The following is a 71155-nucleotide window of genomic DNA, read 5'->3' as shown; positions in this document are numbered from 1 at the left end:
TACCGACACAGTGACTGGGGATGAGTCACACTTGTGTTTGGATGCTGGATAGCGGGCAGTGTTTGGTGTTTTCTGTAAAAAGTTAGGTCCTCCGTCACTGCTGAATTGTTTTGGTCGGCTTGCGTATTCCGAACGTCTGGTACTCGGACGTAACGTGTGACGTTCGTGACGTTGATACGGACATTACACTGAACTGACGTGGATGTGAATAGAATCAATCCCTCCAGACTTGGACTGCCTGGACTCGTACGCTTGACCCAACCTGAAGTGAAAAATGACGCCCAGTTTGAATGACTGATGATCGTCCTGACCCCGTGCTGGAGAGAGAGGAATGAAACGATACACCAAACTGAAGTGACAAATGTCGTTGACCCGTTGGAATAATTGATGACACTCTACCGGAGAATGAAGCGATACCTACAAATGGCACATCATCGTAACGCAGCGGTGACAAGATGTACTCTGACCCCGAACGTATGTATGGTGTCAACAGCTAGCACCGCCGCTCTTCCATGCATAACATATCTTGCAGAGGAACAGGTGATCTGACGTTTCAGAGCTTACCGCGCCGCTTGCATTTATCGTTGCTGATTCTCTCGAAATCGCGCCTCAGGACACCGCATTGGTGATGTTCTGGTGACGTTCACGGGACCATTGGTGATTGATTGGTGACGCCACGGCACTATAAGTGATTGATCGGTGAAGCCACGGCACCGATAGTGATTGATCGGTGACGTCCAACATCACTGGTGATTGATAAGTGACGTCATGGCGCCAGTAGTGATTATTGGTGACGTTACGCACCAGTCAGCAGTCACGGGCCCGGCAGTTCGTGAACGACCAGCCTTGAGCACGTTTGTTTTTCATGATGCAACCCCGGCCGGTCGTTCGGGCCGACTGTAACGGTGCCCTGGGTCGGGCCCGCTCGTCGCCGTACCCCCCCCCCCCCATCCCCCGTGCAAACAACATTGACGACAAGCGGCGTCACTCACGAAAGCTTTGTGTAAGCTCGCTGTGCCGCCCCGAGCGGTAAAAGTCATCAGTAAAAGAGGTGGCTTTATTATAAGTGGCATGTTCTATGCAGGATAAACGGCGCCACAAGGCGACATTTTGTGGAACAGTGTCGCAAGCAACAGCTGTCAGCCGTCGTGAATGGCCGAATTCCGTGCTGACATGCAAATCGCTCAGCTTTGTGATTGTCTCTTAGTTTTGCAAATGGTCATTTTCTTTTTATTTCGACATTCCGTGGGAATAGGGTAAGTGACTCTGAAGCACTATGAAGCGAGACACATTTTGACAGCGGCAAAGAAATGTTCAGCCGCAGCTCGAGCATTGTTTCCTCAGTGCAGCCGATTCTCATTTTCGACACAAAATTCGCGAGAGCTATGTTCTTTGATTCCGTTATCCCAATGTTTTAAGCACATCTTTCATTCTAATTACGATCGTGATGAATTACCTATTTCGGGATACATTGGGTGGAGGCGTTTAACGAGGCCATAAATCTCAACTTTCGCTTTCGCCTTCCAGAGAGGAAGTTCCCGGTAAAGGCATAAGGTCGCATGTTCCTGCGATAATGACGGAATGATGATGCTTGACTTGGCACTGATGACTTTCGGGTCACGCCCGTGCGACTGCTGCGCTCCACGTTGCATGTGTTCGTAATTTATTACATTGAATTATCCAGAGACCGGCTCCCAAGTCACCATGGTATCTTTTGTCTGAATTACAAAGCCATTGTTATATTCAATAACTGTACGTACCTGTTTTCTTGTTAAAAATAAACGGTTCTTGTTAAAGCTGTATTCTAAATATATGGAAACTAACGGGATGGCATCATTTTTTTTTTTGCTCAATTTATCATATAGCGATATTTCTGCGGACTCGCCGATAAGATACCTACGTTATATTTAGCGCATGAGATGGGGAAATGCTTCTGACGTCCTAATCTCATTCCTATTCAGGAGCCATTTTCTCAATAGTTGTTGATAAGCATGTCTTTTGTGAGGTCACTATGTATACTCGCAGAAAATTAGTCATTGCCTGGTCGGCTGCGGTTACCCACTTCGCAAGTACACACACGAGGGTACTGACGTCGTTTTAATCTTGTCGTTCCAATAATGGACTGCGTCCACTTCATGTCGTATCAGAACGGTGACGATAGCAAATCACGCCAGCCGGATTTGTTTGTTCGTAGTAAGTCAACCTACTCTAACGCAGTGTCGGTAGTGACGTCAGGCGGCCATCCTGTCTTCGTATGGTCCTTTGTTCTAACGGTCAATGCATGGGTCTGTCCATTTTGTTGATACTGAATCATTGCTGTGAATGCTGCTTGATATCGTGGCCCTGCATAAGGAAGTGTGTGACTAATAACTGTTTGAGGTAGGCAGTGGCCCACATCTCTGCAGGAGCTACGTCATAAGTCACCAGACAATTGCACGGGCCACCAAAGTTACAAACCAAACTCAAAATCAACTGTCACAGCTTAGACGTCGAGACGGTGCACACTGCACAGTGCGCATTATCAGCCGCGGGTGTAAACATCTCCCTTCTCTCGCCCTCAGTCCCGCTCGTGACAGGGGTCACGTCTCGCCTAGGTTCACCTTGGATCGGTTAACACTCCCGCATCGCGTAGGGCCGTCACGTCCCCGAGGCGCCGGCTGGATCAGTTTTTCTCTCGCTGGTCTCACCCAGTTTCCAAGTGATCGATCGCGACGGGGCACGGTCAGCCATTCGCCCGCTATCAGGTGTCTTCTAGGCGCGACTTCTGTGTCAAAGAGCCGCGCCGGCTGTCAGCGTGACCCTGCAGGGCGGGTCGACTGATGGCGCGATGCATGCCCCTTCACTGCGCTTGGGCTCAAGGTAAGCACGTGACCTGGCCACCGTTTTTTTGCGGCGCGTGCCGCGTTTTTACGGTGGTGTCCGGCGCCGCCTGGGCCAGTCAGGTGCGTGCCGGGAGGAGGACGGTGGCTCTGTGCTCCGGCAGTCGGCGATAGTGGACACTCCGGTGTGAGAAGGGGTCTTCTGAGTCTGGGGACAGTGGGGGTGACGCTGGGGTGATAAGGTGGTGATAGACCGGAGACGATGGTGCTTATGGGCGACTGTCTGGCGTGATTGGTTTCGCTGGTGCCGGAACAAATGCGCTGTGACGCTGCCTGATGAAGGCGCTGCTTTGCGCCTCCGCCTCTCTTCGGGTATCGCTGAAGTTTCTGTGAGACCAGGCTGTCCACACAACATGGCCACGACGTAACTGAGGATGCAGGTGCCAAGGAACGCGATGGCCGACGGCTGTGTCGAGGTGCGGCCCGACCGACCCAAACGTCGGCGCTTCTCCGATACTCTGGTCTTGCAGGTTAGTAACTGTCACCATCTGAGGTCAACATAATCCTGCTGGACACACTGCGTCACCATCTGCGCTGCACATCAGCATGATCCTGTATGGGTGCAGTCTGACGTCAGATCAGACTCCGGATGACACCGCAGTCTGGTAAGGCCGTGCCACCTAGCAGACGTTCGAAGTAAGGTTTGCCCACGGTGACTATAAATACGGTGATCTCATCTGGATTTGGTCACGTGATCATTTTCGAGCGCAGCGCACGTGCAGTTGTGGCGAGGGCACTTCCAGAAATTCTGGATCCATGCGATTTTGGAGCCAATGTAAAGTCTAGGGAAATGGTTCATTTTTATTTGTTTTTCTTATCACACCTAAACTTTCAAGTTTTTCTCAAAGATACCCCTGATTCATGTGTAGAATTGATTGGTCTTTCATATGGTATCAATTTTAGATTTTTATCGGATAATTTCAAAAACTACTTACCATTTAAACTACAAAAAGAGGTGATTGCGGCTAAGCATTGCGACAGCCATGTCATGTCATTGGGAAATTACGATTTCTTGTGCATCTTCATTTTAACTGTTCTCGAAGCCAGTACCTACTGGATGATTCATGCGTAGAATTTGTTGAACTTTTGTCTTTTGTCACTGTTAATGCCTTATGAAATAATTCATCAAATCATTTCGCCCCGGCCGACATGAACGCCGCTGTGAGCCGGTTTTGGCGTCGGGGAGAGAGAGAGAGAAGAGAGAAGAGAGAGAGAGAGAGAAGAGAGAGAGAGAGAGAGAGGGGGGACGGGACGGGACGGGGACGGGGACGGGACGGGGACGGGGACGGACGGACGGGGACGGGGACGGGACGGGACGGGGACGGGGACGGAGAGGAGAGAGAGAGAGAGAGAGGAGAGAGAGAGAGAGAGAGAGAGAGAGAGAGAGAGAGAGAGAGAAGAGAGAGAGAGAGAGAGAGAGAGAGAGAGAGAGAGAGAGAGAGAGAGAGAGAGAGAGAGAGAGAGAGAGAGAGAGAGAGAGAGAAGAGAGAGAGAGGAGAGAGAGAGAGAGAGAGAGAGAAGACCAGGGGCCATCGGTGAGGCGGCGTACCCGCGCGGGAGCTCCACGCCAGGTACTGGGAGCGGGCTCGCCTTTTCCTCGTAGTGACCCATCAAGGCTGGGCGGCGGCGGTACTAGTTTCGCAAGGGACAGACATGGAGCGACTCGGGACTCGTCTCAGTCCGGCCGCTACCCAGCCGCCCGCCGCGCCTGGCCGGGCTGCTGCTTCGCCGGCCGGGTGGCGCAGGCGGCCCTCCCGGCTCCCGCCCGTCTGGGATGCGCTCCCCAACCGCAGGGCGTCGGCGGCGCCCAAGAGGCACAAGAATAACGGCGGTGCTACGGGCGGCTTGTGGGGTGACGGTGCCGCGCTCCTTCCCCGGCTCCTCGCCGTCCGTCCCCTCTCCCCGATGCCGTTTTCTTCCAGGGGAGGCGCCCCGGCCGCCGTGCCGGGGCGTAGCGCAGTCTGTGCTTTAAGTACAGCAAGATATTCACCCAGGCTAGATTAAGGTCACAACAACCTAGGATTAAGGGTGGCTACAGACTTTAGACTTAATGCAGACTTAACATGAAGGTATTATATATGCAACTAAATGACACACATGGTATTTGTTCTAACCTTCCCAACAGAAAGTGAACATGTCAGGACAGCACCCCTCGATGACCATTATACTCAAGGGGTGTAGGCACTGATTCCCCAGGGGTGAAGTGATAGGAGCACAAACATTTTTTTTTTTATAAATTTAGTCCGAATGGCTGAATGGGTGGATTTGAGGAACCAGAGCCCGCACTAAGCATAGCTTGTTGTGCTGACCCTGACCCCACCACCCGATCGCGCAATTCCAGTTGTATGGCAGAATTTTGTCCGAACGTTTAACGTGCCCTCACGACTGGACACGGTCCCCTCCGCTCACTCACGTTACCTGGCTTCTGTGCGGCCCCTGCCACAGACACGCACGCCATTACACGTAGGAGCTAAATGTGGCCGCCCGCACCGGGGCTTGAACCGGGCTCTCACTTCCGGCTAAGCGTCGAACTCCGGCGCTTTTATCCACTCGGCCACGGAGAGGACATGAGTCACTAGATGGCTCTGTGTCTTTCCTCCTGCAGGAAAAAATATATGTGTGATGCCCAATGTGAGGTAACTGCATATTATAAAGCTGGAAATATTGTACAAAGTTATGACAACACAAGCAAACTATGCATGTTACTGCTCTTGTTATTGCTATATTGATATGAGACCTCACAAGACACAAAAATATGCATGGTAAAAAAGGGAGCAACAATACATTTCAAATGTAGCTTGTCATTAAAATGATCATGAATTTCACTACATTAAAAGTGAATGAAATTAAGTGATAATCAAAGACTGGAAAAGAAGATCAGCATAACTACATAATATGTCTTGTTTCCAAAGCTAAAGTATGATCCTCAATGTTGCAAAAGTTGGTTGACTTTAACAATAACTTTGAATAAAAAAACAACATATGGTAAACAGTCACACTTCAAGGAAATCGCAAGATCTATCCAACCTTTGACATGCCCTGTTTGGAATGCTGTTAACATGCTATGATCTTCACAGAATAGGTAAAATCAACTCAAAATATTACATTCTTTTATTACAAATCATATCTTCCCATGAACTTCATTATTGTGACTGCAGAGCTCATTCAGTCAATCAGAGACTGTGCAGAGACTTCATCATTCAAACAATCAGAGAATCAATGTGCAGAGACTAACACTTTAAAATCTAGTGACATTTCACAAACATCTTTTATGCTACAAGCTTATGCTTACCAAACACTTTTTCATGACTCAAATATGGTGGTGTTAATTTTAAGTGAAAACATTCATCCAGCACTAAGCAGATTATTTCTAAGCTCCACAAAGTCCCAATTTCTGTTATATTTCGCTTGGAGTCACTTCATAGTTTGAACTCAAAGTGCCTTTTGGATTTACCTCAGTTATGTAGGTAAATCCACAAGGATTGATGGGCTTTACCTCAGTTATGTAGCTGCTCCCTCAATTTAAGTTTCTCGTTAAATTTCATTGGGGCGTTGCAAGATGGGCTGTAGCCAAATTCACTTCCCTGTTTGGCTGATGCTCATAATACCTGAACATTTTTAATTCCAATTTTTGTAGCTGTTAACAATTGATGAAGGCCCAAGTACCTAGACAACAATGACGTTACAGAGGAAACCCCTGGCTGTGTTTCACGGGCGTGCTGGCGCTGCCAGCGCAATCTGTGAGCTAGCGTCAACCTCTGGTAGTGTTGGAGGTATAGGCTTGTTGATGTCTCTATGGAAATCAAAAGTGGCTGGCAAGTGTCGCGAAACACCACCCTTATTTTTGCACAATAATGGTGTGATAACTTGAACTGTTGCTGCAAGAAAATATAAGGTGAAGTGAAGACGTGAAGTAAAATCAGGTCAGACATTAATATATACCCAAAAATAGCAGTGTATGGAGTACCTATATTCACATTACCAATAATATGATGCACAACAGGCCATAGAAAAACAGGTGAATATGGAATTGTAACCCAATTTCAATATCAACATGGCACTTGGCATTAACAGTAAAACACAAAGTTTTTGATGTTAAATCAACAGAGAAAACTCCTGAACATAAACAAAATGATCAGAATGTATAATAAGGATAAAAGTATAAATAAAAATCGACGAATCAGCCTATCATCGCCCTTACACCGTACACGTTCACCACTCCCCCACCCCAAGGCCCCATTCCACGCACAGATTGTTTACCCCTAGGCTTACCCCGTGTTCGCAGTCTCCCGGACGACGAAGATTCTAAACGCCGTCCGACCAATCACGTTCAAGATCAGCGGGGCTTGGCCGCGGTTCTCGAACGTCATTGGCCAGATAACGCAGAATCTTAGTCGTCAGCGAAACTTTGAACACGGGGTTATATTTTTCGCTATGGTAACAAAAGCGCCAGAATTGACTACCAGAATTGGATCCGAAGGTCAAATGGGTCACGTGACTGTCAAGTTCAGATGGACAACACCTGGGTTTGCCAAGGCGCTGAAGCGTGTCTGATGTGGCTCTCTCATGGAAGGTGGTCGGGCTCGGGCGCGGCCGGGGGGTGAGGTAACATCATTTACCGGGTGGCTGCCTCCGGCTACTGACCCGCAGGCTGGGTTACACAACGCAGCGTGCCTTTGTTGAAAGTGCCGAACGCAACGCAACGCAGATCGTCGGCATGTTGTGAACGTGTTAGAGTGTAATGGTTTGGACACCCGGTTATTTCATGGAACGTTAGATTTTGTTGCAACTTTGCTATCATTAGCTGCTCGGTTGTCTGACTGATGTGCTATTTGTGTTGCGTAATGCAGCATCAGGCATTTCTATCGCATCAAATATTGATAGATACTTGTCATCTGACTATCAGATGTTTGACAGCGAGCTGGCGTTACGTCTATCTGAGCTGGCATGTGGTAAAATCGGAGTGACTGATTGATTGCGTTCATGTCATTCCCTCACTGTGTGATATCTATTTAAAGGGCCCATGTATCACAGTTTTTCTCGGAGTGGAGCAGAGTGTGCACAGCCTTTTGTGAACACATATCAGCCCTACTCCGACAGTAATACCAGCCACCTTGATCGACAAGTCGACATTCCTGCACTGACCCTGTATCAGCAGGAAACGCGGCCAACCTCTCTGCACGGGCTGCTCTCGGGTTTCTCCTGTTCGGTTCGCACCGTACCCCGTCCGGCGGTTGGTCCGGTCAGACCGGCGCGGGGGGTGTGAGTAACCGTAGCTGGCCGTGCCGGCACGTCAGAGGGGCGTAGCCGGTCGCCGTGCAGAGTGATCTGCACACACTGCAGTGCAGTGTTTACCGGGTAGGTGGACAGACCGCTTCTGGGTCCGGTGTGGGTGCCGGGCGGTGCAGTGGAGGAGTGTCTTCGTTCTCCGGCGGCTGTCTAGTGATTCTGGTGATCGGTGGCTCTCCTAGTGATTCGGAGTCGACCCAGTGGCGGTGTTCCCCCACCATATCACTCCTGGCTTGCCACGCAAGGGTTGACAGCGCACTCCGCCGTCAGCGGCGGTCTCTGTGACACCGGCTATCTCACTCGGCATCTTCCTCTCCGTATCGACGCGGTCCGGCTCCGGCGGCTGCTGATACTTACCTCAGATAACGGCGCCGGTGGGCGGCGGCGACGACGGCGACTCAGTCTGTAACTTGTGACGGTCGGTGACGGTTGGTGACACTGGTGACGCCTTGTGGCGCTTGGTGACTGGTGACGCGTCGTGATGCTGCGCCGTCGCGTGACGCTGCGTCACAGCTACCGACGGTCGGCGGCGGCGGAGGCGCGGAGGCGTCTGAACGCTCGAGCCAAAACTAGGAGAAGGGATTTTCATGAGAGACAGGTAAGTTATGTGAAATAGAGTTGTCTTCTCAAACCCAACATACTGGCAATCTACATACCTATATGCACAACCTTGTGTCGAGTCCTGGCGCTGCAAGATACGCCGCCTCACGACTGCAGCCTGAATCGCGGACGGGTGTACACATCTGAGTCATGTGTGCCCAACTCAGCACATGGTATCGAGCTCTTGGTTCCGCTTTCGATTTGGCTCTCGGCATGCGGCCGAGTCATGGAGCCACTCACGGAGCCCGCCGGCACGCTGAGTCGACTCGTAGAGCTCGTGACTCGTCACGCGCACGTGCCGAGTCACGTCACGCTGACCAGGACTGTCACGTTGGTTGCCAAGTCGACCCGTGTTGTGTCTCGCGCGATAGAAGGGGTCGGTTGCCACAGGAGCCTCGTTGCGCGTGACTTGATACGGGTTGTGTCTGCCGGAAAGACATGTCGGTTGTGACGTTAGCCTAAGAGGTGCGACATACCTAGTACCTACTGAGTCAGGTTTGAAGGGTGATGTCATAGTTAATAGTTATGTCTGTTAGGAGGTGGCACGCAAGATTACTTTACTACTCGTGGCACGTAACCGATTGGAGCAGTAACGAGACCGAGGAACACGAGACGGTGTTTTAAGAGTGAACAAAATGGTTGCATGGGTGAGGAAACGGACCACTGAAACCGTAGACAAGCAAACTCCACTCAGTAGACGATAACTTTGATGGTGGTCTTCAGATGTCCACTGTCCCCGCCCAATACCTGTGGAATAAGTTCGCTGTTCGCCGTCCGCGCTATCCGCCGTCTTCCCGTGCGTGTGGCGTGGTCTGGCGTGACCCTAGCCGCGACCGCGCTGACCCCGCCGAGTAAACACTGGCCGTGCATGTCGTTAACGCGCCCTTACTGCGGCCGAGCACGCCTTTCCCACGCACGTCCGGCGCGCCCCGTCCGTCTGTACGTCCGCCTGTCCGTGGATGCTGGCGGCGCTGGTGCTGGTCAAGCTGCAGTCCCATTACCACCACTTGTAAAAAATTATGTGGGTGCCGGGTGTAAATGTGCGAACAAGATACCGGTATGCTGGCTTTCATATGCTGTTCCTTGCCTGCATTCTAAATTTATGCAGAGCTGTGTGTATTATAGTAGTCTGTGCATATTCATGGAATGGTGAGGCGCAGAAGCTAAATTCCGAGTAGGCTGCTTGATAAGGAAGTGCATTTGACATGCAGTCGCCGACGAGCTGATGAGTACCGACTACTGCAACAGCGCCTGAGAGACCCGGTTCTGTCGGTATATGCGGCCGGGCCATGAAACCCAACCAGGTAATGACCGCGGCTGAAATGCGATCCTGTCCGTCTCTGCACACGTCTCGCCGGTCGGGCCGGTGCAATCCCGTCGTCGCCGCCGGGCGGGCCGGCCGGCGTTTCCCTTTCGTTTGGAAAGTGGTGAGCCGCGCCGCGCGAGGTGCACTCTTGCGCGACCATCGGCTCTGTCCATCTCGAGACGGCAGGTCTGCCGACCGGCGCAGCGTCTGACGTCTCAGCGGTGATCGATGGTTTGTTCGGTGGTCAGACACCGCCGACTCTCATCGCTCATACGAGAACGGTCTTTCTTCGTGGCTGCGTGGTGTGCTTTCTTCGTGACTGCCCGACGCAGTGTGGCGATGTGGTTGACTTTCTCTGTTTCGTTATCTTCTTTGCCTCCTGTCAGCGGTTCGTCATGACGAAATGGAAGAGCAGAGAGACTGCCATGTGTAAAATTCCGGAAGATTCACAGGGTGACTGGTAGCCTCTCATTCTCGGTCTTACGTATGTGACACGTTCTACCGGATTCTGGTTTTCAACAACGAGGAAAGGTGTGATAAACTCGGATTATCTACGGCTGATCCATGTCGCTAGCTCGGGTCGGCCATTCAACTTACGGAAGTGCCGGATCCGGCCCATGTAGGATTATTCAGGCTCGGTGGGCATAATTGTTTGTTTTCTAGCAGCACCATCCGCCAGCTGCCGGGAACTTCAGTATACCCTGACCGGGAACTACCTTTATTGCAACATTCTCGCGAATAGAAAATGAGGAAGAATGTGCGAATTATGGTCGAGAAGTCCCACTGGTTTTCAGATCAGAAGCATGAGCAGGATGCACTGTTATGCAACACCTTCGGAGAAAGTGCAGAAGTAGCAACTAGCGTTTATTGCGGGCTGCTGACCGGGACTATTAACATGGGTACTGGGTAGGTACCGGTCGATCGGGGTTGAGCCACCGATGAATTCAGGCAGACTGAGTGCAGGATTCTAGTGAACTACATACTCAATCGTGAGATGATGTTTTTCGTACTCATAGTTTACAACTGGGTCTTGATATGAGCAGTATGTGCCTGAACCATCCCTTCTTCAACTCTGCCGGGCCGTGGCCCTTCTCGTTGTCCAGTGGCCGTGCTGAGTGGTCAATGGTCATGCCCGCTGCCCAGTGAACTGAGTGTAGTACACCGATTGGACGGTAGGCGGCAGCACCTGTGCGCCATTGTGGAGGCGGCCCGCCCCCGCCCGCCGTCCAGCAGCGCCGCATAATATGTCGGCAACACGGAGACGGAGAGGTCAGCAACCGAGCGGCCTATTGTGGGATCGCCGGCGATCGGTCAGATGTGAGCCAACGCCTCTCGGGCTATCGCGGGCACCGATCAACCGGGCTCAGAGCGATTCACGGAGAAGCACGGCGACTCGGCGAGTCATGCGCGGTTAACAGAGACTCCAAGCGACTCAGAGACTCACAGTGAGCTGATAGTGGCTCATGGCAGCTTGCAGACTAGACATAGTATATTATCAAGTTCGCAAATCTGCATCGGCCAGCCAAATGTTTTTTTTTTCAATGTCGCTGTTGCGACTTAACGTTAGCAGTAGTGGCCTCTTCGGCTGCCTCAACGATCTGATTGTGTCTTGAGTATCATTGTTTGATATCAACGAATTTGGATGCGTCTAAATTTGGTTCGTGTAAGGCCTTAAATTCGTTTGTAGCAAAAGGTGATGCTGTAAGGAATATGCAATTGACAAATCGAATCCGTTATCATTTAACCTTGGGATTCCAGCTGCATTACGTATTGTGGTACCTTCCACCGATTTAACATTTTCTCGATACGTAACTTAAAAACAACCGCAAATGGCATTGGATCGCATTTATTCAGCTTTTGATCCGTGTCCCGTTAGGCAATGATATCGGTGCTCGAATTCCAATGTTCAATTCATTGCTCATCCCTTGTCAGAATGTTATAGGTAACTGTTTGAACGGGGTGCATTGCTACCAGATGTTGGCTTTGGTCCTTGGCTTGGCTTTGGCTTGGTCTCTGACCTTTTTGGTGATTGCTGGTCACTGATGTCTACATATAGGTAGGTATGTGTTCGGGTGCATACCTAAGTGTTCATGCTCTTGCAGTAGGTAATCCTTTTTATGACTTTCAAAGTGTTATAGCGTTCTGTGAGTACCGGCTTGCCGACTAACATGTTGTTTTTCTGTCTTTACAGGTAAGTGTGGCATCGCCCGAGTTGAATGGAGAGACTGGAGAAGATCCGTGCTATCAGCTGGAACTTGTGGTAACGTACCCGACGCCCTGCCAGGGCGGTACATTCGCTAGCGCCACCGACGGCCGTCCCCGGCACTAGCCTCATACTATAGATGTCGCCCTGGTCGGGTGGTCCGACGGGAGAACGGCTGCCTGTTCCCCGCTGTGCCGTCCAGTAGGGCAGCCGGCAGGGGTGCACGGAATGTTCCGTTCGCCCCCGCTTACCATATTTGTTTGCCGGACTTATTCTGATTGCGGCGTGTGAGTTACTACTGGGAGCTTAGTGACTGACAGCTCAGCAGATGAGGGCGCTGCAGCACGCGGCTGGAATGTTGTCAGCTGCATTCACTGCTTGATTTGCTCATTTGACGCTACACTGCCGTTCGTAATGCGACACGTCAGTGTGAGACCTGGAACCGTGTTGTTCATTGCGCGGTGTCCTTGAACTTCCCTGTGCGTGTTTCCCAATGCGCATTCGGCATTTAGCCTGTGATTGCGACAGACCCAATCATCTCGCGTGCCTGGATGGTTAACTAAGAACTATAGGTAAGGCCTAAGCTGTTTGTAACACACACCGGAATTCGACGAAGCGGCTACCACAAGCTGGAACATATGCAAAAAGTGATAGCGATCGTTCTTACCTGGAATGAGGTTACTTGGAATCCGATCGTATCGAGGTGCGCTATATCAGTCGCTCGTTGCACGTTAACTTTTTTTGATGATCGCATTTTTGTACGGCAACAGGATTTAGAGCTTTACGACTAAGTCACTGCCGTAATTGATTCTGGAAGTGGTTTGCCCTGTTAACAAAGCTTGACCATTATCACGCGGATACATGGTTTATTGCCCGGATTAATGAAACTCGCTCGTGAATCTTTTCTTAGCGCTAACCGTTTTGTCGTGATCGTTTCCGGAATTTCATACAAGTTAAGGCACTCGCCTGGTTGCCAGTTGGAATGCGTCTGTCTGCATTTTTCGCCAGGCTATAAATGTTCGCCAAATGAGCACGAAGCGCGCCTCCTCGAAGTGGCAGCGGGCCGGACCTATTTGGCCATTTTCCTCGTTTGGCTGCCGCCGCCACAAACGCGATCGGGCCAGAGTGCGGCTGGTGCTGCCGCCTGGTGGTGGCCGCTGGAACTACCCGGGCGGGCGGCTGCGCTATCGCGGGTGGAGCGGCCGGAAGGTGTTGGTTCGTCGGCGGGCGCCGCGACCGGTGGCGTGACAAAACCTTGTCGAGGGCGTCTGCGCGTCGCGTGTCGAGAGATGAGACAAACAGAGGCGCCACTCGGGACCGGTACAGGCCAGGCTGGAATTCAGGCCGATTCCACCAGCCGGAAACCGCAGAAACCACCGAAACCGAAACTGAACCGTTTCAGTTTCGGTGAACTGTAATAACCGTGGCTTCTGAATACTGATGGTCCATGCGCTCTTTGTGTTTATAGGTGCCTTATATCTGATCTGCAAACTTGAATGTGTCCGCTCTGTATGTATAGGTGCCTAGTGCAGCCGTATAAGAAGCTCGTCCAAATTATTAGAAGCTCACTTTGATCGCGACAGGACAGACGTTTCACTACGAGCTGGTAATATATACGGCGCTTCCGATCGACTAGCTGCGACACCATGGAGGCCTTCCGAGAACGAGGCCCCACCAGTGCGTCGTAGTACGCCAAACAATGCTGAAGTGTCTGTATACATGATGTATGAGGGTTATTGATCACCCGAACACGGTGTCTCCATTCTCCGGCGCCGGCACCTGGCAGATAATGGGGGCAGCCTCTCTGAAATATAATACCCTCGTCCGTGCAGAGCTCAGCAGAAGTCAGCAGATGTCTGGCAATTCCCAGCAGAACCACCGCGAAGCCGCAGCTTCCAGCCATGAGCTTCCTGAGCCCCTTGTCTGCCTGCCGCTCGGCGCTCAGCCTAAGCGCGATGAGGCTACCGGCGCCGCTGTGTTGGCCGAACCGGTCGTATGTCTTATCAGTGCTTGCTGCAGTGTCCTGGCTAGGCGCGGCTGGCACCAGTAAAGGCCGTTTGGAGGAGTGTCCGCTTCGGCCACGCGCGACTCCGGGCGACGCGGCGGCGCCAATGCTCCACCTCAGATCTAGCGAGCAGTTCGGTCTCGGCTTCCCGGCCGGCGCGACGCATTAACCGCAGCCGTTCCGAATCACTAATAGCTGATTCGACCTTGATCCCGGCGCTCGCCGCGCCGAGAGCTGACTGGATGGATTCGGAGATAGAGTCGGCATTGGTGTGGAAAATGGAGTCTGAAGTCGCGACTCGCCCGGGAGACCACAATCCGGCTCCCTGGGAGGGATGAGGAGAGTTTCCGGTAGCGTCCGGGATGAAATCCACCTTTGTTTGGCAAGTTCGTGATGAAAGGTAAAGTCTTGCACGCAGGAGAAAGTTTGCAATGTGAGAAAGGGACTGTTTCTCGAGACACCCGAACATGCAAATAATCCAAATTCCGGGTTAAAACCTAGTTTGCATTGCGGATCTAAATTAGAGAATAGCATCTCTGATTCGGCTTGTGTGGTCATGCGCCCATGCCATCTCAGCTTAAGAAAATCCGCCCCAGTCCGATCCTGAGATTTGGTGTCTCGTCGGTTCTCCGACGGGAGCGGCTATTCCGTCATCCCAACGCATAACTGCCCCAGTCCTCATCCACCGACGGAATTGTCGAATGTTTCGCTTAAGTTGTTACTGTACTGTCTTGTCATAGCTACGTTTCATTTTTTTAATTTTTGAGTAGCAGCACAAAATCGTTAATCGTCACACGAGGTGCTAAATTCCAATGGGAATGTCCCTAATAGCTTCTTTAATGGTAAAAATACTTATTGGCGCTATCATGACCCAAATTGGCCCTATTCTCAGCCCAATTGGCCCCTCTCTGGACCAAATCCCCGCTACGTGCCTGCCAGGGCTCTGCTGAAGCCACTGAGGTCCTGGAACTGATCGTGGCGGTCGAATCGTTTACGTCAATGCCACTCCGAGCTGCGTCACTGTCCGGTCGTGAGGGGGGGGGGCAGAGGAGATTATTCCAAGGGGGGGGGGGTGTTCTCGGAGTAGCAGTGCCGGGACCCCCTCATCTGACGTCATCCGAGGCGTGGTGTGTCCGGCAAGGTCACAATTGGAGGTCGACTGTCGTGGGGGAGGGGGGGGGGGAGTAACGCAGGGAGTGTCCGCTGAGCCCACGTCGCTTATATCTTTACCGGGAATTCATGCGGCGGTCACGGTGTCCACTGATATCCGCTGTCAATCCTCGCCTGAATCCGCTGGCGTCAGCTGGCATCGCTCAGCTGTATGCGTTGGTATTCGCTGCCTGTATCCGTCTCTATTCACTGTTATTACCCGCTGTTTCTGTCGACCGCCTCCCAGCCTTATGATGACGCCTGATGCCAGCCTGGCTGTTCAGATCGGTGGGCTGTGCTGCCTCTCCACCCGATCCCACGGTGGCCACCGCGGCACCCTCCGAACCGGTGCCTTCCGAGCCCGACTGGCCTAGAACGGCTGATTTATTCCCGACGGTGCTCGACGGCGACCCTGCCGTCACTGGATAGTCATTACGACCTACTTAGGAGCCACCGCGGCTCGGGTCGCATGATGCATGCTCGCTGCGGCTTCCGCAGAGGCGCCGACGGCCACCGGCGTGGTTGTTGCTACCGCCGCTGTTGCTGTCTCTGCTGCAGTAGCAGGGACGAAGTGGGGATTGCCGGATTTGGGAGCTTAGTACCAGATAAATTTCTCGTCTCTCGGCGGCGACAGCCAAGCACAAAGATCACAATGCACATCACGGGTGGTAGCGCAAGCGTCCGCTCTCGTGATAGTGCATGTGCGGTATTTATGATGAAGTGCAATGGGCAACGTGTCGCCCCGCTGCAAAATATGACCGGATATTATGTGTGAATCGGACGTGAATGATGATTGAGCCTGTGAATCTGACCTAAAATCGGGCCGTAAATGCGGCACGGGGAGCTGATCGTTGCGTCACCGCCCGCCGCGGTGGTCGGGCCACGGGGGAGTGGTCGGACATTTTCGGGCAGCGTTTGGTGAGTGCATGACAAAACGCCTGTCTTGTCGCTGGCGCGGTACATGCCCCTCAAGGACCTGCCGTGAAGCGTGACGACTCAGCCCGCCACTGGGATTTGGAGTGACAACTCGGCGAGGATTGTTCTCAGCGTGTGAAGTTTCCGTGTAATCTCTCCAAAACAGAACCCTGCCGCCGCGCCGGCCTGCAGCGAGATCATACGACTTTGTCCGAGCTCCAAGTTAGACTTGAGAGTTTTTAGCAACTCAAAGGGCGGATCTAATTATGTTTTCGTCTGGGCGCAGCGACTGCGGTTTGTGTGCCATTTGTATGCGTCTCCCTATCCGGTGGCTTCGTGATGGATGTCACGAGTTAACCATGGATGTCTTAGCTAGTTAGCATGTGACTTTGCGCCATGTTCATTTTCATTCGGCTGCTGTAGGCTTTTTGGCAGACTATCGGATTTGTCACTTTCGTCCCGCACGGACTAAGTACTGGTAAAAAGGCACGCTTGAGTATGCTGACGACCGAAGCTAACTCACGAATGTGCGCAGAGAAACTAAGCAGGCAGGTCGAACGCGCTATGTATGTACGGTGGTGTATGTGCGTGACGCACAGTCACCTTTCAATTGGACACCACAGCCGGAGAAAATGCCTCTTAAATCTACTGGTAGGCTGAGGTAAACACAGTATCACCTGAAATCTCGCACATCGTTTGCGTCTCCTCCAGTCGGGCGTTATCGAATACGTGCCGCACATAGGGCGAAAGCACATTGTGGATGACGCAACACGCCTGGACCTGGGCTGCCAAGGAACATCAGTATGGAGCCACAGCAGACCGACAGAACACAACGGTCATTGGTCTGTCGCCGGTGTCTGGTCGCTCCACGCATGACTGGTCGCTGCGCCGGCGTGCCAAACGTAGGCAGGCCATGATTCGGACCCTGGCGGAGACTTTCACTCTCAATTAGCATGCCCAGAGCGGCGCGCTTTCGGCCGCGGAAGCTGCCCCGGGTCTGGGAAGTCACCCTCCCTCCCCTCCCTCTCCCCCGGCTCGTCGGGCGTTGTCTGACGCAATATCACAATTTGTAGCGCGCCTCTCGCCGCTCGCCATAACTCGGCGTCCCTCCCGGTCCGTGGTGGCTGGACGACGCCCACAGCCTAAAAGTGCCTCAGTTATTACGCCTGAGGGCCCATTAAGTCGGATGGGAGTAGCGACCGGAGGAGCTTGGAAGTGAGAGAGCGGGCGGAATGCCGCGGCTGTCTGGACTGCGTTCAGGAGCGGCGGAGGTGCGTGGAGGTAGCGGAACGTCCCAAGGATGTGCCTGCGTTCCCGGCGGTTGTGGACGGTCCTGGGTCAGTGTCTTGGCACAGCCGGCATCCAGGAAGTGCGCTGAGTTTGTCTCTAAGGCTCCGTCGCGCTTAATCTGTCTCACCGAAGAGGCGATAGCCGCGGTGCCGTGCGGCTCTCACAGCCCTGACTCGAGAGCCACCCTCGCCGCCGCCGCCGCCCGTCGCCCTCTCGCCGATGGTGCTTCGATATCGCGACGATCGGACGCCAAGCGACCCTGAAAGCGGCTGCGCTGCGGCGAAATGGACGCAGATTAGCGCACCAGCGCCCGCCATCGATCTAGTGACTGATGGCTGGCCGCGAGGGACGTCTCCTGCCTTCCCCCGGGGGCGCCGGTCGGAAGACGGCGCCATTTGCGGCCTCTCGGCTCGGCGCGGCAGACAATGGCGCATCGTGGCGAGTTCGACGCAGCGTGCTGCGCCGCCGTGCTCGGCGCATCTCGAGCAGCATCCTTGGCATTCCTGGAGCGGTGCCCCGGGCGCCGGTGTGCGGCTCGACAGGTGCTCCCGGCGCCCGGCGGCGTCCGGCGCCCGTGACCGCAGCTCGTCTCGGGGCGCGCAGATGGGGCGCAAACGGGAGCCGCGGGCGCCGCGCGGCCGGCGGCAGTGCGCACCTGTGCAGCTCGGCGCGCCGGAGCCGGGCGGGTGGAGAGACGCCGCCTCTCGTGGGAAGACGGCGGGGGAGGCGGGGAGGGTGACGGGAGGCGGGGGAGGACCGGGATGAAACGCTCCGACGCCATGGGTCGAACGCTGACTGGCGGATCTCAGTCGCAGACGGTGACTGGTCGGTTCAGCAGTCAGGGTCGGCCGCAGAGAGACTGTGGTCTGCGCCGCGCCGCCCCGGCGGGGTCCCAAATTGGCTCCAACCGAGACAGAGCGCCGGCGAGCGGCCAGGCGGTCACATGTCTCGAACCCGGACCCGACTGGTGATACGTCAACAATCGAACCGGAACTCAGAAATCACGAACCGTGATTTAGGCCTAATCGAATTTATTTCGTAGCTGGTCTCACGAGGTTTGTAAAAGTTACCACCAGGCGGTGGTCTTCCAAAGTGCAAATTCGCTCCTATTGAATAGTTAATTCACTTTTAATTGAATTGAATAGTCAGTTGAATAGAATACTAGGCACAGATGTCATTGTCTCTTGTTAAGAGGCTCATGCTCATTGCTCATGTGTCGCTTTGTGTTCTCCATAAAACATATTTTTTTTGTAAATCATGCACTGTTCTTCATCTTGCCCTTATACAGAGGACGGTCTATCAATTTGCCACCCTGAACCAAGCTTTATCACCTCCACCTTCGCCTTCCTCCGCCTCCGCCAACCGCCTCCACTCACCGTTCGCTGCGCTCCGGTCGGTCGAGCGGACGGGCGAGCGGACGACGGCCGCCGGCCGGGCCGCGGGTGCGGTTCGGCCACATTCCTCCGTCCCGACACACGCGTCTGCCGGCCCGCATACTGATTTAAAGGAGATTGATGGCGCCGGCGCCACTGCCACCTGGCGGATGACGGGTGCAGCTGGGTGGGTGCCGGCTGGGGTGCCGTGATGGGTGCTGATGGGATGCTGGGTTCTGATGTGATGTGGCCTCTGGGACGGATGCCTAGACCGTGGCTAGTGCCGGAATGGGTACCGGGTGCCGGGGCTGGTGGCGGCTGTCCGGTGACCGGTCAGACCTGGACAGACCGGGACCGGATGACCGCTGACCACTGACCGCCGACCCACGCCGCCACTGAACGCTGCTGACCGCCCCAGCCCAGCGGCCCGGCCAGTTCCCAGGAACGTGTCCCAGACACGAGACGGCCCGCGAGTCGCGCTTATGAACACGCGGCTTACGACCGAGATGGATGGATGGCATGGAGTGGTCGGTCCTGTTCAGACGACCGCAGAGCATGTCCATTGCAACAGCCGTGCTGCACTGGCCACCGCTAATCTCCGCCTTTTTCCGCTGCATTTCCTGAACCCGTGGAGGCACAGATGTCATTGTCTCTTGTTAAAAGGCTCATGCCCATGTGTCGCTTTGTGTTGAATAGGAGCACACATGGTATTGTATGTTTCGCTGAAGTGTCGCTCAGCCGGCGCGCTGTAATCAGCGTGTTTCGTTCCGCGCTGACCAGCGGCCGTCGCGAGGTGAACACAGGCAATCGCCCAGGGGAGCGGCCAGGACCGGCCCAGCGGACCGACCGGCCGGCCACCAAACAACTCCACCAGTTGCCCAAACAGCCCTAAACGCCGGCCAAATGGGCTCGGTGGCGCAACTGGCGCTCGGAGTGGCCCCCGGTGATGGACGCGATTGGCCGGTCCCGGTTTTCGACATGTGTTGACCAGTGTGTCGCGGCTGGCGGAGTGAATGTCCCTCTCGATCGGTCGGTCGCGCTGGGGTGGACCGTGGGACTGAAATCACACAGCTCTATCGCCAGAAAGGTGCGCCGGTGTCCGCCGAGACGCCATTGAGGCGATTTTTACGCTCGGCAGTGGCCGGTAAACAGGCTGAATGGTGCCGATTGTGGTGTGCAGCCGCTGTCAGCGCTCGAAAGGTTCGATCCCGGCTCGGTAGCTGCTCGCGAAATGCGGCTTCACGCCCCAGCGATCCCCTCCCGCTCGTCGAATATCGGCTCGATGTTTGCGCGTCGTGAAGCGGCCGCTAAAACCGCACTATGCAAATTCGCGTGCAAAATAGCGCTCAAGGTTTGCAGCGGCGCCGAGTTGTAGGATTACCCGTCCTTCGGGCGTCTGTTTTCATCGTTCGAAGACGTCTGACCGAGCGGCGGATGGAGGAGCCGCTCGGGCACTTCTCCGGCGCTCGGCAGGTAGAACACGTCGTAGTATTTTCCAATTAGAGCCGCGCACACCTGAGGTAAACACAGAGCCGACCTTCCGATGGCTCAGCGCGGCGGGAAGCGACGCTACCCTGCGCCACACAGCCCACAGGACCGTCAGCAAGTGGCGTGCGCAAGCCCCGGCGACCAAACGCCGACACGTGAATGTAACGCGCCTCGATTACGGCTGATAGTTCCGGAGAGCGGCCGTCGGTCACGCCAGCGTCGTATTCTGGTGTATTTTTGGCATAGTTGGGGTGAGACCGGCGCGTGGGATGTCCGGGAGTGAGGCGCCTCATGGCGCCGCTGACCTGTCCCCGGAGGCACGCGCGCCGCGCTGACGTGACGGGTGATGTCGGCGTCACTGATGCCGAGGTGCCACCGTCACACTGCGGTCAGGGAGGGTGTCACGGAAAGAACTGAGGCGACACCTCATACTGTGACACCTGCGGTTATTTTAAACCTTTCTAAGCCCTCCCGTGGCAAGTTTGACAACCACATTCGCTTCCGCCGGCCAGCTAGTGAGAGTGATCAATAAAGAGTTGGCGTATGCCTTGAGGAATTTCGATGACAACCTCAATAATCACCCACATTCACGTCCTGCCCTCCATTTCCTTATCTCTCCATACTTGACCTGTTTCCGCCACTTGTGCCCCTTCACCAGCACTCCGCACTCCTTCTCGCACCTGCGCCTATTCCCCTCACACCCACCTCTCTGCCCTCGAAGGCGATGGAATACGCAGCCCCCCGGTGAGCCGACATATGTAGATGACCAGCCGGAATTTTTCGACACTTGCCCACCATGTTTTCGGCACCCTGTGTCGTTCGAGGTGGCGGCCGGGCGGCCCGCGTCGCGCGCTATGTGTGTTTCTTCCCACTGCGCGGGGGTCGTTTGGCACACCCCTTGTAGCGAGGTGCCCCGCTCACCGACGGGCAAAACAAACACCGGCCCTGCTCTGGTATTTTCAGCGGGCAGTTCTGAGGGTATGGGACAACCGAGGGTCCGCTGTGGGGAAGGACAGAAGTGAGGAACGCAAGCGTCTTGTCGAGCCGAACCCGTCGGCCGCACTGACTGCACCTATTTTGGCGCCTAGCGGGTGACCGTCCAGTGCAGGTGCACTTGCACACCTGTGCACAGATTAGTGAATGGCACGGGTGCAAGCGGTGCACGAGCGCTCCTGGGGCGGCGGCGCGGTCTATCGGCTGCCGACTAAGCGTGCTCACGAACCGTGCTTGGCCGGTGAATAGTCGCCTTCTCCGACTGAGTGCTTGTAATAGCATCAGAGGGTGTGGAGGTGTGGCCGCGCGCTGTCGCATGAGCTCAGATAAAGGGGGCTTATGAGACCGCAAAAGAGCATCTTTATCATCTGGACTGCTCAGAGGCAAGTGGAAACTATCAAACATTGGGCAGGGGTGTTGCGTGGGGAAGCTGGGTAACGGGAAAGGTATTGGGAATATTTTGGGAACGTTTAGGGACAGGCTATTAAAACAAAATTCCGCGCGATCTAGATATGTGTGGCAGCTGAACTATCGTCTTGTTAGAAGGTGACTTGTAGAGCATCTGTCTAATGACACAGTTCAATTTATTTCCGGGGAATTCGAACTTGTGAGGACGAATTTTTTAATTGCCAACGTCTTTGTAGTGTTTTTTCTCTGTTGTGATAACATATGACATATTCAACAATTTGATTTTGATTAAGTATATCTTTTTTTGTACGAATTTCCACGCCAACATAAAGCTGCCACACGTGGGTAAACGTTTCCCTGCGTGGAATCGCGTCGGCTATCGTTGGTGAACCGTGGAATTCCTCGCTCGCTCGCTGCTCGCTTGGATGGAGATACTTCCCATAGGAAGATGCGCGGAATGCGAGCGCTTGTTCCCCGCGCTCGGGACTATCGAGAGACCCCTGCTGGTCAGTGACGATGGCGGGACGGTGACCGATGGACAGAGGTCACAGAGGTCACAGAGGTCACATTCAGGGTCACTTGAGGTCGGTGGTACGGAGGACGACTGCTGGACTGAGGAGACTGGATAATGTGGGCTAGGGGTAAGGGAGGCACGACAGGAGAGGTATATTTCGAATACTGTGGTGGTCTCTAGTCGCTTGTGGATTAGGATATGGTGGTCGCAGGCGTTTATTTGTTTAGGACTGGAAGGAAGGTGAGTGGCGAAATGTCGCTCACTGGATTTGTGATTGTGTAAGCTGCGGATGTCAAGATCTATATAGCGTGCTCATATTTACATTCGCCTGCTTTGCATGGAAATTTTTGCGCATGAAATAGCATACTCCGCAGTTGGGATTCTATCTCACTGGTCAATTTACCCTATCAGCATTCCATCAGAAATACTTATGCTAATGCAAATATAATGGGTCCAAATCATTTGTAGCCATAGCTGACTGCTTCGTTATGTCTCATTGTCCGGAGCACGGCGACTCCTGCGCCGATGTCGATTAGAGAAAATGGTCTTTCCCATGTCCCCGGGGCTACCGAATTCCAAACGGTGCCTCTCCTGAGCCCCGGTCGTTTGTCAGCTTTTTGTGTGTGCTTCTGGGTGTGGCTGCTGTGTCTCGGAGAACAGAGTGGCGTCGTTCTGACGTTTATTTGGACGAGCACGAACGGGCTGCGCATTAGGCTGGGGCATTAAATGATGATGTCGCTTACGAAGTGATTTTGCTAAATGATATATGATAACTCTGTCAGAAGTCGTCATTGCGTTCCGAGATGGCACGTCGTGTCGGGATTTCGGTCTTTGCGGTGTGCTCGTAGCCGGAAAACACTCGGGTCCGATTATCATTTTGAATAATGCATGACTGTTTAGGTCATCCTCCGGCGAATAGCTCGGTCTGTTGGTTGTTCATCCAGCCGCCTGAGCTAGACACCGCGGTGGCTTAGAACGTGATATATGTGCTGAGCAACATGACTGACCAATGTTTTCCGGTAATCCGAGCAACTGACCGATGCTCCGAGTAACTAACCAGTGAATTTCATTACCATGCTATTATAGGATAACATGGTGCAAAACAGCGCGCTAAATTAGGTTTCATTTCTCGTTTGGCGTCGGCTGGATTAGTTTTATACCCACTTGACACTGAAGTACGACATTCCTTCTAAAGTAACACGGCGTCCCTCGCATCCATTGTCGAACAAATGACCTGGCGGCGGCTTTAACGCGAGCAGAGGTCGGCTTAACGTCAACCCGGCGCGAAGAGGACACCTTCATGGCTGTCCCCTCACCTGTAATGGCCCCTCTTGACGCGACCCAGCTGTGAGGCCCGGCCCGGCCCGGCCCTGTCACTGCCGCAGGTATTACGGCGGCCACCCATCCTAACCCCTCCCCTGACCCTCTGCCGGCGGTGCCCCCCCCCCCCTAGCAGTGTCATTTCTGTCCGGTGAGGCGCTCCTCGGCACTCAGAATGTCCTGGAACGAACGGCGTCCTCGGGACCGCCGGGTGACCTCTATTCCGAACCAACTTAACCATTTGCGACCGCAGTCCACCATTAACGGACATCCCAACCCACTCCAACATAGCGTTTCTGGCCAGCGACCGGCCATGACAGCTCGGGAGGGCCGGCCGCGAACCTCGGCCGGCCAGACTAGACCATTCGCGACCATGGCTACAGTCATAAATGAACATACCGAATAGCAGCGGACAACCGATCGTATTTGACTAAAACCAGCCATCTCTAACCGTACCTGACCATTGCAATCGCCGCCTGCCGATCAGCAGTCTCTCTGGCCTACCAGAATCCCGGTAAACACCGCGGTGAAACTGACCGACCGTGAAACGTCCGTGAATCGGCGACCGGCCATGACCGCCCGGGAGGGCCGGCCGCGACCCTCGGCCGGTCCCGGCGAGCGGCGAGCGGCTGGGAGCGTCGCTGGCGGTCTGCCGTCCCCGGCCAGGTAATGGAACGTCGCTGAATGGCTGATGAGCCGGCAGCCATCGCACATCCGTCACCGGCCGACACGCTGACATTGAATCTGCCGCACTAATGGATCGGCAGCGCCGGCGGCGCTCGGCGCGGGGCGGCCGACCCTGCAGACGGCGCGGCAGATGCCGCCAGGACGGCCGGGCGGTGCTGTCGAAGTCTACTGGAGATGGATGGAGAGGACTGACGATGGTTGGACGGGTCCTGGGACGGCGTGTCGGAGCTGAGATACCGTGCTTTGTGGGGATGGTGCAGGTGCGGCGAGACTGGGATTCGTTTGATGTCATGCCGCCTCTCATTGGGGACTGATGGTGCCTTCTCTCGTGGCTTGTAGAACAAACAGATACTCGGTTGAATGCTTTCTGGTGGTCACGCGGCAACTATCTCGTGTCACGCTTCCATCTCACGTTCCTCCCATGCACAGAAGCTGGCCGTTGGAACTGTCCCGTACCTGTACCACGCTGTGCCGCCACCCCGCCGGTGAGCCGGGGACGCTCGACCGCCCCCCGCGGGGTCTCGGCGGGACTGCGGGGTCCCAGCCCAGAGGCACCCCGCCGCGCCGACTGTCGGCTGTGTCCGCCCAGGGTCCACGAGGACCCGCCCTCGGCCCGCCCAGGGTCCCGCCGGTGACGAGGGGACGGGCCAGCCGCTGACACCGTGGCTGAGCCGACTTGAGTGATCGAAGGAGCACGTGCTCGGCCCAGGTGCGTCTGCCGCCGGGACGGTCGGCTCCACGTGGGGATTGTGTGGTCGTTTATCTTGCCAGGTGTGTCGTACCCAGGTCAGTGCGACGGGTTGGCTTCGTTCGGTTCGGCTCGGGTCAGGTCAAATGGATGGTTCGTTTGTCCCTTTCGCGCCCAAGGGACAACCTCGACCGGTCTACGACGTCGTCTGTGACTGATCACAGAACCTTTCCTAAGAATTTGACGCTCACCACGCTCGCCCAGCCATCTCCACGGTCTCTCAACCGTTTTACCAGTCTCCACAACCGCCTCTAACCACCCACTCCAACGGGCGGCGCGTCCCACCTCCTGCTGACTCTGTGTTTTGAATCCCGCCGACCCCACCCGCCCTTCCCAGCCTCACAGCCTCCCTCTGTCGATGGTCGGCTGTCAGTCGCTGGCTCAGCCGCGCTGGACAGCGCATTCTCTCCTGTTTACTGGATTCCGGCGCGGCCTTTGAGTCGGTGCGCGACGGAAGTTCAGCTATTTTATTTTGATGCGGAGCCGTCGGCGGTCCGGGTTGATGCGGGCGCTGCTGCCGGAGGGTGGATAGCGGGACGGTGGAACTGGACGCAGCTGGAGACTGGCTTGCGGGGATGATGATGGCTGCTGCTGGATACTGTTTGTGCCACAGGGGCTACTAGATTATTTTTGCCAAATTAATGCTGCGTTTTCAATGTTTTTGGGTTTTCTGAGATGGTTTGCATAGTTGCACATATAGCTCAAAGCTGTACGCATTAATTTGTTGCTCTGATGATCTGACTTTTCTTTATATGTCCAGCTTTGGTTCAAGTTTTGACCCTAATACAGGCGAACTGTTGTCTTAGCGTTGGACCAAACTGGGATAGTTTTACCGTCTCTGGCGCGGTGGCGGCGGCGCTTGTGGCGATGTTTGGCAATTTTCGTCTCCGCCGTCTCGAGATCACGCTCTCGGAGCGCACACGTTCACTTTCTCGGCCGAGTCGCCGTCTCGCACGCCCGCGCCGACGCCGCGTAGTAGTTTTCACTACGCGGGCACTGGCGGCCGGCGGCGTCGAAACGCCGAAAAAAGTGAGAGAGAAAGTGGCGGCGGCTTGACTTCGACGGGGGAAGGCCGCGCTCGGGGCGGCCTGCGCCGGCGGCGGCGGTTTCACTTTTACATAGGCCGCTTCCTGTCGACTGGCGGGTCGTCCGGTGCGTTTAGCGCCATGGTTAGCGCTGAATTGTGTGCAGTGAATGTTACGGGGAGTAGAGAGCTCCTGCTGCGTTGGCGGGGTGATTTGATGACCGCTTGATTATGGCATTCGGCAGAAATTGGCTTCGCAATCGTCCACTGCCCCGTCCATTGTACTTTTGATTTGTTTTGTGCCTTTTCTTATATTACTCCTGAAGGCTTTATTGCACAGTACCACAAATCACACCGACATTACGCACTCTGGATACTGGGTACTGACATATTACGGCGGCGGCGACCGTGGCATCCGACCCTACCTTCCGGCCCGCCGCCCTACCACCCTACCGTCCGACCCGGTCGCCACAGTCGGCCCGCTCGGACGTCCGAGGTCACATTTATGAGCCGAGGTTAGCCGGTGACCCGCCGGACGACCCTCCGCGCGCCGCGTGACGGCATGACACGCCGCCGGCATGCACAGAACGAGCGGCACAGTGGCACGACGCGCAAATCACCGCTCGTTGAGCGCGAGTGACGGCTCATTCAGCGGCGAGCGCGGCTGACTTTGTGCTCGGCGACATGGCCTCCGCTGAGAGAAGATGACGAACACGGACACGAAGATGACTCTCGCGGAGATGAGCATGACTAACCCACAGCCGGCGATGGTGAGCCCAATTACCATGTCACTGTGCCGCGGTCGTTTCAGGGCCGTCGGCGCGCCGGTCCGGGCGAGATCACCTCGCCCCCGGCGGCGGCCGCGGAGTCGGACAGTTCCAGCAGAGCCGACCTCCAGTCTCGGCTGAGATTGCCGCTGTGATGTCGACGCGGCGCGCTCCCCGCCCGATCGGCCGGACGAAGCGGCTCTAATGGACATCCGTCCGTAGCGCCGGTGTGAGTCGGCGGTGTATCGATGTCGGTCGGATGTTCTCCATCATCCGTGTGGAACGGTCTCCCGGTGGCCACACAGCAGCTCTGTCGTTCTGGTCACGGCCCCGGGCGTTACGGTCATGAACTTCCGCCGCACCTCGCGAAACCGAGCCGAGCGCCGGGACCCAGCGCCGCCCCGTCCAGCGACGCACCCAGACGGTCCCACTCTCGACTATACGCAACCGAAGTCGTGACGTCACGATAAGTGGCTGGGGCATAATCAGCTGACGGCCCCGTGCTAAAGCAATGGGGCAATATTTTGCCGATCTTTCCCAAGAAAACTGGACCTAGTTAGATAGTTTTAGTAGCTGAATTTAGGACAAAGATGTATGATCTATTTTTCTATGAAAAAATATTGCAAACTCTAACAACGCAAAGCACAAAATTTCGTGAAAACCTAATTGGCGGCGAAGTTGACGCAGAAATACAAAACATTTTATATCAAGAGGTTTAAAATAATGGATTTAAAATAAAAAAGATTTTCAAAATAACTTATATGGTGAATTTTCTCCTTTGCTTTTTACAAATAAAAAATATTTATCCAGCTCAAACTCAAATATGTCAAACCTTACGCATCAAAATCCTCCCGACGCGGTCACAGTTCGCATCTCAAGGTCATGTATTTGGTGCGTCAAGTTCGCCGCCCGTAACAATTTCGCGAAATTCGGTCCTTTCCGCTTTGAAACATAGCATTTTTTGGGCGTAGAAAAATAGAATATACTCAGTTTACCTAGAAACTGGCCCCCAAACTATCTAACTAGGTCCAGTTTGTTCTAAAAATGCTGATAAAATTTCGTCCCATTGCTTTAACACAGGGCCGTCAGCTGATTATGCCCCAGCCACTAGTCATGACGTCACACTTCGGTTGCGTATAGATGAGTCTAAAAATTATTAAAATTCATCGCCGCGCCGCGCGGGCGGCCACCAGCGCCGGCCGGGCGGGCCCGCAGCGGCGGCGGCGCGGTCCGCTCGCTAGACGGCGGCCTGACCCGGGCGAGTCTATGCGCCGCCGGTGGGGCCGCGAGGTGGCGCTGTGGCGCAGCGCCGAGCGCGCCGACCTCGGTTCGGCAGTAACGCGGCCGGCCGACTCGGTGAGGGAGGGGTGTTTGCGAGCGAGGAGTGTGCGTGAGGGGACATAGCGAACCCAGAACAAACGAGCGCTCTTGCGAGGCGAGCGGTGGATTGTTTGTGTTCTGTGACGCGTACGACGAAGTCTTAGACAACGGGATCGGAATCGTAATCCAGGTGCTGCTACGGAGATTCGATCACCTGCTGCGCGGATATGGATTGGCTCTGGCCAGGTATGCTAATGACCAGTCGATATTTTGCGAGTGATATTTTTTTTGTGATAAACTACAAGTTATGCATGTGCGATCGGATTGATAGGCTTTGCCGTTGGCGTATTTTGTACTTGTCTGGTGTTCCCAAATATTTGTCACCTGCCCCTGTTTTGCCTACCCAGCAGTCCACCACATGTGACACTGTGTCAATGGCTACCGCTTGTCACCAATCGGCGCTGGCCTCGCAGAACCTCCGTGCCGCCGCCGTCCGTTAGCTCTCCAGTGAAGGGTGACCCGTTAGTCGGTGCCGGAGCTTGTTAACGCAACGCGCCCCGCCCGCTGTTGTACCTTCATGCATAGCTGAGCTGTGGCCGACCGATGGGACTGGCGCTAGGGAAATGGCATGACGGCCTGCCACAGCTAGCCACAGCCACGGCCACTGACACAGCTAGCCTCAGTCAACTCCATCGCCACCGACACTGCTGCCGTCTGATCCGTCAAGGACGGCATCATTGAAATAAGACGGTCACGTTTATGTGGAATCTTTCTCGATACATTATTGATTGGTTGCTGACTATTGTCACGTAGCATTGTGCTGTTTGTGTACGGGTTTTGTCAAGAGCAATGCATTGACCACTGTCGCCAGGCTTACCCGACATTGAGCTGGCAGGCTCATCACTCCTTCATGGAGGTTTCAGTGAGTCAGTGCGATTCTGTTAATGTCTTCCGCCGCCGCCGGCGTAACTGGCGGCGAGATGACCAAGACGATGACTGGGTGGCCTCTGCGCTGGCGGGGCTCAGAGCTCAGTCTATACTGCCGGGGATGGAGCCGAGAACGCAACGCGCGGGGAGGGACTCCGTCCGTCCGGCCCGACCGGAGCTGGTGGCTCAGGTGTCGGTCCTCGTTAAGCGCGTCGCGTCGCATCCGTCGCCGGCGCCGCCCGAGCGTGTGCGTCGAGCAAACAGTCCTACACACACTTCCTCTTCCTCAGCGGCGGACGGCGGCGGCCGGCCCGACCCCACGCGCAGGCCGCCGCGGGCCTCACAGCCAGCCAAGGCCTCAGACACCTGGCTGGCCCGGCGCGCCGCCAGAAATCAAGGCTGCGGGCATGGCGGCCCCCTCCCTGGCTCGTCCACCTGGCCGCGGCGTCAGCGTATTGTGTGTCGAGCCGCGGTGACGAATAGAGAGACCGGATGGCGGCGGTGGCGGCGGCTTCATCCGGCCACCTAAACACTGACTGACAGTGGGACGGGAGCGACTATTTGCAGCGCAGTCAGTGCGAACATGGGTTACATAATTTGCACATTGGGATGAGAGTAGGGCGAATCGTATAGAGGACACGACGTATCCTACCGGCAGCAGGCAGCAGCCACCCTTGATGGTTGTCACACGTCAATGCCAGTTGCAATTGTAATGTAACATCCGTAAGGTGGCAGCCATTTGTTCGGACTCCGCCTGTTCCAGTTTTCCCTCACCTCTGCAACGACATTCATGCCCACCACATGCATGTCGTTTACGCATCGTTTGTGTGCCTTGCGTTCCCGTTTCCCCCTCTCTAGTCCGTCGAAATTCCGCCGACCGCGGCGACGAGCAGAGAGGCTCCGTTTGTTGCGACTGGGTCTGAATCGTGAGGCTACGGTACCTCGCGACGGACCGATATACCCGGCTCCTCGGTCGAGTTCGTGTGTGGCGACTCGGTGATAGCACATCTGGCGGTTTTCACGGATGCGATGCTCCGCCGATGGCCGCGACTCAACACGGTTCGGTTGTGAGAAACGAACGAACTCCGGCGTTATTTGCATGCGATCTGAACAGTGTTTGGCGGAAATATGGCCAATTTGCCGGCCAGGTGGATGGTTTGGTTGATTTTGCGGCGCGAGTGAGCGCGGCTGTGGAAGGTCACGAGGCAGCGGTTGAGGCGAACGGTGAGAGGCTCGGACCGCCGCAGATGGACTGATGTTTGGCCGCGCGGAGGAGACGGCTTTGGTCGGTGGGCGGTCCTGCGGCGCGGCTATCTTGTCTCCTGAGAAGCCGCCGCGCTGAGCCGCGATTGAAACTGGTCTATCCGCCGAGCCGCCGCCGCCATGATACCCTCATTAGAGAGACACGGCGGCTTTACACCGCTCGGCTCGGCGATTTGCGAGGCCTGCTGATATGTAAGGCCGTGCTAAGGCCGCGGAGGTTCAATACCGGCCGGTGTCGAGCTTGTTATGCAAGTCTTGCCGTTCTCACCATTCTAACATTTGCCGCCGCTTTGCCGCCGGCTGGGCGGCACAGGCGGGCGGTTGCCCAATGAGTGGGTGTCGTGTCACCCTGTGGAACGACACGCTCTATCGGGGAAGTTCTCAGGCGCCGGCGGACTTGGTGCGATGGTGTCACCGGCGCAACTGTGCGACGTGCGTGTCGTCACTGACCTAGAGGCGAAGCCGGCGCGGCGTGGGTGTCCTCCAAACGGCGCCCGCTACGAACGGGCCTTATCTGAGCAGCTCTCACGCTCGGAGCATCGGCACACGGGGCACGCGCCCGCGGTTGAGACACCGGAGCAGCGCCGCGGCGCTGGCAACTGCTAATTAGCAAACAGCGCTCCGACGCCGCTCACCGGCCATTATCGTCACGTGACCGGCGCACGGCGAACACCACGGCCTGACGCCCAGTCACGTGATGATCGCCGCCTGTCGATCAGAACACTCGCAGCTGGAGCGGCGAGCGAGCAGTCGATGTTGCAAGGCGCCGCCGCCTGCAACACTGGAATACAATTAGCCGGTGAATGAATTCGGGTCGGCGATGTGTCGATAACACTGGCGGTATTCTGTCGACAAAAAGCGGCACCGGTGTCCGCTGACGGCCGGCTTCTGTGACCGGCGTGTGGTCCGGACTGGTCAGTGGCCGGCGGCTCCAATGGACTGGCAGTTCGACTGGCTGGCTCCGCCCGGGATTCGGAATTGGATGCTGAAGTGCTGTTGATATAGATGGTATGATATGGAAGGGACTCGGGAACGTTTATGGTGGCGCTGGTTTGACGTCGAAATCCTAAATCTGCCGAGGATTGGATAGCAGGGCTAGGCTGATCTGACACGTCATGATTTTCTTCGCGGTATTGAAGCTTACACTGTCTGTTGACCCGAGACTCCACCTATATATCATCTGGCGCAGTGTCGGGCACGCCATGTGCTCTCCGCCCGGTGTCTCGGTCTCGGTCCGACCTGGCCACCCCTGCGGTGGCTCCGGCCGGGTGACCTGGCAGCAGCAGCGGCGGTGGTGGCGGCCGGAGCGCCGCTTATCGCGCTTCTGCTGACCTGGATTCCCGGATCATTAGCCGGACCGGGCGGCGGCGGCGACGGAGCGACCGGCGGCGCGCCGACCGACCCGACGTCACTGATCTGTTCCGATCACTGACTGATGAGCGGCGCTGGCTGATTGGTGCTGGAAGATCGGTGACGGCTGGCGCGATGGAGGACGCTGGGGTGTCTGTTTGACCCTTTTCCTAGGAACGTTTGCAGTTATCAGTGCTGTGAGTGCATTGTTTCGAGCTTAACAAAGTGAAATCGGTGGCAACTTGTGACTTGTTTGCAGTTATCTCTTGAACAGTTTGTCTCAATTTCAATCATCCTGTCCGACTGTCAACGAGCTTGCAGCGGACCGCCTCAGTTGCATGATCCGTTCCGATCGATCGTCGGCCGAATCAGCTGTGATTGATGGTCGTCTCCGCTCCGAGTCGGCGCTCGGTTGGCTGACCACGGCCCGATAACGACTGTCTCGACGGGCCGTCAATGGAGACAGATGCCACCCATGGCACATGCAACGCGGGCGGTCTCTGATAGGCTAAACCGGCAGTCGACTCCCGATTGTCATCTAGTAAATAGCCTTAACTAGCCGCTGTTTTATCTGAGAGAATAATCCCTCGTTAGTAAAACGCTCAGTCTATCTTATGGCTTGCGGAGTATTCAGAGAACACTGTTCCGCTTCTTTCTTGAACTCCACCTTTGACAATCGCGTGTGTTGAACCATTCTACCGGTAGGTCGGTGGCCGGCGGCGGTGGCCTGTGGCGGTGGTCAATGACTCGACAGTGGGCCACCACCACCGCCATCGCCGCTGCCCGCCGCTTCGGCCACCAGCGACGCGGCTGTTCACTTCTGCCGCTACCTACCTACATCGGCACCCTGTTCACTTGCTGGTCTTTGACTACCGCTTCTCCTCTACCTTTTTCACTCCCTTACATCTCGTTCTGTCTTATCCTGTTCGCCTCAGACAAGACCTACTCCGGAGGCCAGGGCAGTTCGGAGTCGCACTAGCACATTATAACGGTCACAGCACGTCCCCTAATAACACAGGGCCGTACAGTATGTCTAAAAAGAATGTACCGTCGCCACTACGTGGCGCTGGTGTCGCGAGCCGGTAGTTGGCTGAATCCGCACCAGACCACACATTCCCAAGCGCTAGGTGACAGCTGCGCAGCGGCCGGTAGTAGCGTAAGCCCGAACCTTCGTGACACGACCCCGGGGGGGGGGGGGAGAGGGAGCGGGAGCGGGCGGGGCAGCGCGTGTAGGGAGGGGTGCTCCGGCAAGCTGGCAGTTGTCGCGGCCAAAGGTCAAGGGGTCACACACCAAGCGAACGGACGCTGTTGTGGGTTCGTGGGGATCATAAACTTGTGTGTGGTAGGTGCGTCTTGCGATGCTCGGGTGATACGCCAGGTCTAAGCCAAAGGATTCAGGGGAGAGCTGAAGAAAACACCTGGTCAACTACGGCGAATAATGGTGCTGAAAAATGGAAAGTATGGGTCAATGCAAGCCTTCATGACTATAAACAACTTTTCTGAGGACGCGAAGGCCAGCATTGAATAACGATATCCGGATCGAAATTAGCAATGATTTATAATTACATGCCGAACTAATAGGTAGCGCTGCAAAACCCTCCTAGTAAATTGTCAAGTCTGATTATACCCACTTGAATTAAACTATCCAAATTAAAATTGTTAATTAACTTTTTAACCGAGGTCATCAAAGGTCAATGACCTGACCTGACTTTCCGGTGACCTTGACACCCACCCTAATGCATGGAAGCAACATCACATCCCATGTTTGAACGCTTAAAACCACGAAAAGACTGCAAACGCGCCGCTAATGCGAGCCGACATACGCCGAATCGCGATTCCGGCCAAATATGGTCTCGAAAAGTAGGTCACAGGTCACAGGTCATTAAGGTCAGGGTCATGACAATGTCAAGGTGGGTGTAAAATTGATTAACGCGAGGGTACTGAAAGTTTCGTCGCGATCGGTCGCTTTTTACGCGAGTTATTCGCGAAAAACCGAGGGAGGGTTCGACCCCCCCCCCCCCCTATACGGGCGAGTGTTAAGTTGATCTCAGATTAGAAGAGTCAGACATTTTGTTTTTCTCAACGACAATGACAATCCAAAAAAAAAAACAATGTAATAAGATCAATTGATCTTATCAATTGATCAATTGATCTTATTACATTGTTTTTTTTATTGTCATTGTCGTTGAGAAAAACATTAAGTTGATCTCACCCGAAGAAAAAGTATACCATTCGACACGCCTGAGCTAGACAAACACGATGCTGCTAAAATCGTGGATCTGCGATCATTTTAGCGGAGTTATTTACCAAAAACCGAACCTGTGCCTTGGGCCACTTGACCTGACCTCCGAAGTCATCGGCTGACCCTGGTCCTTAAATTGGAGACTAATCGCTGCATTTCGTAACGACGCACACGATCGTTTCTTTCGTGAGGCTCTAGCTCAATTAGGGGCGATTCGGCGAAGGGGGTTGTTTCCTCACTTCCAATCCCCAACGCCCCCTCGGTATTCAGAAAACCTGAAGGTCCGGTGAGGGTTAAAACGTTGCTCCTTGACGAGGAAGATGTAAAAGTCAAAGCTTTATAGACGTCCTGTAAAAGTTGCCATAATAATAAATTCGTTAGAAATAAGCTGCTTTTTAAACGACTTCCTCATATAAAATCGGGTGCTGGGACCAATCTTATAAACGTTTTAGAATGGACAGGGCGTCACTGGCTAAAGTTTGGGTGCAGAAAACGGCTATTACCTAAATGCAAAATGGTTTTCATGCATTTCAGTCAATTGTATATTGTCGGTCCCAGCGGCCGAGCTAAAAAAAAAAATCGGTAGTGTTTTGCATCTTTTACGCCCTAAGAAACTACACCATTTATCGAAGTGGGCGGGCTTATTTGAATGGGAGGGCACATTATGCACGAATCGTGTGCTTTCGTTTGTTTTGGACTGTATTTTACCACATCCACTGCTGGTATCACTATTAATATTATCTAATGCCGTGAATACGACAGCATTCCATTTATAAGATTGGGCCAATGGAGTCGCGCCCGCGAGCTCGGTTTTCCGCTGGGCCGCTACAGGCCAGGAAGTCGGTCTTCGCCTGAGGGCAGGACAAAGGTCAGCAAGGGAGCGCGGGGTCAGCCAGGTATCGCCCAGTGCCGAGCGGATGCCGCTCCCTCCCCTCTCTTCCCCTCTTCTCCCCTCCCCACCTCGGTATAGATGGGGAGGGACCGAACTGCCAATGACATGCGAGCGGTCAAGGCCGCTCGCGCGGCAGCGACCCTGGCGGCCGGCTGCCGCAACTGGGATTCAGCCAAGTTACCGATTCGCCTCCTGTGGGAGAGCCAAACCAGGGGACATACTTTTTAGATATACTGTACATTTGACACGGACAAACAGACGGTGCTCTGCAGTCCGACCCAGCGAGCGGGAGTGATTGGACGCATTCCGACGGGCCAATGGACGAAAGGAAGCGCCGACAAACGGACGGGTAGGCCGATAAACGAACTGATGGACAGATGGAAGAATGAGCGAATGGCCTAACGGGCGGACACACTTTGCCGGGAGACAACACACGCCTGGCTGGCGGGCGGGGCAGTTCCACCGGCCGCGCGGCGCGCTGGTTGCCACCGGCCGCCGGTCGACCGTCAGGAGGGTCGTGCCAGGGCCGTCCGCCGGTCCTGCAAGGCTGCAGTGCGGAGCGGCGGCCCTGGCTGCTGCAGTGAGGCCGCGCGGCGCCCGGCGGCCGCTCCATGGAGCCCCGGCGCTGTCCAGCGCGCCGTGTGAGCCGCTTTTCCGCATACCGGGAGGACCCGTTTGGGGACGCCGCGCCGGTGACCGGTCGCGCTGCGGCGGCTCAGCTGCACGCAAGCTGGTCACTGAGCTGTGCATGACAGAACGGCTGAGTCTGTCCGATGGTGGCTGACAGACGCTGACAGTCAGACTGACAGTCGACACAGTCGACAGTCGACAGTGACAGTCGAAGATGCTTGGATGATTGACGAACGTTCTGACCCCCGGGTCGCTCATCTCGCTGTGGCTGACGCGTCGCCCGGTCGAGCGTGTGTCACTGGTCCGCCTCCGCGGCGGCAGCGCGTCGCCGGGCACCGGGTCACGAGAACAGTTAGGCGCGGCCGGCGCTGGCAGGGCGCCACTGAACACCAGACGGCCGCGGCGGCGGCTGCGGCCGCTCGGCTGCGGTGGTGGTCGAGACTCGGTAGCGCCATGAGAGTCAGGGCCGCTCGGCTGGCCGCGGCGATGGAAGCGATGGCAGCAATATTGATAGCTACGGTCTGCTGGTCCGTCGGTTGTGAGCCCGGCGAGCCGTGCCTCGCGATGAGATGAGATGCTTCCCGTCGGCGACTGCAACGCTGAGTGATCGCAAACACCGCGCGGAGACGCCACTGTGGGGAGACTGCAGCAGCGCACAGCAGGCTAACACTGGTGTTATTGTCCAGTCGCCAGACGCAGTCTCCCAGAACACGGGAATGCAATCGGGGGGCAGAGTGTTGGCCGGCGCGTATTCTGAAAACGTACCGGACCTGCCTCCTGTAAACAGGCAGGCATTTGATGCCTGGCTCACTGTAACATTCTGTGAACTCAGCGAAACCTATGACGTCATCTATCAGGCGCTGTTTAGTATGTATTACTTGGTGCCTTCTCTGAACGGTTGAAAGTTTGCATTGTGCTGACGGTGTTGGTTCTGTGTGTGATTTCAGGTGCAGCGACTGGCCCAGTATGAGCGCTACTTCCAGGACCTGCTGTCGGAGACGCCGCCCGATCATCCGGACGTGGACGACCTCACGCGGGTCAGAGGGAAGGTTAAACAGGTGAGTGTGGCCGGCCCGGTCTCCAGCGCCCGGCATCCGGTCAGAACCGGCACGGCCGCTCAGTGCCGAGCTCACAGCCGTCCATTGGCATTCATGACATTGCAGCGCGTGTGGCGTTCTACGAGCGATGCGGGCGGGACCGGATTGCAGTCGGCTCTGCAGGTCAGCTGACCATACCGAGACACTAATCGATGCCGCGGCGGAAACGGCGCCGACGCGCCGCGAATGTATTATTGCGCAGCTCGAGGTCGGTGAAGGTGACGGCACCGAGTGTATGTATGCCGCTGCGGGCCAGACTGCAGTCAGGGAAGGCGTGACAGGATGCACTGTTTATGGTCCTGGCCGGAGGGAATGCTGTGCTGTTCGCTGGAGGTCGTTTGTCCGCTGGCAACTGTCGACAGCTGTCGGTATTAGCGACAATTGCTGCCAGGTGGCGGCTGCCACATAGAAAACAGCGCGTAACACGATCTGCGACCGGCGGATCAAATTAGCCGGCGATTCACGGCCGGTTAGCGTGTTTGAATCGCGCAGTGATTTCGACATTCCATCGCCGATGGATTATAGACTGACTGGTTGGATTGGCGGCGATGACCGTAAAGTCATTGGACCTCGGGTGCAGGCTTAAATTCAGCGGTCTCCGTACCCATGTGGGGTCTGATGGGCAGTGATCCCGGGAGCACTCTGTAGACATTCTTCGGATTCCAGATTGCCACATTGAGTCACAATTATCTGACCCGTGTCATCTGTTTGAGGCAGTCACTGGTCCCCAGTTAACCCCGATGGATGGCGGTCATCTGACCCCAGTTTCATCTGTTGGAGGTATAGTCTCCGGACCCGTGAGGCCCCGTAGAGGAGGCTCCGGCGGAGACTGACCACCAACCGGAGGTGGATGGGAGGCGCCGCGCCGCCGGCCACCGACCGACCTCAATCGCAATCGTGTCTGACAGCCTGCCCCGCCCGGCCGGCCGCCCCAGAGACTAGAGAGGCGGGCTGGCGCCGCGTGGAGTCTCGCCGCCTCAGTCAGTGTTCCAGTCAGGAGTCCAACCCAGGCGCAGCTCCGCACTGGAATGGCTGTTTTTGGACGGAACCAGTTCGGTAACAATCCAGCAGACGGGCTGGACATTTCCATGGCGCTGCGTCGCCTGTCCCGCATGCCACACAGTTGCATGCCAGCATGACCCGCGCGGTGCATTGCGTCATTGTACGGCCGACTGCGGCGGCGACGGCGGGTCGAGTCGGCCCCGGCTGTCTGTCGGCGGCGAGCGGCCCGGCCCGGCCCTGCCCCGACCCGCCCGGCGCGGCGCAGGTCAGGGCCGTGCCGGTCGCCGCCCGGCGTCCTCGGTAGGCCAATGCCCGGCTGGCGTTACTGAGCGCCGTCTGGCGAGTTACCGACTCCAGCGCTGGCGGTGATCGGGACAGACCGACAGCCGGTGCCAATCAGCTGTCTCAGCAGCGTGACGATGGCGGCTTGTGCGGCGCTGTGGCGTGGCGACGAAAGGCTTTCTTGGAATGTCTTGGGTAACAGACGGCACTGCTTACGGCCGAAATTACAGCAATTTTAAACAGAATTGAAATGCCTAGAGTATTGACCGTGAACTAATGAAACTAGATACGGTCTTCGCTGTGCAGCCACCCTGCAGCAATGTTCCGCCCTGCTGTCTGACTTCCCGCCGCCCATCGCCCCCCGCTCTCCGCCGCCCACCGTCGCTGCGTGACCCGGGTCCCGGGTCCGCCCGTTTCCGGCGCCTCTGTGAGAGCGCCGTCCTTCACCAGGTGTGCAGCGGCCGGGCCAGGGCCGCCTGTCAGTGCAGCGTCTGCCGGCCAGGGGCGACCGTCAGGGGCGCCAGAACGGCCCGCCGTCTCACAGACGTCACGCGCGCACGCAACGCCTTTTTTCCTACTAGCGGGGGTTTGGCGAATAGATGAATCAATGGCGGTTGTTTGCGTCAGACGGAATGGAAATCAGTGGCGTGCCTGAGCGCGGAATGAAAGCGGCTCGCGAACCGACCTTCTCGTCTGACGAGACGGCATCGTAATGTATTCAGGGCTTACATTGTGAGGAGAGCTCTTTCCTGGACCGGAAATGGACGTCGATGCCCATACTTAGAATCGACAGGTGTCTAATGAGGTGCTAATTCACTCAGCTTGTTGCATCTGAGTCGCATCCTACACGACTTCAGTCAGTACAGATCCGTACCTACATCGTGATCGTCTCAGATGACCCGTGAACCTGAACATTAAATTCTACAAAGCTGTTGAGCGACTTTGTCTGGCTTGTCGTCTTGTTCAGTCAATTTGCAAAGCCTGTGTTATTGCCGTGTTAGGAAGTTACTCAGTTCCACAGCTGCTGGCTCATTCATTCTTCAGTGGCAAACATTTTTAGCGAGAGGGTCATAAAATGCGCCGCGACCGCAGCGAGTCTTCTGTGGCACCTGACTTGTTTACCTTGAAGACCTCCGTCGAGTCGAGCCCAGTCGAGCCGGGTCGGCCGAACCGCCTCGGCGTTCAGCGAAGCCGCCGGCCGCCGTAAGGCTCAAATTTCCACCAGTGAGGCCGCGCGCTGCGCCTTACGGCCGGTGAGTCAGTGTCGGGCGGCGGACTTATACGGCGCTGGGCTGAGAAGATGACGTAGGGCGCTGGGGCGGCCGGCGCAGGGGGCGATGGCGGATGTCGGCACAGTCACCGCCGGCCCACAGACTCAGCAGTGTCGCACTGCATGGCGGCTGCACCGTGTCGCGCGTGCGTCTACAATGGTGTCACACGAAACAAACGCAGCTCTGGACCAGCTGTGACACGCGCGTGATCTGTGTGTGACCCTGCGTGACCTGTGTGTGACCTATACGTGACCTAAACGTGACCTTCGGAGACTGATCGTGAGCCAGTGAGCTAGCCGCGCGCTGCAGTGAGCGAGTGTAGTGAGTTTATCGCTGGTAATGCCGCCGAGCACTCTATGATGGCCATCTTCTACTTGCAGTTGGTCGCATCGCCCGGAGGGGACCTCTCGGAGCTAGACCGCATCCAAGATCTGTTCCCCAGCGACAGCCTGGGACTGCACGGCAAGGATCCGTCCTACCCGGTGAGTGCCACTGAATCGACGTTTTCGACGATACCCGTTGTGTATTCGTGTCATCCTGTCTGTGCTCGCCAGTGTGAGTTATGCATATGGTGTGATGTGGTTTGTCCGATGTAGATTTGTGGGCGGGTGGCGATGCGGGAGGCTATGCCGTCACGGTTCCTTTGCCGTGACGCGCCCGTTGCGGGACAGGGATTGTGTGGGACACGTGCGTTTGATTCGGTCAGTGTGCGCGCGCCACAGTAGCCGCTGCCAGGGTAATGTGACCGCTGGTTCTCAGCGGCTGACCGTTGTGAAACGGACGGGCGTGGCCGCCGCGCCGGCCGCCGTGTGGTGCTGTGGTCAGCGGAACCGCACCGCCGCCGCGCGGTCCGCCGGGACTGCCGCGGGGCGGTAGCGGCCCCGCCCTGTCCCATGTCCCTGGGTTCGGTTACTTTTTACGGCGCCCACCACACCTTCCACGCGTGGCTAAGCTTGTCCTTCAACAAAGTAGCTCGACTAATTTGATGAACACTACTTACTCAGACCCAAACACAAACAACCATATTTATGCTTAACCGCGGGCTCACCTCCATTCGTCCTTGTGTGTCCGTGAAACCATAACATAACGCTGCCACAATGAATCAGCCTTATAATTGCAGCTGTTCCCTGCCCCCTCTCCCACCACCCAGCCCTTCCCTCGCCCTGCCCTGCCGCAGCCACTCTATGTCAACACAGAAGCGCACATTGTTTTGACAAACGTGCGTAAAAACGCTGACGCTGCCACCACAAAGGGTGCCGGTGGCCGTAGCAGAGCTCGGCTTGGGTTCAGATCTAGAGCGTGTCGCTCGTCTCCCTATCGCTCGGTTTGCCGGCCGCCCTTGGTCGGTACAAGAATGAGCGAATACTGGGGGGGAGGGGGGTAGACATTCACTCCAAAGGGTGGATGTGGGAGTGGGGTGCTGAGGAAGGGAAGTTACGGGGGAGAGGAGTAAGGTGTGACCCGTTCCCACTCACTCAATGCATGGTGCTCTGTTTAGCTCTCTGGGTTGAAATTATGTTATCCATGGTAGGAGGGAGGGAGGGAGGGAGGGAGGGAGGGAGAGAGAGAGAGAGAGAGAGAGAGAGAGAGAGAGAGAGAGAGAGAGAGAGAGAGAGAGAGAGAGAGAGAGAGAGAGAGAGAGAGAGAAAGAGAGAGAGAGCGAGAGAGAGCGAGAGAGAGAGCGAGAGAGAGAGCGAGAGAGAGAGCGAGAGAGAGAGCGAGAGAGAGAGCGAGAGAGAGAGCGAGAGAGAGAGAGAGCGAGAGAGAGAGAGAGCGAGAGAGAGAGCGAGAGAGAGAGAGCGAGAGAGAGAGCGAGAGAGAGAGAGAGCGAGAGAGAGAGAGCGAGAGAGAGAGAGAGCGAGAGAGAGAGAGAGAGAGAGAGAGAGAGAGAGAGAGAGAGAGAGAGAGAGAGAGAGAGAGAGAGAGAGAGAGAGAGAGAGAGAGAGAGAGAGAGAGAGAGAGAGAGAGAGAGAGAGAGAGAGAGAGAGAGAGAGAGAGAGAGAGAGAGAGAGAGAGAGAGAGAGAGAGAGAGAGAGAGAGAGAGAGAGAGAGAGAGAGAGAGAGAGAGAGAGAGAGAGAGAGAGAGAGAGAGAGAGAGAGAGAGAGAGAGAGAGAGAGAGAGAGAGAGAGAGAGAGAGAGAGAGAGAGAGAGAGAGAGAGAGAGAGAGAGAGAGAGAGAGAGAGAGAGAGAGAGAGAGAGAGAGAGAGAGAGAGAGAGAGAGAGAGAGAGAGAGAGGAGAGAGAGAGAGAGAGAGAGAGAGAGAGAGAGAGAGAGAGAGAGAGAGAGAGAGAGAGAGAGAGAGAGAGAGAGAGAGAGAGAGAGAGAGAGAGAGAGAGAGAGAGAGAGAGAGAGAGAGAGAGAGAGAGAGAGAGAGAGAGAGAGAGAGAGAGAGAGAGAGAGAGAGAGAGAGAGAGAGAGAGAGAGAGGAGAGAGAGAGAGAGAGAGAGAGAGAGAGAGAGAGAGAGAGAGAGAGAGAGAGAGAGAGAGAGAGAGAGAGAGAGAGTCTGCGGGCAGCAGGTCGACGCCTTTTCCCAGAGTCATCGCGCACGCCAGACCACGGCAGGGTCTGATGAGACACAGAGAGGTCTGATTGATCTGGGCAACAGTCGGTAATGGGATTATCGCTGGGCGTGCGGACCTCACTGGCTCCCGTCCTGCCTCCCCGCTCTGGCCGGGTGTTTGGCACAGCTCAGTAGCTGACCGGTGATAGAGGGCCGGACACAGCCGACACGGGGATCGGCGGGCGGGACGGCGCCGGGCACCGCACAGGGGCGTATCTCCGGCCCATCGGCCGCCGGGAGATGTCTCACTCGGTCCCATTCATTCGGGGTCGGCCCGGGTCGGGCGGTGCGACGCAAACACCAGGGGGATCAGCCGGCGGCCGGCGGCGGCGCCTGAATCACGGCGCCGCCCCCGCCCCCGCCCCCGCCCCCGCCCCCGGCTTCCGGTCGTGGCCGCGGCTGCACGAGCTGCACGGAGCGCTGTCAAAACTCGGCGCCGTGACTCACGGAGCAGTCCGTCAGCTGGCGGTGGGCGGGGAAAGGGAGGGAGGGCGGTGAGTCGATGGGAGTTCGGTGAGACTGCTGTGCGCTCCGCCGCGCCGTGATCTGGGCTGGCTACTCGCCTACCCGTGATGTGGGTCGAAGCGGGACGCTGTGGACCGGTTATTGTCACCGCTCGGTTGGGAGGGAGAGAGGCTTTGACACCTGTCTGGCCGAGATAGTCGGGATAAAGGGGTCATCTGGACAGGTGGGGCCGATAACACTCGCACACAGACCCTCCCTGTCCGCGCCTCATAGGAGAACCTTCCTGGAAGATCCCCGTCCCAGCGGGGTTTCCAGTCACCTGTCGTCGCATTAATGATTGACGGTTGGCTTCGTCACTCTTCTGGAATCTAACCAACCCTCTCCCGTGTTTCAGCGCACGAAAACGTTGATGCGGAAGCGTTCCGCACCTGCTACACGACTTCAGAGAGCTCTGTCGGCCAAGTCGCTGAGGCCGACATCGTCAGAGCGCGCAGCGGAGGATAGCAGCGGAGGAGGTGGCGACACGATGCCCCCGCCGGCCGCCGACACCCCCGATGGTCCGCCCGTGAAACGCCAGTTCGTCATGGAGACGCCCGTCCAGTTCACTGTGGTAAGTACCGGGAGTTTGTTGACGACTGCAGCACGGTAGTATGTGTGTGGGGGGGAGGGGGAGGGTTGGGTAGTTCCGGTGACATTTAAAAACTGCGTGATGCCGCCGTGTAAACAGTACGTGAGCGGGAAAATCGTTCCACGGATGCACGTGCCAGTCGGCTGGGCTACTGTGACCGGCTGCGTGACCGCCCCTCGCCGGCCTGCCACCGGACGCGGCGTTTGTGGCGCGCGGCACGTACCCGCACGCCGCCCAGCCGGATCAGGTGCGCCGTTTTTGTCACAGTGCGCGCTACCGACCCGCTGACGGAGCCTGTCTCGCCACCACAAGACCTGGACTGTCCCAAGCTTCGTCGCCACTGAGTACCTTCTATGCTATTAATCATGAATTTGAGCCGAGTTGGTCAAAATTTCTTCCTAAAACGGCATCAAACCGCCATGCGTCTCTCAATAGTTCGATAGACGCGTCTCCGATAGGTCGATCGGTTTTCCCGACTCGCTCGCCGCGTCCTGGGCTGGGCAGGCCGCCAGACTCCAGTCTGGGTTCTCCAGCGTCATCGGTGACTGTTGGTGGACGCGATAAATGGAGCGTTCAGCGCCGCCACTGGCTCAATGACAGCGCTGACACACTTCACACCACCGGTAAAACAGCCACCGTCGCCGGCGGCGCTGGTCGGCCGACCAGACTGGACCCGGTGCTTTCACCGACCGGCCGTCGGTGACCTTCGTCTCGATTGTCGCGTGAATGGCCGCCAAATGTGGAATAATTTGTCGCCCAGGTGCCGCTGGAGTAAGCGGGCTTTGTTAGCCAGCATTTACTGCAGATCGGGTCCATCTACAGTGATTGAGTTCTTGGTGTTCTGTTATCAACGGTTGATAACACATATTCCCGCAGCGAAAACTGGTTTCTCGGGAGCTGTCGTTGATGGTGGTGGTCGTACCCCCTGAACTCCGTCGGTGACACAACGCGACCACCGCCCTCCGACGCGCCGTCCCAGATCGTTGCTCACGGGCGGCCGGCCGTCGCCGTGTTGTGACGGCGTAAACCGATGGTGACCGCCCCCGATGCGCCGCCGCGCGGACCGCCGTCGACATGCCGTTTTTGTCGGTGTACCAGCTCAGTGCCGGCGACCGGTGTTTCAGGGCGCCGGCACCCGTAAAAACCCGACCGGCTCGTGCAGTCGCGGCTCAGAGACGGTTGGCCGCACCGCGCTGCTTTGGAGCGCCGTCTGGGCAACCCCCACTCCCACCCTGAGCGACGAGGCTCGAACCTGAGACCCGGCACCGCCGGAGCTGGGAGTTCAGCCTAGTTCCTGTCGGCCCTCGGGTCGCGTGGTGACGATTGTGGCGGCGAGGTCACAGGATGTTACGAAACAGATGTCGCGGGGTCTCGGGATCCGCGTTGGTCGGATGTTACAGAATACAAACGGCTACAGACATGCAAAGGTTGCAAGGCACACACCACGGGCCGGGCAGTTAACCCACTGATCCAACCTCTGCCTTCACCGACCTGGGGCTAGAAATTAGAATGACGTGCATGTTCCGACCATATATACCTACGACAATCGACGTCATCGCGTTGTGACAAAACCCTACTGAATGGCGCCCGAATGGCGGCAGTTGACACAGACGCCTCTGAGGTACGGGTGGGTCCCAAACCAGGTGCCAGGGCTCTCTCAGGGGACAAGAGGTGGACTTGTCTGCCGAAACCCATCCATCAGCGCGACTGTGTGGCGGCGGAGAGGATCGGAGTTGGGCGTTTCCTCGGCTGCACCGCCGCCGCCGCCGCCGGGACACCTAAAAGACGGCTTTGTCGGCCGGCCGAGCCGCGTCTGTGATGTATGCGGCGCGGTGACGGCGTCGCCTGTCGTGTTCTCGTCAGTGCCCGGTATTGTTCACTCGAGACGCCCGACCGGGAAGGTTCAACGGCCGTTTTGACTCGCGGCGCTCGAGTTTGACTCACGGCGCGCGCGACTGACTCACGGCTGGAAAGGAAGAAAGAAAGAATCACTAGCGGAGTCAGTGAATCAGAAGAGCAGTTTCGCCGCCACAGATGATTCGTGGAGCTGTTATACACATAACCACGTCCTCACTTCAGCGATGGTTTAGCTGGGCGTTCTGACCAGCCCCAGGCGGCGTGGTCGGTCGGCATACCAGGCGGCTCATAAACTCTGCCGGACGCACTTCGGGGAACCTCTACGGCCAATCGAGCGTGACGCACTGGGCTGCCGCAGGGTCTCCCAGGTATGCGGCCTCTGACACCGGACACCTGCCGCCTGACACGTGACATCTGACACCGTCAGTGCGCGACCTGCGCCACATACCGTCAGCTGCGAGCATTGCTGTGGTGGAGGGCCAGCGCTGCTCCTATCCGCTCTGCTCCGCTGCCGTTGGTCAGTAAACTCCTCTCGGAGAGTTTGAGAGGTTCGGCGGACCCGGGCTGGCGCCTGGGTCTGGCCGAGATGGCCGCTGCTGATAGCGCCGGCGGCGGCTCGGCCGCGTGTGGGTTCGACGGACGGATCCGGCCGACCGGGCGCCGCCGCCCAGCCTCCTCTCCCAGCCCGCCCGCATCTCTGAACGCGGGCCGCACCCATGGGTGTCCCTGGATCGCTCAGTCAGCCTCCTTCGCAAATCTGCGTCAGCTCCCGGATATAGGATGTTGGCAAACTGCAGGTGTATCATTGTCGGCGGGATGCTTTGTTAATTGATTCCTCAATTCTGGAACGCGGTAAGTGGAAACTCGTGTCGGTTCCGAGCAGTCTGGCAGGTATTACGGTATCAATTTTAATTAATACATACAATGAAGACCGCTGATTATCAACATTGCGGCAAAGTTACAGCTTCCTTCCTGGGTAAATCCGGTGAGACATCCCGACAGCACCCTCTGTCGTAACATGGAGGTCCCGGCCGATCCGACTCGGAACCAGACGGTCGGGCTCGGCTCGTCACGGTGCGTTCGGGCCCGGGCCGCGCTGGCGCTGTCGAGTTCATTGACTGGGTCCTCTGCCATGCTAATTTACCGCCCAACGAAGATTGATGATCCCTGGGCCCGCCGGCGACTATGCGCGACACCCACCGGCGCATGCGCAGTGGCTGGGAGCGCTCTCTTCGGCGATCACAGAGCGTATATCCTGTATCGGCTAACCGTTGGTAACCTGAGCCTCCGTCGGCATACCGAATCTAGACGCCAGTTCACGTCTGGACTGTCTTGTACCTGACGCGACTCGGCGACGGCGGCGATGCGAGCTGGCGGGCGTCGTCTGGACGCCGCGTCTGCCCACGTGCGGCTCTGAGAGGGCCGGGCCCGGCCACAAGGCGATAGGTGACGGACGGAACGCCGATGGAGCCAAGCCCTGGCGCCCATCCTCCGCATACCGATGGGCGGCCGCGGCCCCGAATGACGCCGCCAACGGTGGTGGTGACCACGGGTGTGCTCAGGTGTTTTATGATGTGTTCTCTTTGTGCTCCGGTGTTCTCTTGTGTGCTCTGATTCTTCATCATCAGCAGGTAATATCGCAGGTGTTAAGTTTCCCTTCCCTGGTGAGTTAGTTCGCTCTGTCATTCGACGATTCACCGTCTGTCGCCAGTGACATTAATTCCTGTCGCGACGCTAACCAGGCCAACAATTCAGCTAGAATCGGAGGCAGAGACCGCTGGGCCTAGGCTGACAGGGAGACGGCTGTCAGAATGCCACCATCGTCTTCGTCTCGTGTTTCTTTTCGTGTTAGCGAAAAGCTCTCACGTTCTGCCGCTACTTCTTTTAAAGTTCACATTAAGTCGCCTCTGCATGTCTCATTATCGTCTGTCCTGCATGCAGGTTTTTGTTAATCACCGCGTAGAATCTGCTTTGTTCCAGGAATAACCGTCAGGATTCTTGGAAACCTTATTTTTCCGCTGTGCAAATTGAATGGTGACGGTAAAGCCGCAAAGTGGCCACCTCTCGGAGTGAGCTGCTGCACCGGGTGTGCTCCGGGCTGGACCGGTGCCCCGTTCGGCGATCGCTGCCTGGCGGGGCGCATCTTATTCTGCGCCGCCGCTCCGCCGGGTGTGCCGACAAAAACCCCTCCTTCATACGAAACCGGCCCTCTGTCCGCCGAGAAAAAGGCGGCCCATGTAAAAAACGGGCGCTCCATTCGCCGGCGCAAGGTCAAGAGTTCAGAGCGCGTGGAGTGCGCGGCGGCCGGCGGAGCGCCCCTGCCGCCGCCGTCCTCTCCTCCGCAGAACCACTATAGCTCCTTAGCTCCTACAGCTGCTCGCTGCAGCTGGCGGGCGGTGCCCCGATACACCGCCCGCGTGCAGCCGTGCCTGCAGCCAGGGGGCCGTGCGGCAGCCCCACCGCACCCCGACGTGACGTGCAGATCTTCCAGCAGCCAGCTGCAATGAATCGGCTCAATGTGCCGCCGATGGAATGCGACCCTGTGCCGTGCCGTGCAGGTGCACCCTGATGGGTGGGGCTTGGTGACTGAGCTGAGCTAGGCAGTCTACTGGGCTTCCGAGCGCGGACTATTGTCATTTTTTAACAGTTTGAGTCATTCAGATCGGCACACCGTCGTTTTTAATAGCTTGAGTCTTTTTGGCGATGCAAATGATAACGCTTCGTTTCATGATTCGTGGCTCCGATGGAGACGGCACCGATACGGCTGTCGTTTTTTTATGCTAGGGAATCGACTCTGCAGCTACTGAACTGCCTGGACAAGAACCCATCTCTCAGACCCTATGAGGACCCATCGGAGACCCGCTGGTCTGGAGTGGCTCCAGAGGCCTCCAGAGACCGGCAGGAAACTCCGGGTACCCGCACTCGGCCAGCTCCGGCGCGGCGCGACGGTCCTTTTTCGGCGAGTGGTGTCGTGTCGGCGTCTGCTGGCGTCACAGTGTGATTAAGGGGCTCCTTGGAGCCGAGCTGGCGGACCGCGGAGGCCAGTGGCCCCATGACTCCTGCCCCGTTCGGTAGCGGGAGGGAGTGAACGTCGCCACTTGTCCTTCTCTGGTCAGAAACGACTGGTAAATTCACTCCTTAACGAGATGCGGCCTACAAAGCTCTGCTTTTTTGCTGCATTATTCGTCCTAGGTCGCTTTTCGTAAAGATGTAAAATTTTGTATTTGTGAAAGAGCAAATGACGTTATCAGCCGAATATGTTTACATAAACGACGCACCTCGGCTGGTCTGTGGGTGCAGATCTCCGCTCGCGTGGCTGCTGAGTACGGCACCGGCCTGGGTGGCACCACGGACCGGGGGCGTGGCTCGTGTCAGCGGAGCCGTAACTTATCCCGCCCGCAGCGGTCGGTATTCTGCACCGTACCTGCATACCTATACAACATGCCAGCACTGGGCACAGCCTGTGGGGCGCCGGTCTCTGAGCAGGGCTGCGGCCAGCCGGTCAGATGAAAACATGAAACGTGTGGCACAAGCTGAGGTGGAACGTCAGCAGTCGACCTGAGCTATCCGAGATGAACAGACGGGCAGCGCTGGGCCGGTGAAAACAGAATCAGGAGTGTGGGTGGTTTGAATCCTCCCCTTGCGGTGGTGAATGGAAAGGGGAATGCGGCCGCACAATGCATGACCGGGCGGCCTCCACAGAGACAATAGCCGCTGCTGATGCCAGCCGTTGTTAGTGCTTCTGTGTTTAGGTCGTGTTGCCTCATCATAAGTCGGTTCAGCGATTCTCGTCGACGCTTGTCCGGCAGACAAAAGGCGTGATCCGGTCCTGCAGGAATGTGTTTATAGCCGGGCGGGGCTTTACGTCAGTGGAGTCGGGTTTACGTCAGTGGTGTCAGCCGCGGCGGGGATTGCACGCCTGCGCGCTGTTTGCCGCTCCGCGCTGTCCGCCGTGTCGACCCGGCCGTGCCGAGGCCGCGGAGTCGGACTCCCGCCGCTGCAGAAATGTGTTGTTTACCCCCGGCCGGGCCGGTGAGGTGTCGGCGTCACTCACACACGCGCTCCTCTCCCCGACAGGGCCTCCAGTCGCAGGAGCGACACCTGTTCCTCTTCACCGACATGCTGCTGGTGGCCAAGGCGCGCTCCGGCGGCAACTTCAAGCTGAAGGAGAAGGTGCGCCTGTCGGAGATGTGGCTGGCCGGCTGTCTGGACGAGGTCACTGAGGTCACCAAGGACCCGGCCACCTCGTTCGTCATGGGATGGCCCACCACCAATGTGGTGGCCACGTTCAGGTGAGTTGGGCTCGTAGATTCATGGTGTTGCATGGGCCGTCATAAATGTGTACGTTTGTTGGGTGTCATTCAAAACGTTTCTATTTGCATAAACATGTCCAAATATTCGTTATTAACTCTCTGTCTTTCCTCTCTCCTCCATTTACCTATGTATTATCCAAATATTCTTTCTCTCCTGTGATCTCGTGGATGAAGCCGAACCGTGATATAGCGGAGTTGCTCCGGCCATCGGGCGGCCCACTGAAGCCGTCCCAGCCCCCCCATCCCCCCAGCCGCTCGATGTCACGCTCGTTTCCAAATTGTCGGCTATGATGGGATGGAAAGCGTGTCGCTCGCTGTGGGACAGTTCCCATGGACCCAGACGCGGTGCCCCAGGCGAGATGTGGCCGCTGATGACGGTGGAAACTGGCGGAGTCAGTGCCTCGATTGTCTGGAACCGACGGAGTCAGTGCCTCGGACAGCGGGAACGGTTCCCTGTGTCCGCTCGGCACTGTCTCGCTGTCCGCTGTGTGTATCCCACTCGAAGGCCTTTATTCCCCGTTTGCCATCCTGTATACGCCCTTCTCGCTGTTCCGCTCGCCGTCCCATTCCGACCCCTATCACCGTCCAATTGTCACCTCTCCCTGTCGCCGGGTTGGCATGCTGTCTGTCGGCACGCGCTGTCCAGTTGTACGGGGACCTTCGTGACTGAGTGGCGACACTCGTTGCAGTCTCCTTTGTCCTCCTGTGATCGGTCCCGTGCCGCGGTGTCACCGAGCCCGTGCCCAGGTAAACACGAGACGGCGGCTTTCCTGCCGTTGGAGAGTGGCGGACGTGACGACGTGGGTTCGGGGTCGACCTGCAGTAGAGAGAGGGGCGGCTGCAGTTCTCTGAAGGGCGGGGCGGGCGGTGTGAGAGAGGTCTGGGGTGCAGACTGCGGGCCGCCACCGCAGCTGCGCGGTCCGCCCCCGCCCCCGCCCCCCGCCAGCTGTTGCAGCGCTGCAGGAGAGCGGAGGGAGGGTGAGAGGGTCGGCCGTCGCCGTCCCCGGTCTCGGTTAGAGGGAAGAGTGGAGAAGTTCGATTTATGATCGGATCCCTCCGCCGCGCCGGCGAATAACATCCAAACGTGTAATCATCGACCGTTTCAAGTACGCGCGCACCACACGCGGGCGGCCGGCAACGGCAGTTGACGGCGCACACGTAGCTGAGACCGACTCGTAAATAAAATTCCCAGATTGTATGGCCTGGAAAATGGTAAGCTAGCCACACGCACTTGGTCCGCCGTGTCGAGCTGGCGATGTTTAACAGGTAATGCCGGCCAGCGTGATTTATCGCTGGATATGATAGGCCCGGGATGCGCCGCGCACTAGAGTCGGTATTATGTGAACCCACCCATCGGAAAAGCGCCGCCGGCCGGCCGGCTGAACCTAGGTCAGGCGGCACAATGCGTCGTTCGTCAGCGCCGATAGCCGATCCAGTCTCCCGTTACAAGAGTTACGCGGCGATTCTCTGAGGTCCCGCCCGTGTTGTCGCCGGTGTCTGGGACACACGGTTTGCCCCGTTCAGCCTGGCTTCCGGCGTGCTAGGAGTGGGGGTGGCGGTTCGCACGGCGGTCTCGCCGCCGCCGCCGCAGGTCACGTAGGGTTCCCCGGGTCACACAGGTCACAGACGGGTCACGGCGCTGCGGTGACGCAACCGCGGCACCCACTCGTTGACACGGCCGCCCTCCGCCGCCGCCGCCGCCGCCGCCGCCGCCGCCTGCAGTCTGACAAACAAATCACAGAGCGATGAGAGACGCGAGTCGCTCTGTACTCGCAGGCGTCTGCGTCTACAGGGCGCGACTGGAGAAACTCAACGAAAAAAAAAGCTACAGCCCCTTTTCAGTTTGGCCCAAAGCATCGCGCAGTGGGGGTGCTTTGGAATTCGAAAGGCGGAAGCTGGCGTTTTGCGGATGTCTGGCGATGGCGTGTTCTGCTGAGGACACTTGTCCTCCGCCCGCCGTCCCTTCGAGGGCCCGGAGGACCGGGAGGAATGCGGGCGGTGTCGCAGCTGCAGCGGCGGTATCTGGCTGTCGACGGCCGCCATCCGGAGAGAACCATTATCAGTCCTCTGTGGGCCGGATCGCTCGGCGATGTGGAGGCCGTTTATTAGTCTATTTTCTGGCCCCCTGCGGTCGGCGCGTTTGAGGACACTCGGAGCCGGTCGCGCGTCCGTCGCCAGCCCGAGTATAATTTGGTCGGCCGGGCCAACCTGTAATTCGGACAGCTGGCTAGCCGGAGGGGGCCGCCGGCCGAGAAATGAACGCCGGTTTGGGGACCGGGGGCGGGCCAGGTTGGCCAATAAGTGTCCGGCCGACGGCGATGTCTCGACTGTGAGATAGCTCGGCGGGGACGGTGCGGCGGAACCCTTCGGGCGGCGGCCGGCCGGAGAGTGGAGAGGGCCTCTCGAGCTGGCTGGAGTGCCTGGTGAAACGTCCCGTCCACCTGCCGACGAGAGCGGACCACCGCGGCACGCTCTCCCGCTCCCACGGACCGCGGTACCAGTGAGGGGCGGGCCCGACCGACAAGCCGACGAGCAGGTCCCCACCGCCGCCGCCGACTCGGGAGAGCGCGGGCCGCTGCCGTCCGCTCGCCGCCAACGGCGGTCCCACGCGCTCACCGCCGGCACTCTCAGACAGTTGCGTCACAGCTCTGTTGCAGCGGCTGTCTTGCATCACGCAGATACGAGCTCATGGCCAATTATCGGCTATGAATTATAGTCGCGTTTCCTGACGGCCTGTCTGGCGGCCGCCGGGGCGGGACTTTCTCTGCCGAGCTCTGCTGGCGACCGTAGCTTTCAGCCGAGAGGCCCCCTGCACCTGCTGTGACCCTACATCCGACCTGCTCTACCGCTCTCATCTTCCCGATTTAAACTCTCCCGTCTCCACGACGGCAGAGCATAGCCCTCACGACGGCGCAGCCTCGAAAATTATCAGCCTGCGTATCGTTAGGCGAAATAAACCTTGGGCTTAATTGGAAGGGCGAGATAATAGTTCCATTGAAATATCAGCGCCGGATGGGTTATTTATGCGCGTTTGTTTGGCAATTACCGGTCGGTTGTGCGGCCTGCGTGCGGGTTGAGCCGAGGCCGACCGACCCGCAGTGGGGGGGCATCTTCGGACCGGGCGCCGCTAATTGACGGAGCCGCGATGGGAAGGGTTTCGGCGTGAGGGAGCCCTCCACGAGCTCCGTGTCCCGTCGTTCAACGCTCACGGTGAACTTCGGGTAAGAGACATAGCGAAGGAGCCACAGCGAAGGTGGCGGGGAAAGGGCGATGGCGATGGCGATGGCAGAGGCGATGACGGCGATGTTTGTACAGAGTTGCTGCCGTGACGCGCGCGCCACCGTCGCCCCGGGCAGTGCCGGCGGCGCGGTCTGCTCTGATAGATGGAGTCGCGTCGGCGCCGGTCCTGTGTTGACCGGACCCGTCGGACCCACCGACCGGCACCCCTTCATTACGTCCACCCGACGGACCGGACCGGACCGGACCGGGGCGAGGGACCCGCCTCGCAGGGCGACCGCCAACGGTCGGCCGGCCTGGTATCACCGACCTGAAGGCGACCCGGTATCACTGAACGCTGGGGCGGCGACCGGCGTCACTTGACATAAAGCTGGCAGGAATTGCAGAACAGGACATTCCTTGCAGTACAGAGATCACTCACAGCGGGTCGCCGGCCAACCGACCCGGCTCTGCCCCTGTCTGGCTCTGTCCGCTCCCGCCGACCGTTGGCTGTTCAAACCGTCCGGCTCTCTGAGGACCAGCGTGACGAAATTCGGGCATTGGGTGGCGAAGAATGGCCCGGCTCGTCCCATACAGGAGCGAGAATCGAGACATGTGTGGGCGAAGGACGGTAGCGGGCAGCCTTATCCGAGCTCATGTCTCCCTTTGTGGTCGGTGTGTGACGCAACAGCTGGCCGATTCAGATTCTATTCACACACCCGCGTGATCAGACGTCGTTCATTCCTTCTTTCATGTTACTCATGTTTGCCTTTATCCACGTTTCCCCTGTGCTATTGCTTCTCTCGTTAGTGAAATATCTCAACAGTGTCTTCTTCTCCCGTCCCCCCATCCCGTCATTACTCGCAGCAGTCGGACCTAACCTCCCCGCCTTTCTGTTTTCAGCTGTCCGTCGACTCGTGACCTCTGGTACAACAAACTGCACCAGATGATCACTGACGAGCGTCAGCACGAGGCAAAGGCCACCACCATCCAGGTGGTCTACTATGACCAGGTCAACAACATCGACTTTGTGAGTGATGGCTGTGCTAAGCCTGGAGGTCGGGAGTGGGTGTGGACGGGAGGGTGTGGGCGTGTAGGGAGGTGAATGGGTGTGACCGCTACGGGGTGCCCGGTTTTTGCTCATGCTCATTTGCAATGAATGGCGAATCAGCTGAACAAACGTTAGATGGTCATTGATAATCTGATAAATTCATCGTGCAGACCCTATCTGCCTGGACATCTTAATTAAGTTGAACGAACTTTGCTGCACGAAACCCCGACTGGCATTGACACGGATCGCACGATCTTTCAGAATCAATGGGTCGGCCGTTCACGTTTGATATCGTGTCATATTTCATCGCCACCGCGGCTACCTTGCTCCCGATACCCCCTCCCTCCGCTGACCGCCCCCTCCTGTCGGCAGTGTAAAACTCTGAGCGTGGGCTCGTCGCTACCGGCGCGCGACTGTGTGCGGTACGCGCTCACCAACCTGGAGATGTCGGGCGCCAGTCCGGCCGACTACCGACTCTGGGTTCGAACGGGAATGGAGGACTCGCCGTACCCGCTCATCGGCCACGAGCTGCCGTTCGCCATCAAGATGAACTTTGTCAGGGAGTTTGTGTCGGAGGACGGCGCCGAAATGGATCACTGCAATAACATCTACAATACGGACCCCAGCCTCAAGTGCCAGTTCATTCTCAGGTGAGATGACTACGATATTTCATTGATCTGTGTGCTAGAATGAGTGGGATAGGACAAACGGGGCAGGACGGGGCGGGCGAGCTGGAAGGGAAGGCACACGACGAGACACGAGACTTACCTGCGGACACGTGTCGTGCCAATCCCGACGCGTGCTGGCGCGATCTGGCGCGATAGCGGCGCGTGTGAGCGCGATTGTGGCGCGTCACGTTTGTCGCCACCGGCGCCGGTGTCACACGGCGCCGTGACGCGGTCCGAGAGGCGCGTCACGTAGCGTCACGGACCGGCCCGATTCGACCGTAACGGGGACGCAACACTTCATGTGTTGTGGTGGGCGGGACGCTGTACCAACCGCTCATGTTCAGGGCATTAAACCGTTAGTGGGGCGAGAATGTGTTCACAGTATGAGTACAAAGTGGTGTCGGCTATAAAAGTGTTCTTCATCATAGCCTCATAATGCTGTTAAATGTGAGGTTTCTGCAACGCTCGCCGTTGAATGTAACAAAATTACGCTATCATCGTCACCGTTTTAGCAACTATAGTTCGTTTTTCTTAAGTTTGCCCCTCACTGTAAACGTCTTTTTGAACACAGCACGAGAATTGCTAGCTGAATTACTGAGAAAACTGGTTGGCGCACATTGTATTGTAGATATGAATAATATTTTCAAAATAAGCTTTGAACACCGACGATTTAACGTTATGTTAAGCGCCGTGCAATTTATTTATTAGTTCAGACATAATTCCTGAGAAGTCGTCTATCCCTGTGGGGCTGTACGTATTGGCAAATACGAGCTACGAGTCTGTGAAATAGTAAATAAATTTGATCAAATTGATCGTCTGTCAAATCTGGTCAAATCAATGTGCGCCAACCAGTTTTCTAAGTAATTCAGCTAGCAATTCTCGTGCTGTGTTCAAAAAGACTTTTACAGTGAGGGGCAAACTTAAGAAAAACGAACTATAGTTATCTATCCCTTCTCAGACACGCCAGGAAGAACTGCCTGACGCCCTCTCCGGACGCGGCTAAGAAGAAGAAGGCGCTAAAGAAGTCACCGATCCGGATCCATAAGGTGTTCAGGCGGACCAACAGCAAGTCGGACAGCATCGACAGCGCAGTCAGCGCGTGCAGCACTGGTCTGCTGTTTGGTCAGCCGCTGAGTCGACTCTGCGAGAACGAGACGCTCCCCAAACCCATCATGGTGAGTGCTGAAAGACCGACCGTCAGGTGCTAGTAGCTTCGTGGGTGCGGTCAGAGTAGGGACGGAGTAATACGGGGATATTGTGGGGGTTTTGATGAGATACTGAGGGAAGTACAAGCTGCGGAGCGCGGAAGTAGGAAGTGGAGGGTCACCGACCACCTGTTCCGTGGCTGTAGTGCTCTTGTAAAGGCTACTGGCAGTGACCTCTGGGACATGGACGTAAACGTGCACTTGGGAAGTTAGAGCTTTTGTATTCTGTGCTAGACATGTTAACACCCAGTAAAAATGATTGAAATGTCGAGGGTGAAACTTATTGACTATTGGAGCGAAGCTGCTATGTGTGCTTACTGTCATTGGAACGTGACCTTAACGGCGAATTTTTTTTTTTCCCACAGGACATTCTTGTCCAGCTGTTCATGAAGGGGCCCTTCACCGTGGGCATTTTTCGCAAGTCTGCTAATGCCCGCGTGGTGAAGGAGATGAGAGAAAAGCTCGACAGTGAAATAGAGGTAAGCTCGAGCTAAATCGCCAGTTACATTCCCCGTTTGTGTCTCGTGGCAGTGTTAGGACTCACGGGACTGTGTGCTGCTGTTGTAAGATCACGAATCCGTGCTGATTTTTGCGTGTGGGGACGGCGGGGCGCCCTGCAGTCTGTGTTGAGGCCCCACTCGGCCGTTGACACCCGAGAGAGCCCAGTCTCTCTGTGCGGGCATTGTTCTTCCCGAGAGAAAGCTTCCTGGCATTGTCCGGCCCCGCCCCGCTCCGAGCAGCGCGCACACATCTTGTAAGCCGACTGTGACATTTCGATTGACCGTGTGCGCTGGGGGCCGCGGAATTTCTCATGGTCATGAACACGGCACAACCTCGTCATGACGCTGCGTCACGCGCGGTGTGTTAGCTGTCATTGCAGCAAGGACTAGCGCTGCTGTCCCCGGCCCCCTTCCCCGCTCGGCCCTGACGCCGACTGTATCTGCCGCAGGTGAATATGGAGTCTGTGAACATCTACGTGCTGGCTGCTCTGCTGAAGGAGTTTGTCCGATCGCTCCCGGATGCCCTGCTCGGTTCGGATCTTTACGACGAGTGGAGGACCGTGCCTGAGATCGAGAACGAACAGGAGAAAATCAACCGAGTCCGAGCGTAAGTAAAGACAGACAATTACCTATAGTGCATACTTTATACGGTTCGCTATGATTGGCAGTGTGCGCCTACTTTTACAAATCGTGGTTTGGCGAAGGATGTGAATGTCTTGTCGCATCAGCCAGGCTCCTGCTGTATCTGACGACCGTTTTTCTCCGCCAGGCTGTGTGGCCGACTGCCGGCGTGTCACGTCACCCTCCTCTGCCACCTGCTCTGCGTGCTTCACTACATCGCCCGGCGCAGCCACCACAACCTCATGTCGGCGGCCAATGTGGCTGTCTGCGTGGGGCCCTCGCTGCTGGCGCCGTCCAACCCGGCTCAGGTGCTCACTTCCGATAACGCCAAACTTCTGCCGAGCGTGGTCGAGTTTCTGATCGAGCACTGCGCGCAAATCTTTGGTGCCGACGTGCTCAACTTGTTTGGACCGCCGCCGGAGCGAGAGATGCGCACGGACAGCGGAGCAGAGGAGTCCGACAGCCTCCACAGCTGTGAGTATAGCGCGGTGATAGAGCGGGAAGCAGGAGGGTGATGGGGCTGTGTTAGATAATCGGGTCTCTAAATGCATAAGCGAAGTACTTTGTCTCCCAATTGAGTAGAAATCTCATGGATACAAGAATAGTAAATGAATGATAGTGAAAGGAACAAGAGGCAAGGATAGAAAAGGTAAAACAAGGATAGATGTTTCACTGCGTCCTCTTGTCGCATTATTTTGTTGGCAAATCTCAAGAATCAGAAGTATTAGCTATCATTTACCCTCTGTCTCAGCAGCTGAGCTGTTTACAGCAATGGCTTGATATTTTAACTGACCATATCGTGTTTGTTCTCCCACAGCTGGTGGTGTGAGGAGGGACGACTCTTCCATCGACAGCCTGGAGCGCGAGCTGTTGGGCGAGAACGAGCCCCTCCCGCGCAAGGACAAGATGTCGGTGACGAACCTGAGCCGCGACTCGGGTCTGACGCTCTCCGACACCCAGCTTTACGCCCCGGATGATGAGGAGGCCGGTAGCACCTCGTCAGGCCACAGCGGCCAGAAGAGCGTCACCAGCGTGTACTCGAGCGGCCGGGGCTCGGACGCCGGCTACCGCCACTACCCGGCGCCGGCCAACCCCAGCGCCATCTACGCGGCCGTGTGTCGCCGCCAGCTGGCACCGTCCCAGTCGAGCCCGGCGGCCGGCTATGGGCGGCCGCACAGCCCCCCAGAGGGCGTATATGCGCGCCCGCCGGCCCGGCACACCAACACGAACTTCAAGCGGCAGGACTGGACGCGCCAGCACCACCCGCTGCGCCGCGCTGGCCGCCAGCTCGGTGAGGGACGCGCGCCGATGCGCCGCAGTGCCTCCGAGGAGTCGCTGCTCAACAACTACAGCAATTACGGGCGTGCCTCTCCGGCGGCGCGGAGGGTCAGTCCGCCGCCGACGCCGGCGCGAGCCAGCCTCTCCCCGCCGATGGTGCGCTCGAAGTCGGCGCACCACATCGTGGAGCGGCGCGACGCGGGCCCGCCGGCCTCGACGGCGCGCGACCCGCCTACCCCATCCGACTGGCAGCGCTCGCGCTCGACGCCGCACATTGACGAGGTGGACCGGTCGTACGACTCGTCGACTCTCTCCGACGATGACTCGACGCCGCACGTGTCTCGCTCCAACTCTCGGAGCAAGGACTGCGCGCTGGCTAACGACCTCTGGGAGCGGACGTACGGAACTCTGGATAATCGTTCCGACAGTGGTTCGCACGCATCTCGCCACAGCAGCTTCAAGTCATCGCGCACGGGCAGCTTCAGCACGGTACGTAGCACCGGGACGGTACGCTCGCTGGAGACGGGCACGCCACCCAGCTACGAGCTAGCTGTCAGTCGTCGCCAGTGGTATCAGAAGCCGGGCAGCGGCTCGGCAGCCAGCACACCGCCGCGACCGGCCGGCCACGCGGTACCCGAACAGCTGATCCGCGAGCAGACCATCCTCTCCAGCCGCGCCAAGCAGCTGTACGAGGAGAGTCTGAGGATCTACGCGCAGCAGACGGCGGGGCCGGACATGGTGCACGCCTCTCCCGTGTGCGCTGTTCCCGGTGATGAGGCGCCGCCGCCCCCGCTGCCGCCCAAGACCGAAGCGCCGCCTCTGCCGCCCAAACAGAAGACCCCGCTGAAGCGGCTCAACGGTTCGGGCTCCTCGGGCAGTCGGCTAAAGCAGCTGCCGCCGGTGCATGTCAACATCGGCGCCGACACTCCGGCGCGGCGGGGAGGCGAGCAGCCGCCGGCGCTGCCTCCCAAGGAGCGCACCGTCATCCAGATTGGTGCCGAGACGCCGACGCCGGCGCGGCCGCAGCGGCCCAAACGCAAGGTCTCCAAGCGCGAGGTTGAGACCCAGACCGAGTCGGAGCTGTCTGTGGACGAGCCCTGGATGCCGCCTCACGTCACCCTCGTCGAAATCGACGCGCCCGTCTCGACCGTGCCGACGTCGGTGGGACCGAGCGAGCGGCGGGGCCGTAACCGGCGCCGCGACCGGCTGGCGGTGCGCTCCCGGTCCCAGGGCGACCTCGACCAGGAGCCGGAGCCGGAGACGGAGCTGGAGTGGGCGGGCGATGAGCCGGCCGAGCTGCGCTCCGAAATCAACTGGTCCGTGTCGCGGCTGCGGGCCATGTTCAGTGACGCCGGTGGTGGCGGCGGCGGCGGCGGCCCGCCACCGCCGTACCGGCACCCGCCGCTGCACCGCGCCGCCGCCGGCGACGTATACGCTGCGCTGCCGGCGCCGCGGCCCGCCGCCACCGGTCACAGACGCTCTGACTCGACGTGCAGCTCCAACTATGGCGAGGAGTCGTATGTGTGACGCCCGCCGCGGCCGGCCCCTCGGAGGCAGAGAATCTAAGTCAGCGGCATCCCGCGCCGCGCCAGTGTCCGCGCCCATTCCTGTGCTACCTCAGAGAGCGGCCCGTCCGGCCGCATTGTGTACATAGCTGTCAGTGGGTTTGTGAAGCATGTGTGCAGGTGCGTGTGTGTTTGTGTGTGTATCAATACTCTGCCCATTTCCATATGTGGTGCTCAAAGCGCGGTGCGGCGCATGGAAGATGATCCCGCCGATAGCGCACGAGATCGACAGTATTTTGTAGCGGCACAGCTGAAACTACGAGCTGTGCCGACATTGCGCCTACACCGAGCAAGAGAGCAATATATCTAGACCGTGAGGCGTGACGGATGATATGCGACAAACGCATCATGTAGTGTAAGTCTGTCTTTTGCGCAGACGAGCTGAATTCTATTTCTTGACGTGTTAATGTTATTGTAGAATAATGTGTTTCCATGTGTATGTACTGTGTAATGTCACAAGGTTAAAATACAGAATGACCATGATGTTACTTCTTTGGATTGGATGAAGTCTAGTTTGAAATAAGGAAGGTAGAAATAGCTTGGTTCAGGTTACCGGGAACGATTTTCAAGTGGGGTGGGGTTGGGGTATGGGCGAACATCAAGTATCCGACATCATGCACATCAAACGATACATTGGTAGTATTTCACGTGCAGGGTGATGCACCACACAGCCACGCAAAGGCGTAGGAACGTTTTCGAAAGTGGGGGGCCAGGCTCCCAGAGGTCTAAAGCCTAACCTACCCGCAAAATCCAATTTCTCCTCGGATTTCAGCCACTTTGTTTTCGCAAACATGCTAGAGGTAAAAAAAATCTAGACAAAAAAATGGTTAAAATTTCAGGGAAACTCCCTTCCAGAAACTCAGATGGACGCGTTCCCCTGTCCTCCGCAGCCGTTGGCACCCATGCAAATTCCAGAGGTATCCAGCAACTTTTTTATTACGAGCGAGCGTGAAACGTGCAAAGCGAGTCTTTTCAATATACCTATAAAAATCAGCATGAACGGCCCAGCTAGGCTCAGACATACTTGTAACGTTTTTAAGAGGTCTTTATATCAGCGACCACTGCAACTGGGCTGATTGACTTATCAGAGGCCGGTGTGGGTTCTTTAGAGGCTGGTTTGGGTCCTCAGAGGCCAGTATAACCCTCGCCAGACCTATAGGTTTTCTACAAACTGGCCAGGGGGGGGGGGCGGGTACGACACCCCTCGCCGTTTCGCCCCTGGTGGAGCTAGCGCGTCGCGGAAAAAAACGAGCGTGTGCGCCGTTAGGAGACACAGAGATTGATACCCGATTTTGAAGTCCTAGGAAGTCTTTGAAGTCCGATTTGAAAAAATGTCATACTTAAGCCAGTCTGCCTCGTCACCCCTCACTACAAACACTTAAACTATCCTTTCATAACATTCGTATAAATATTAGGGTTGTATGGTATAACATTAACAGCTCAATTTTTAGCTAAAAACCCTTAAAACATCATTTTTGCTATATAACTTTAACAATAGGCATACAATTTTTGTTAGCGTTAACTTTTACGCTAGCGTTACCTCAGCTGCCACGCTGAAAGGACAAACACTTAACCCGCGCACCGACGGGGGGGGCGGATATCCGCCCCCCCCCCCTGAGGTTTTTCGCGGATAGCGGGAAAACCGCGGCGCGTAGCGCCGCGAAATTTGGTATGACTATTCTCTCATCAATTTTACACATGGTGTGCAAGTTTGAACCTCCTAACTTTTAAGGTCAGGTCACCAGGTCACTTTGAATGACCCAACCTCAAGTCACTTTTTTGCAACTTTGTCACCGTGCCAGAGCTACAGTAGATGTCGGAGGCCTTTGAAAGTCGCAGGATGTTATTAGGTCATTAGTAGCTACAATTTGTATATCTCGGAATTTTGATGTCGGTGACCTAAGGTCAGGTCAATTTCGCGACCTCCCCATTATAAGTCAATGGGGGAAAAATCAACTCCCAGTTTTTACCACTAAAACGGGTCGGAATGGCCCCATATACCATACATGACTTCACATACGATCAACCTTCACTACCTTGAGGTCTGTTTTGCTGTTGGGCAGCTGTAAGGTCATGTGACGTCATCAAAGGTCACCAAAGGTTTTTTGCCAATAACTCCTTACAGGAACAAGATACAGCCGCGCGGATGGTCTCATTGTGTTCAGCTCGTCAAGACGCATCGAATGATATACATGATGACCTCGAGGTCACGTGACCTGAGGTCAACCTTTGACCTTGACCTTTCGAGGTCATCATATATATCATTCGATGCGGATTGACGAGAGGATCACGATGATGCCCTTAGTTTGTTCCTATCTTGACTACTTCGAAAGTTATTCGAGAAAAACCCTCTCCATATCTAGCGCCGCCATTTTGACTTTTTCGACCCCTGTGACGTCATCTTTGACCTGACCTGAAAATGACCTTAGTAAAAATTGTAGACCTTGTCCGTGCGTATCCGATGCCGTTTACCGCTTGTCGCTATCTTGCTTCGTTCTCGAGATCTCAGGGGGGTCGGTCATCCGCCCCCCCCCCCCCGTCGGTACTAAGTTGGCGCAGACCCCCGTCGGTGCGCGGGTTAAGCATTGTATTGTAAATAATTTAGCCGGGAACGGGGTGGCCGGCCGCTTCCCCCGCGCCCGGGGATACCCCGGCTTCCCCTACCTGTAACGCACGAGTGAGGAATGAGCGTGCCCGCAGACGAATCGGTAGGCCGACTCGGCGCATTGCTCATTGTGCAGCGGGTTCGATTCAATCATTCAGATTCGAGCCATCAGACCGGAACATTGCTTTTAAAAAGGTCATGCATAAAATGGGTTTACTGCCGGATGTACGCCGTTACGAGCCGGATCTGTCAACATTACCAGTCATTCGCCGTTTGTTACTGTATATTTATTTAAATGTAATTTCCTTCACACAGAAACAAAGGCATGAGAAAGCTGCAAATACGACCAGAGTTTTTATTTGTTAGTTTTTATTTGAGTACGGTGAACGGTCACAGGTGCGCATAATTGTCCTGCAATTAATTTCAAATGGCGTCAGTCACCATCTGACTTGTTTTCTGTGCGGTGAATTTTCCTGCAGAGTGCAGTGCGTCTAAGGAATGTCCCTGCAGCACGAAATACGTCGTCTTGGCTCCTGGTAACTCTATTGCAGGTGCGACCAACAGTGTCTTTCATGAAGAGCGGAAGCACGATGCCGTTATCCCTGTTGCGAACCGTTCTGCTTCTGGCACGGAAAGTCTCCGATGGTTTAGGTACCTATTATGTGTAGCTGGGAACATCCCACCCTTAACCCTCACCGGTAGGGGAGACGGTGGGGTAATTTGGCCGGTGGTGTAAATTGGCCGCCCCCACCTGTACGAAAGCTGATAAAAGTGAATGAAATAACTTAGGTCTCTATTCATTTGTCATCGGCAGAATTAACTCGAGAACAAATATCAAAACTTTCCCCCTCTTAGTTTTATTCAAAATTAATAAAAGGTGAATTACGTTAGAAAATGGTAACTTTTACTTCCGTTTAAAAATTTGTATAACATGTAGTATTTGGGCTGTAAACGAATTAAAACATTATAGCGCCATTTTTGAGGGTGTTCAGCGGCTCCAAGAGCAATTTCATCTAGTTCTGTACAGCCATGACGACTTTATAGACAAAAAATTTCAGAATGGCAATGTGGGGTTATTTGGCCGGGACTAGCGGGGTAACTTGGCCGGTGCGCTCAGAGTCACTATGCTGGGACGGCCGAGTTGTCATGGTCAATTATACCATAAAGGACATAATTCATGACCAACTTTGACTACCTTGATGCCATATTTCCTATTGGACAGCTGTAAGAGCATGTGACGTCATCAAAGGTTACCTAACGCTTTTTTGCTAATAAATACTTACAGAAAAACGATACAGCCGCGCAAATGGTCTCATTGTGTTCAGTTCGTCAAGGTGCATCGAATGATATACATGATGACCTTGAACTCACGTAACCTTGAGGTCAAGCGACCTGAGGTAACGAGACCTGAAGCCAACCTTGACCTTGACCTTGACCTTGACCTCTCGAGGTCAACACATACATGTTTCGATGCGGAATGACGAGAGAATTACGATGGTGTTTTTAGTTTTGGCCTAACTTGATTACTTCAAAAGTTATTCGTAAAAAAAAAACTGTCATCGCATCTAGAGCCGCTATTTTGACTATTTTGGACCCCTGTGACGGGTGAGTCAACCTCCAAAATGCTTCAAATGCATCGTAGGACACGCGTCATCGCTGAATGTGAAGCTGACTCGCCTATAACAAAAATAATGGCCTCAAACTAACACCGGCCAAATTGCCCCACACCCCCGGCCAAATAACCCTGCTAGTGGGGCAATTTGGCCGCTTTGCAGACCTTTGTAATCCGCCACAATTTAAATATAAGTAGTTACTCAATCATTTCAAGTTTACTGTCCAAGAAAGTAAAATGTATGCCACACCTGTCCGCGTTGAGAAAATGCAGAAATGTGTTGTCGATTTTTAGTTACATCGTTTTCTAAAAAAAGCGGCCAAATTACCCCACTCTCCCCTATACCTAGATAAGGCCCCCCCCCCGGTTTTCCCGAATAACTCGCGTCGCGTAAAAAGTGGCCGATCGCAACGAAACTTTCAGTGCCCTCTCGAGTTAACCCGCGCCCCGTAAGGCTATCGGCGGATTCGGCTACCCGTAGGAAGGGGGGTCGCCCCCCCCCCCCCTAAGAACGTTATCGGCCGATTTTCAAAATTCAAATAGTGCTTGATAGCCCCACCAGGGAACTACCTTGTGACCTAATTTTATTCACCTCGGTCCAACCAATGACGTCACAGGTCAGGTCAAAGGTCGCATTTTCACCGTTTACAGGCATTCCAAGAAATGTGTCGTGAACTCGAGTAAAAGGCATCTTATTGAAAATCATCGATTTAAGATTGCTCGTCAAACACATATTTTGCTAGCTGAGGTCACTGATCCCAGGTCAGGTTACCGATGTCAGGTAACTGAAGGTCACAATATGCAAGTGTCGTGTGATACGTGTTTTATGGTCCATTTTACATGACACATGCGATTATGTGGGTTAGGCAGACTTTGGGACCAGCTAGGGTTTCGTTCTGGTCAAGGTCAGGTCAAGGTCAGGTCAACTTAGGTCAAATTTATAAGTTGATATTTTTGCATAAAATGGGTATTGGTTCGATGCACCTTGTCATGGAGAGTCTAATGGTCGTCTTTGTTTTGCGCTACGTGCATGGGTGGAGAATGTTTGAAAAAGTTACCCCGGCCGGCGACCGAAAGTCAGAAAGACGATGATGCACTAATATTTGTCAACGGTTATCAACAAACCCCTATTCTGTGGCATGGAACAATGGATGTCTGCCGTTACGAGTTATCCAATGTTTTATTTGCAGTGATTTAGGTCGAATTTTTGAATGGATCGATTGACAGAGCCGGGGGCCCACGCTAAGCAGAGCTTGTTGCGTAGGTAGACCCCGAACCCTACCGTCCGATCGCGCAATACCGGGTAACGGGATAATTTAGATGCTAAAGTTTAACGTGCCCTTCAAAGCCGGACACGGCCTGTCCCACTCAACTGACTTCAACTGGCTGCGGCTGCTCCCACCAACCGCAGACCATCACCGTCAGGAGTCTCAAATATCGAGCGCCGGAGCGACTCGAACCCGGGCTCTCGGGAGTCCGTTGCCTCTACCAACTGAGCTACGGGACAGGCTTATGTTATGAACTTTGAGAAAAGTCGTTGGAGAACGCTAAAATCAGAGAAATTTGGCTTTTATTATCTATGGTGATTTTATGATTGAGCTTGCCTAAAACTTGACCAGATTTCTCTGATCACGTTTGTCCCTCTTTCAAACGTCGTTCCGCTTTTCGCCTCGTAGCCCAGTAGCCGAGTTAGAAGGAGCGTGAAACGCCGACCGCTCGACTCAACGTGTTACGATAGGGCCACCACCCTGGCGCGGGTTAAGTTGGAGGAGCCTTGAGCCCCAGCCACGGGTGGAGAATGTTTGAAAAAGTTACCCCGGCCGGCGACCGAAAGTCAGAAAGACGATTATGCTCAAATATTTGTCAACGGTTATCAAAAAAACCCTATTCTGTGGCATAGAATAATGGATGTCTGTCTGCCGTTTGTACCTACGTTTTTAGGGAAAACTGCTGCACGCAGGTGCGGAAGATTTCGTAATTGTAACAACAATTTTGCAACACGCCTTAAAATTTCGGACGCATGTCACCCAGTGCTAGGTCAGGTCATCAGGTCAAATTTGATGGATGATCGTGCTAAAAATGCCATCATGCCCTTTGCAAAGCTTATTCCGTGGAAGTTGCAACCTTCCCACACAAAACAAAATGTCAAATTTGACCGTTTTGACCCTCTTATTGATTTGAGCTCGCACCTGAAATATTATTCGCGACCGAGCCTTAAACGAGTAATCGAATGTTTTGTTTGCAGTGTTTAAGCTCCGTTATGCTCATGAACTGTGAGAAAAGTTGTCGGAGAACGCTAAAATCAGAGAAATTTGGCTTTTGATGATCTATGGTGATTTTATTATTGAGCTTGCCTAAAACATGACCAGGGCCTCGTTTCATAAAGCGAGTCCGTAACTTACGCCGGTTTTTGGGCTTGTATTGCAAGCGCACGTGAAGCGATAAATTTATTTTCCCTTCTCTCTTCTGTTCTTGCTTGCAAGATAAATAAATTCATCGATTCAAACTATCGTCATCGCTTCACATGCACTTGCAATACAAGACCAAAAACCCGCGTAAGTTACGGACTCGCTTTATGAAACGAGGCCCAGATTTCTCTGATCACGTTTGTCGCTCTTTCAAACGTCGTTCCGCTTCTCGCCTCGTAGCCCAGGAGCCGAGTTAGAAGGAGCGTGAAAAGACCACCTCTCGACTCAACGTGTTACGATAAGGCCACCACCCTGGCGCGGGTTAAGTTGGGGGAGCCTTGAGCCCCAGCAGCTCATCCTTCTATCTCACTGATATTAGGTACCCTCGTCCTGTCTTGTGATGTTATTACAGTGCCATCTTACGACAACGGCCCTTAAAAATGATTTACTTCTGTTTGATGAAACATGTCGGGCTCCGCGATGAAAAGACTTAAAAACATAGAAGCTCCAAAATGAAAATAAAGTAAATTTTCAAGAACTTTTCAAGGTAGATAACAATAATGAGAGACGCTTTTATAGATGGCATTTTTTCGTATGGAGACATTTTTAGGATTTACAGAAGTGGAGAAAGTTACCCCGGCCACGCCGGGGTCGGCTGAAAGTTACCCCGGCCACGGCCGGGGTGGCCGGGGCAGGTTCTCCACCCATGGCCCCAGCCCCCAACAGCTCGTCCTTCTATCTCACTGATATTACCCTCGTCCTCTCTTGTGATGATATTGCAGTGCCATCTTACGATAACGGCCCTTAAATATGATTTAGGTTTGTTAGATGAAACTTGTCGGGCTGCGCGATGAAAAAAAAATTGAGAGCATAGAAGCTCCAAAATGAAAATAAAGTAAATTTAAAAAAAAAAAACCTTTCAAGGTAGATAAGAATAATGAGAGCCACTTTTATAGGTGGCAGTTTTTCGCATGGAGATAGCTTTTAGGATTTACAAAAGTGGACAAAGTTACCCCGGCCGCGCCGGGGTAGGCTGAAAGTTACCCCGGCCACGGCCGGGGTGGCCGGGGCAGGTTCTCCACCCATGGCTACGTGGTCTAGAACTGCTAAAAATCTGGACTATTTGACGTCATCAATTTTGAAGTTTTTTTTTCGCTATAACTTGGCAAAAAAAGTATCGATTTCAAATTTGGTATGTAGATAGAAAACGGTAGGGACTATCTATATCCCATTTTTTTCGAAATTCGAAAAAAACTTTGGAGATTTTTTGGCTTTTTTATCCGAAACAGTACTTTCTTATATTTTTGGGGGTTAAAATGCAACAATTTCAACAATCCTAGTTAGCATTTCTACAGCCCTACTAACTTTGCACTTTTTATGTAAAAAAACAAGTTTTTGTATTTTTAAAGCAGTAGGCCTGACAGCTCTTCCCGCGAAACCTTTTTTTTGTCGACGATGACAAGAAATGACGTCATTCTGACGTCATTTGTGGCAAACCTATCATAACCTTTGGAAAAAATTGGTCTCAATGTGTAAAATTGACGCCCGTATGGGTCCTCAAAGTTTGGTGACGATATCTGCAGTCGTATATAAGGAGATATCTCCGGAAAAGGACAGGGGGCGTTTGCCCCCCCCCCCCTACGGGGTGCGGGTTAATCAATGTTACACCTACCCTGAAAATTTCATGACCCTGACCCAAATGACCTTTGACCTGTGACCTATTTCTCGAGACCATGTATGGCAGGAATCGCGATTCGGCGTATGTCGGCTCGCATTAGCAGCACATTTTCAGTCTTTTTGTGGTTTCAAATGTTCAGGCATGTGATATGATGGACTTGATAAAATCACACTTGGCAAACAAACTAATAACGGGCGTGTAAATATGTATCTTTCAGACAGTCCCTGTGTGCGCCAGCTATACAGATTACAGGGGTATGAATTCTTTGTGGAAAAAGTTAGATGCATATTACATAGGTAGGTACCTACTTTAACCCTCGCATGTGTGCGGCGTTTGCCAGCTTCTAATGTGTAGGGGGGGGGGGGGGTCGGTTGGACCCCCCCTTGCCGTTTGGCCCCTGATCGAGCTAGAGCTTCGCGGAAAAAACGAGCGTGTTGCCCGTGACGAGAGGAAGTCGATGATACCCAATTTTAAGGTCCTAGGTCATTGGTTGACCTTCCAGGTCAGGTCAATGACCCAAAGTCGGGAAAATCGGGACCTGTTAGAAAGTCGTAAAGTGTGGCTGCTAAGGGGTTTTTCGGGGTGCTGATCACGAATATCGTGCTAGTTTTGATCACAGATGATGTCTTGAAGCATTTAGACCAGGTCGGGTCAGGTCAGGTCAGGTCAACCAGTAGGCGTCGTGACGGGTATTCGTAGTACGTGTCAACCGCCTCTGACAGCTTCGTAACATGTTACGAAGTCACCAAAACTACTTCGTAAATGTTCAAATGGTTGCTAAATTCGAATTCAGCTCCAAAAACTAGCCTAGAAACATGTAAAACTCGAAAAAGTGACCCGAGGTCACCCGAGGTCACCAAAGGTCAATGACCTGACCTGACCTTCAGGTGACCTTGACACACACGGGAGTAACATCAAATCACATGTTTGAACGTTTGAAACCATGAAAAGCTTGCAAACACGCGGCTAGTGCGAGCCGACATACGCGGAATCGCGATTCCGGCCAAACATGGTCTCGGAAAAGAGGTCACAGGTCAAAGGTCATTTGGGTCAGGGTCATGAAATTTTCAGGGTAGGTGTAAAATTGATCAATGCGAGGGTACGGAAAGTTTCGTCGCGATCGGCCGCTTTTTACGCGAGTTATTCGCGAAAAACCATGGGGGGGTCCATCCGACCCCCCCCCCTACACATGCGAGGGTTAAGACGCAATTAAATAGAAGAAAAAAAATATTAATCGAGTGCAGGATCTTATTATGCGTACTTGCGATACCAACAATCCGACTAGGTTTTTTTCAACGCTCCCCAGAAACATTTGAAGATAAACAACACCAACTGATGTCCCTTTCCGCGATAGTGTAGTGTCACCACCTTCTTATGATCCTCCGGCTGATGAACTTTATAAGTACCTACAACCAGAGTAGACATAAAGAAACAACACCACGGTCGGCGTCTGTAGGTTGACGGTGTTTAGGTACTCAGAAATTGGTCCGCCCCTCCAGGAGCTCCTCAATAACGGTATCGACTATAAGTGTCCGACCTCAAGACAGGATCAGGTCAAAGCCGCTTCGGTCAAAAAGCTGGTCGGATGGTGTCGTATTCATGCATATCGTCGAATTTGGCCGGTCGCCCTGGGGTTAAAATGCTATTGGTGTCAACATAATCGACCTGAACAGCGAGTCGGAATTGCCAAAGTTCCGCTGTGAAGCAAAGTTTTGCTATGGTGCCATGCTCCCAGTTGCCAAGTGTCCCGCTGCCCCTGTTAGCAGCGGCCGTTGGTCGATTGGCAGCGTCCAGCGTCCTCGGCCCCGCGGACCCACCGACACTCACTGCTGTGACAGACGCCGACATGGGTGGCCGCTCCGTGCGCCGGCGGGGGCCGCTGCCGCCGCAGCTGCCGCGGCTCCTGCTACTGATGTCCCTGGTGCTGGCCTCGGCCAGCGTGGAGGCCGGATGGAGCCGCATCCCAGCCTCTTTCCTCGAACGGATCAAGTCTCGGGAGCTAACCCTGCCGCCTGAGGTGCATGAATTCGACATGATTTCTGCTGGAGGATCGCTGTACCCGGATGAAATTCGAAAAGTCTCTCTGAAAGGCGTTTCTCTCTGCGCCTGTCGTCATCGCTGTCTAACCGACCTTAGCTGCATGGGTTTCGAGCATCAGAAGGAGGGCGGTACGTGCGGCCTCACCGATGTGCTACTGCCGGCTCCGATTACACCACCCAACACCGACGGACAGTCACAGAGCCCAGCAGGCGGCTGGAGCACCGGCCGACGGCGTGGCATCAGCTGGATCGGAGCGCCGTGCCACACCAGCAGCGACTGCTCACTGCTGGTCCGGGGGTCCGAGTGTGGCCCGGAAGGCTTCTGCGCCTGCCAGAGCGGCTGGACACCACTGGACGAGACACTGTGCCGACCGGAGGAACACTGGGTCCCGCTGCCCGACACTTACCTCCCCGAAACTCCACCACTGGACTCCAGCTTAGAGACAGACTCCCTGAACTCCTGCCAGGACCGGTGCAGGGACAACATCGACTGCTGGACAATTCGGTACGACCAAACGACGAAGAGCTGCCAGCTTTTTGACACGACTAGTCAGACAGTGGAGACAAACCTGCCGACGGCCTCCACGGCTTACGAGATTCGTCTCGGACGGTGGACCGGGAACGCTCCGAGCGGTTACACGGACGTCGGTGGACGGCTTTTCATGGTGACAAGTAAAGTCGCCAGCAAGGAGGCTCCCCAGAAATGTCTCAACCACACTGGGGTGCAGTATGTTCCAGACAGCGAGAAGCTTGCAAAGAAGATACAGTATGTGCTTTCCATCAGAGATGATCATGTGGGTCTTGGCTTCAATGATGCTCTGAAGGAAGGCCGTTTTGAGACTGCCGATGGCTCCGTACTATCCTTTCCGTGGGCAGGCGGTCAGCCGGATGACGCCGGATATGGCGAGGACTGCGGCGGATTCTTCGCGGGCGGATGGAAGCTGAACGACCTCCCCTGCAGCAGCATGTCTGTTAAACAGCTCTGTGAGTATATCGGACCAACGATACAGCCCTCGGATATCTCCCGCACAGTTAACGAGACGGTCGAGGGCAAAACGATCACCTGGCTGACCTACGACCTCAGAGAGCAGCAGACGGTGAGCCGCATCCTCTACATCGCTCCTGACCGCGCCACAACACCGACGGAGGTGGTGCAGATCCGCGTTGGTGAGCTGCCGGATGACGTGTCCGACCTGCACTCGAGCCGCTGCGTGCACCAGACGTCCCGGGAGGTGGCCGCTGGGTTCGGCCGACGGTTCGCCTGCGCCGCGCCGCTGGTCGGACGGTACCTGCACGTGGCCCAGAGCCCCGCCATCTCCGCTCCGCTGGCACCAACAGTAGCCGTGTTCGGAATGCTGCAGGGATCGACGACTGGCGTCTGACTTCAGGACAGAAGATTCCGCAGTGAAGCGGATAAAGCTGTTGTACTTGCTCCTGAAGTTGCAGTACTTTATCTGATGGAATAGCCGAAAATAGTTCGCTCAAATGACGTTCGTTCAAGTCGCTCGCACCGGCACCTTATCCGATATATCTGCATACCTTAATTGAGAGATTACGTGCTGGAGATATCTAATGTATTTCCACACTACATAGATAGCTACATAGAGAAGGCGGCAGGTATTTGATACAGGAGCTAATGCTTAGGTGCAG

The 71155-nt window shown here is 55.6% G+C and overlaps 1 protein-coding gene across 1 annotated transcript; it reads left to right on the top strand.

Annotated features, from left to right (window-relative positions):
• Positions 1 to 28284: 28284 nt before the first annotated feature.
• Positions 28285 to 59648, top strand: LOC122376141. Its single transcript, XM_043355850.1, has 12 exons — positions 28285 to 28524; positions 36530 to 36640; positions 39615 to 39716; positions 42656 to 42871; positions 48824 to 49038; positions 53179 to 53305; positions 53699 to 53976; positions 54953 to 55169; positions 55565 to 55678; positions 56149 to 56306; positions 56469 to 56794; positions 57138 to 59648. The coding sequence occupies exons 4-12, from the start codon at positions 42671 to 42673 to the stop codon at positions 59123 to 59125; spliced, it is 3624 nt and encodes a 1207-aa protein (XP_043211785.1). The 5' UTR covers positions 28285 to 28524; positions 36530 to 36640; positions 39615 to 39716; positions 42656 to 42670; the 3' UTR covers positions 59126 to 59648.
• Positions 59649 to 71155: the final 11507 nt, after the last annotated feature.

The sequence above is a fragment of the Amphibalanus amphitrite genome, unplaced genomic scaffold (assembly GCF_019059575.1).
Source record: "Amphibalanus amphitrite isolate SeventyFive unplaced genomic scaffold, NRLGWU_Aamphi_draft 002029F_arrow, whole genome shotgun sequence".
NCBI classification, from domain to species: domain Eukaryota; kingdom Metazoa; phylum Arthropoda; class Thecostraca; order Balanomorpha; family Balanidae; genus Amphibalanus; species Amphibalanus amphitrite.
The sequence above is the reverse complement of the archived record's forward strand: the minus strand, read 5'-3'. Positions and strand labels throughout refer to the sequence as shown.

Excerpts from the sequence above, each read along its gene's own strand:
- LOC122376141 (XM_043355850.1), top strand. The coding sequence starts at position 42,671 with ATGCGGAAGCGTTCCGCACCTGCTACACGACTTCAGAGAGCTCTGTCG. Across the intron at positions 55,170-55,564 it reads CGCTCCCCAAACCCATCATG|GACATTCTTGTCCAGCTGTT; the intron begins GTGAGTGCTGAA and ends TTTTTCCCACAG. Across the intron at positions 56,307-56,468 it reads AAAATCAACCGAGTCCGAGC|GCTGTGTGGCCGACTGCCGG; the intron begins GTAAGTAAAGAC and ends TTTCTCCGCCAG.